Consider the following 72089-nt stretch of genomic DNA (forward strand, 5'->3'; position numbering starts at 1 on the left):
ATCCACAGTATTAGTATGCTTTTGATGCCCAAGAGATACACTGGAGAGGATTTCTACGACATAACCTAAACAGTGCTTAAACCCCGGTTGTATTATTTTTTGGAGAAGAATGCAGAGTTCACTGAAAATGCTATTTAAGTTGCAAATCCTGAAAGTCATTCACCATCGCCTTCCTCAAAGGCTTAGCAACAGTAATGGGTTGCGCTACTTCTTGTGCAGCAACCCACTTTGTACGATGGTTGATTCTCAGCAATCTCCCGAGTCACCAGAACTTCCGGTTTGGGTCAAGTTACCTGACAATCAGTCCCCTGAAAGCGCAGACTCTGATGATGACTTCGTTATCCCTGCGCTTGCTGATTGGGTTAATGCCCATATGGTTAATGGTCAAACCCAAGTGACGAGACTCTCTTTGAGGGAGAACAAGGACGATGTCACGCCAATCAGCAGAGTTCTTAAAGAACTACATCTTTCTCCAGACAAAGTTGCGGAGTCGCTAGAAAGGTATGATTTTCTTGTATCAGAGAATTTGGTTCAGAAGATTTTGAACAGATTTTGCAATGACTGGATCCGAGCTTTGGGGTTTTTCATATGGGCAAAGACACAGACAGCTTATGTGCATTCTCCAGAATTGTATAACTTCATGGTCGATATTTTGGGCAAGGCGAAGAAATTTGATCTTGTGTGGAATTTAGTTGAGGAAATGTATCAACTTGAAGGGTATCTGACGTTCGATACAATGGTTAGGGTAATAAGGAGGCTTTCCAAGGCAGGGAAGTATGAAGAGGCTGTGGAAGCATTCCGAACTATGGAGCGTTTTGGTGTGAAAAAGGACATAGCAGCATTGAATGCACTCATGGACGCATTGGTGAAAGAAAATAGTGTTGAGCATGCTCACAAAGTTCTTTTGGAGTTTAAGGATTCAATTTCTCCAGATGTTCATTCATTCAATATCCTGATTCATGGGTTTTGTAAATGTAGAAAACTTGATCAAGCCTATCAAGCGATAGAGGTTATGAGGGCACATGGATTTCACCCAGATGTTATTACATACACTAGTATCGTTGAATCATATTGCAGAGAGAAGGATTTCCGCAAAGTGAGAGAAGTTTTTGAAAAGATGAAGGAAAAGGGTTTGTCACCTAATGTTATAACATACACTATTTTCATGCATGCTTTAGGGAAGGCAGGACAATTATCTGAAGTTCTGGATCTTTACGAGACAATGAAGAGCAATGGGTGTGTACCTGACGCCCGTTTTTATTCTTCATTGATGTTCATTTTTGGCCGAGCTGGCAGGCTTAAAGATGCATTTGATCTGTTTGATGATATGCCAAAGCAAGGGGTTATCCGAGATGTTATCACATACAATACGATGATCTCCCTTGCTAGTGCAAGCTCACAGGAGGAGACTGCTCTTGGGTTGCTCAAGGAAATGGAAGAGAAATCAGTTCAGCCAAATACAGAGACTTATCATCCATTGCTGAAGATGTGTTTCAGAAAGAAGAGAATGAAGGTGCTAAACTTTCTGTTAGACCACATGTTTAGGAACGACGTGAGTCTTGATTTGGCAACATATTCTCTTTTAATAAATGGTTTGTGTGAAAGTGGAAAACTTGAGCGTGCTTGCTTCTTCTTCGAGGAAATGGTCTTGCAGGGGTTACGTCCAATGAGCAGGTCATTCAAGACATTGGTGGGGGAGCTCCAGAGCAGGGGCATGCTAAAAGAAAAGGAACATATTGAGAATTTGTGTGGCAGAGGCGAAAATGCATAGTAAATTTGGAAGGCACAGTTTCAGAGTCGGCTAGTATTTTGACTGTTATGAATCAGTGGGCTCCATTTATGCTTTTCTGTTTTTAATTTTTGGTGGTGAATGATCACTGGCGTAGCTTGTAGGCTTGTAGCCAGTTACTCTACCAAAAAGGAATCAGAGGATTACGCGGGAATGACCTTATACTTTTCAGAGTGAAGCCAGAAAAGAGTATGCATGTAGGAAAGATCTGGATCAATTATCGTGTGTATTGTATTATCGATTTTGATGCTCGATGCAATTTCCTGCACCTCTGTGGAAAGAAAGAGGAATCGTAACAAATTATTCAAAACTTAGGAAAAAAATTCTAAATTTTTTTAATATTTCCATGTCATTTTGATCAAAGGCATTTCTGAACCTTTTTTTTTTTCAATTTACTTTTTGTTGTCTTCAAATTTTATATTATCCAAAAAGTAATTTATTTCCCTATGACTAATTCTTTCTAATGACAATTAAAGACCTTAAAAATAAAAAATTACTAAATTCAGATTAGGAGGGTTACCACACTTGAAACTGACAACACTTGATCTGCAAATAATAATATATTTATGAAAAATACCTAATTTGAAATTTTGTAATTTTTATGGTCTGTTTTGTCATTTTTCTAATTTTTTCTGATTCTTTTCATGTACTTTTGTCAACATGTCATTCTTTTCAAGCTATATACCCTTGTTCACAAAACAAGGGCTTTTTTGTATCTTTCTTATTTTAATTTATGACTTGTTTTTATTCGAGGGAAAAAGACATTTGACCCCTTAATATCTTTGACTTGTGATAATTTACTAGTCTAGCTTTGCCCATTAAAGGGGAAGCACATCTAAGATCACAATCATGTTTGCAGCCACAAGCATTACATTGTGTCCAATGCATGAAGCATAGAACTATGCCTTTTTTTTTTTTTAAGGGAAAACTGGATACCGTTACTTCAGAAAAGAGAATAAACAAAAAAACGCCAAAAAAGGGAAAAGCTTCCTTTATCACCATCCATTCCAAATTAGGGAAAAGATAGAGTGTGATCAAAGATCTAATAATTTTCTTCACAAGTATGAGACATCTTGACAAAGTGGTCTTCTATAAAGTTCTCAACCCTAGAAAGATAAGTCAAAACAATCTGTTAATCCATACAAAATAAATTCTTTACTTCATCTATAAGATTTCTAAAAGAATGTGATAAGTCACAACCCCTATTCAACAAGTTTATAATCTTGATATGATCAGAAAACACAAAAACATGACTATAGTTTTTTGATGAACATAAATAAAGCCTACAGATGAGCTCAATTAGTTCTGTAATGGAAGAAGGAACGTTGGTAATCTTATAGTTAAACCAGCAGATCTAATTATTACCTTTATCCTTTATAGCATCTCTACAACCGATTAAGAACTGAGTCATCCACTTTTAATCCAACTGCACCCTCAAGAATAGTAAGGACCGGCATTTCACTATCATGATGCCAATTGTATAGCTTGTTTCTTCTAAGGAGGTCTTGATATGTTGTTTGTAACATCTTAAATTTTACTCTAAGGATTGAACTACTTAAAAATTGGGAAAAAAGGGTTTCAAAATGTTATTTTCTCCGTTTTACCTAGGGTCTTTAACTTCAGTTTATCTTGAGTATTTCATTTACCTTTTTCCTGGTCTTTTTCTTCTCTTCTCCCTCTCTCTCTCTCGCGTTCTGGCTTGCAGTGTCACTCTCTCCTTCTGTTTCTTTCTCCATCGTTATAGATCATTTTGGTAAATAAAACTACTTCTAATTACAAAACTTCTTTCATGAAAGTTGTTTTACTCAATCAGATCTATCTAATGATAATAATTTTGTGTTGCTTAGAGAAAATTTTTAGTATAGAGTTTGGAGCAAGTATTTAGTTTTGATGAGTGTTAGCCATAGTATTGTAGACCTGTTATAGTAGATTATTTATTGGTTTAGATTTGTCCATATGCTAATTTTAGTATTTAAAAATTGATTTTTAAAAAAAATGTTATTTATGAGATATATCATATTTATACCGATTAAAATTAAATTAATTAATTTATTTGGGTTGTTTGACATATTATTGAGATTTTAATCGGTTCAATTTTATTCATTGGGTAACTGGAAGTTTTAAAATACTTATTTTAGTTAAAATGTTCATTATTTATGGGAAAAAATAGTTATACCATTAGAATTTTGATTGGATTATTTATGTATAAATATTTGAGGTACTATTGAATTTTTGATAGTTTAGTGTTGAGGTTTGAACTTCAAATGAGATTTTTAGAATTTAAAATATAATAATTTTATATTTAGAAATTTTAGAAAGTTCTTTTTATTAAAGTAAATAATCCGGTGGATGCAAATGAATAATTTGGCATGTTAGAAAATTATAAGTTAGTTCTAAAATACTTAATTTTTGGTTATGAGAGTTGTGGGAATTTAGAATGAAAACTAAATTAAATTAGGAATTTAACTGATATATAAGCTTAATTAATTAATTAATTAGCTTATATTAATATGTGGTTGTTTAATTGTGTAGATTAATTATTGGTTGAGCAAAGAATTGACCTCATGGTAATCCTATCTATTGCTTTGGCGAGAGATAACCACTTTTTACTTGTTATATGTGCTAATATATTGTTTGTAAGTTATATCTTTTGAGCTATGAAAATTGTCTTGTGGTGTTTTTAGAATTGTGATTGAGAAATTTGAAAAGACATATGGTTTGTATCTTATGGATTATACTGAGAAAAGATTGAGACATTTTTTGTTATATTGTGAATGTTGGTTGTTATTTGGATTCTGGATTAAGCCCTATCCTACCACGTGGTAAGGCTGCCACTGGTACACATTAGTTGGCTTCCTCCTTCGTCCCCAGAGTAAGGAATAGACCTTTGTGGCTTCTTATTCGTCCCTCAAAGTGTGGGATAGGTCTATAATAAGGGATTAACCTTTGTGACTACTTATTCGTCCCCCAAAGAGTGGGATAAACCTATATGTAGGATTGATCCCCCATAGTGAGGGATAGACTTCTGTGGCTTGTGTGTTAGCCCCATAGTTAAGGTTTGGATGATTGAAATTATATTTCTATGGATATATCTATGTTTCTTGAGAATTAATAACTATCACACTTGACACCTCATGAGCATGTGTTAGTATATATGATGAATCAGAAAGTTGGTTAGTGAGGCGTTTGTCTCACCCCGTGGTTTAACATTTTCAGGTAATAGTTTAGGTGATGATCTGGTGGGGAAGGCCTTGGAGGCTTAGTGTGCTATTATAGCTTATATAGCCTCCCTTCTTTTGTTTTATGTGTTGATTTATTATATATTGCCACATAGGGCTTATCTATTCTGATGTTGTAAATTGATATGTTTTGATTATTGCTAATTGATGAGAGGGCTGTTAGAAGGTAAGAGGTCTCTGAGACTTTGCACGTGACACTCTTTTGAAAGTATGAGTTTTGTTTGGGCTAAGGGTTGAATGATATTTCTGGACTTTGCAAGTCTAAGGCCCAAGTTAATTATCAATGTGCTTGTGATATAAGTTTTTTTTTTACACCATGGTAGTGATTTTAAAATTTTAATGTTTCTTCTTTTCTATCATGGTTAATCTTTTGAATAAATTGAAAATTTTCATCTAAATGGGTTTTTGGAAGAACGGTCGTCACATTGTTGCTCTAAACAAATTAGAGTTGGCATTCTGATGATTCCAATTGCCATCTATACCAAATAGTTTAATGCACTTGGAAGTCTAAATATCCCAACAGAAGATCCCACTTCACTTTTTTGGTATGATTTTGTGCTACATCATGTGTTAGACTCCATTTGCTGTCACTCAGAGAGAGATAAAAGAATAGTCTTCTCATTAATTCAAAATATGCTCTTTCTTTTTCTTTTCTCATTTTCAACCTCAAAAAAAAAAAAAGGAAGCTTTGCTTAACTTGTTGGAAATCAGAATAGATATTATCATACATGTGTGTGTATATATAACCATGCACTCTTATCATCATTAATTAATAATGATTTTTTATTTTCTGTACTAAATAATTAATATGAAATATAAAAATATTAGCTTGTTTTTGTAAAACATGTGGGTCCTATATTTTTATCAGTTCAATTTGGTCTGGTTTTTATTATATATCAAAAAGCAATGATCTAAAGTTTGAGCTTTTATGTTATATTCATTTTACTATTTATAAAATTGATGTTTAGTCTTTCGATAAAAAATTGACGTTTAGTTTAAAAAATTATAAAAAGTAGTTATCTAATCTTCAGTAGTTTCGTTATTAGTTATCACCAATTCACCATCACTATAACTTTAGCACCAGTAGGAGTGGAAATATGTAGTGCAACATTGGGCATACCGGACAATACAGTTTAAACAAACACGGGAAGTTAAAACTTTAGCACCAGTGGGAGTGAAAAACCAAAGATCATACACCAACGTGTCAATAGTGAGGCCTATGGGTCTAGTGAAATCATATGATATAAAGGAGTGGCTGGCACCCAAGTCAAACAACGTATGCACAAGGTAATTATTCACACTAATCGTACATTGGATCATCTCAAGTGATTTACTAGCCTCTTCCTTATTAAGAGCAAACACCCTGTCCTAAGCCTCGAGTCTCGAACTGTCTACACTTTATGGGCACTCCCTAGCAAAATGTCCTGGCTTCTCACATCTGAAGCACATATTCTGACCTATCATGCATGACCGGTCTCCGTGATTATTACCACAGATATCACATTCTTTTTCTCAGCAAGTGTTGTCAAACCCTTCTCACCTTGCTCCTTCTTATCGTCTAGACCTCCCTGAAAAATTAAACATTCTCCTCTTCCTATTGCCACCATAAGAAGTTCCTTCTTGACCCAACCTTACTACGAGTGTCTCGGCCCTCGGGGTTGCCTTAGCCAAATCATGATGATTTTGGCTACTCTTCATGATACGGCAAACTTCTACTGCCTTATTGAACACTTCAGGTTGTCGTGGGGCTACCTTTTCTCTCAACTCAGGTCTCAGTCCCCTAATCATTTTCTCTATAAACTAGTATTCATCGTTCATGCGCTGGGGATATGTGGAATAACATGACAGCTTAATATATTTAGTCAAGTACTCTTCAAAGGATTTATTGGCTGCTTGAATTATCATGATGAACTCAGCTTCTTTTTTGTCCCTCACAGATTAGGAAAATTACTTTAGGAAAAACTATTCCTTAAATACCTCCCAAGTAACGGGGGTCTCATTGGCCTGGAGGACTAACTCCGTGTTCCTCCACTATCAGTTTGCCTCCCCTTTAAGCTTATATAAGGCCATCTGGGCCCTCCTCTCTGATAAACACTAGAGAATTTTGAAAATCTTTTCTAGCCGAGTTATCTAGTCCTCAACTACCTGTACGTTAAAAGTTTCCTCAAAAGATAGGGGATGGTGCTTGCCAAAACGTACTATCCATTCTACAGACTTTCAGGCTCTACAGTAGGTTGTGCATGCTCAACAATCATCGCCTGAGGTTGCTGGGGTTGTTGGGTTAGTTAGGGTTGGACTGGTTGGACTGCTCTAGCTGTTTCTTGCTCGGGTTGTTGCAACTATGCTATTGCTGCTGCTGCTACTGCTGTAGATATAGCAGCATCCTGTTCCTATTCCTGGCGGACTTGTATAGCCTGTATCTCTTGCATAGTCTGCTGTTACTCCTCTAGCCTATTCATTATGGTTTAAATAGGATCAGCAGGGGGTCTAGTAGATGCTTCCCCTGTATGGCCTCCATGTCTTGTTCTTGCCATTTTACTTTATCTTCTTAATTACAAAAAAAACAGGGACATTATTGATATGCAAAAGATATTTTATTTATTTTAACTTAACTATTTAGAACATTATAGCACAATAGTCAACCAGTCACAACCAAGTAATATACAGTCATCCAAGTCAAGACACAAAAGAAAAAGGAAATGTGGAGACAACAAAAATCTACAAGTCGTCCAGTAGCTGGTCAAAGGTATAGAGATATGGATTGTCACAAATCCTCTAGACCTTAATCTGCCACATCCTGGTCCTGGGTAGTAAGTCTATCAGCGCATGTCCCTATAAGGTCTTATCTATGTTATAAGAATCCTCGTCAACTACCGCATTATGCAGCAGTCTAATGTCATAACAGTAGTCTAGATAAATGGAGGTATACTGATTCTATGACCTGTCAATGTGTCTCCGTAGCTTTATCAGCTCATATAATATATCATCATAACTCTTAAACTCCTTCTTAATTAGCAGTGGTATTTTCTTGATTGGTAAATCTTTTGACTTGACATTGCTGGGACTTGCTTCATCTCTGGGTTTGGCCTTGACCCTACTAGGACCTACCTCATCAAGGTTGGGTCTAGGTCCCACAGCACACTAAGCATCATCTTGTAGCTCTCCTTCTCTAATCCTGTTGGAGGCTACACTAGACTTTGCCCTGTCCTTAGACCTGTCACAGTAACCTGGAGGAGTTGCAAGGTCCTCTTCTGGTACTAGCCATCTTAGAAACCACTAGTCAGGAAAATCTTCTCCTGGCATTCTCTAATTAATTGTACCTCTTGACTTGTCATCCTTACAATATGCCATTTCTATTCTTGCACTTAAATCATTTCATAATATACAGTCCACAAATATATGTAAATCACACAATTCAAGTTCTAATCACACAGCAAATAGCAGCACAGTATAGGAAATAACAGCCCAGAACCTTTGCTCTCAATTGGAACCATTTGGAATAATTTTTATAGCCTTATGTTAGAAAAATTCAAACTTAAAAATTCATTAAATTCGGGCTACTATTCATTGTAACCCTAATAAAGGCCAAATTTTGAAAAATCATAACTAATTCTAGAAAAAATCAAAATAAAGTAGTTCTAAATTCTATTTAAAGCTCTTAACATGATTTTTAGAGGAAAAATACTCACTCATATCCAGACTTTACCAATCAATCCAAGAATTCATACAAAGTAGTACTGTTCATATGATCATTTTTTTAATTTTTCCAGACTTTATGCTAATTTTGGATAGGCAAAACTTTTTTTTTTTTACAAAACCCCAAATTTAATGAAATACCACTTGTTCTAAAGGTAAAAGTATGATCTATAATCTTGCTAAATTTCAGTCAAATCCTCATCCATTTGCATAGAATTTTATATTGTCAAATTTTGCCCTTATAAAGTCAACTTTTATCTCCTTTTATGCAATTCAAGGTTTTTCTTTTCTTTTCATTCCATATAACCATTCCAATCACATAACCCATGCCAACACATGATTTTTTAATGATATAATCACATGCATGTCAACTTTGGTCATTAATAAATTAATCCCACATAATTCACAAGAATTCATAACAATTTATAATAATTACAAATATTATTCCAAGAGGCATAACAATGAATTATCTCCCAAAATGATCTCCTTTCCTTTGTCTTTGTTGGTCCCACCCCTAGTTGGTGAATATTTAAACATAAAAGAATGAGATTTCATAGAAATCTTAGTAGCAACGAGTCATAATTATCATGCTAATCATGCTATGTAAAAATATGCTATGTTATCGTGAAAATAACATTATCATTCAACGTTTCATATGCATATCATTTTCTATGGAAAGAGAGCAATCAATCAAGCCATTATACCATTCCTCATAACATATTTCCAAGGCATATTCAACAGAAAATTCCATACATAATTACATAATTTGCTCAATCACATCATGGCAACATAAACCAAATAACATACACATTTAAACAAACAAGAAAATATTCAAATTATGAGTTCAATGCTACTTGTTACTCAAGTATTCAATTCGGCCTCTTTAAGGATTTTGTGCTCCTTTTTGTTTTCTTGCCTGATGCCTATCAATCCAAGCATAAACACAGTCCAAATTATCAATAATCTAAGCATAAACACTAATGCTCAACATTAAACTCAATTAAACTCCTTTTTTTTCGATTTTTGACATAATTATTTCCTCTTACTTTCAATGAATCTCTTGCACCATTCCTATCCAATTTTTCATATAGAATTCAAATATGAAATCAGATTTAACAAAATCACACTCCTTTTCCTTCAAATTGATTCGACAAATGGGATATGTTTAGGTTCCAAAAATTTTATTTTTGATTCTAATGATTTTAAACACTTTTTCTTGGTGTTTTCCTACACAGAAATACCTTTTAAACTCATTGGAATCATCAAATCACATTGAAACAATCTCTAACCTCAAAGTTATAATGGCCTAATAGGGCACATAAAACCCTAAATTTAGTTTTTTTTTTTCGATATCAATTAAACATGCTATTTCAAGCTCATATTCATGATTTCTATCCTTTCTTAATCTATTCTCATGGTGACCGAAAAATCACAGCATAGGGGCTTAGGTTTTAGCATGAAATTTCAACCAAAATAACCCTTAAATCTAACCAAAGTCAAGGTTAGACATACCTTAATAGATCCTTACTTGAAACTTGATGATTTTCCTTTTATTTGGAAGGTTTTAGGTGCCATTTAAGGGTGAGATTTTGGTTGGACAGAATTTCTCCTCTTTTGTCTAATTTTGGTCGAATTTCATGTATTTAAGGGGTATTTATAGAGCTCAAGATCTGACCATTTTTCTCCAAAATGGCATCATTTTTTGCCACATAAGGGGGCATATATCCCTCTTCATATACCTCAAATTTCAGCTCATACCAAATGTTCCTTCTTCTTGATTTTTCTTTTAGATTTTGGGCTTAAATTGGGCTTAAACTCTCCTTACATAATAGACCATGGCTGCATGAAATTTTTGGGCTTTCTTGGCCCAAAATGAAGCCCAAAACTGATTAGAAAAGAAGAGGAAGTATGGCCCAATTACAAATATCAATTTCTAACTAAAGCTTACTATTTTGGTTACTATTTTCAAAAATAGTTTTAAACCTCCAAAAATTCATTTCTCTCCATCAAAAATTCCCTTTTAATATAGGAAAGCCCCCTAAAAAATTTTAAAATTTATCTCAATCTCTAACTATTTAATTTGAATTTTCTTCAAAATTGGGTTTTACTAGTAAGATTTCTATAATAAATATTCTAAAATTAATTCCTACACTTCTTGTAACATCCTAAGTTTTAATCTAAGGATTTGAGTTAATTAAGCTTTGATTATCTAGAAAATTAAGGTATTAAGTAGTTGAAATTGGATGTTGAGGCTTAAAAATTACTAAGAGTTATGATTGTGAGTCATGACCTTAGATATTTTGTAATAGTCTAGGAAATTAGGAATTTTTAAAGGGCCAATTGATTTTATCTTTAAGTGATTCTTTTTGAATTTCAAAATAGACATCTTAAGCTTTCTAAAGAGTCCTAATTTGTAATTTTTGGACATGTGTGGACTGTTATGAATTTTTTAAAGTTTAGTCTTTTCTTACTGTGTGACTTTTATTGTGAGTTAGGTGTAGCCAACACTACAGCAAACGGCTTGACAAAAAGGGCACTTTTTAAGTGCCATTCGCTATGAGTTCCTCGTGGCCAATGCCACCGCGAATGGCTTGGCAGAAAGGGCACTTTTTAAATACTATTGGCTGTAGGTTGGCTGTGGCCAACCCACGGTGAATGCGTCACATATTGGTTTTTAAAATTAGTTACAGACATGTTTTTCAAATGAGTTTGGGTGGTGGAACGTTGGAGCTCTACTAAGGCTTGTAGATTTCGGTCCTTAGAAGTATATTTGAGCTTCCAAACGTCAAAGTATTCCTAACCTCATTTCTATACTTTTCTCTTAGATTTTTTAAGATTAAGATAGTTGAATCTTAGGGTTCTTCAATGATTTTGAATGGACTGAGGTTTTGACCGATTATTTTGAGTTTGAAGGACTTTTATTGACTAATCTAAGTGTTTAATTGGTTTAGTTTTTCTTGGATTTGGCATTTACAGGAATTCAAACCTAGGGTTTGTGATTTTTGAGAGGTTTATAATGGTTAATGATATTGTAATGATTTAAAAAGGAGTTTGATGATTGGGTTATGTTAATTTGAGGTTTAATCAGTTTAGAATTTTTTAATTTGAGTTGATTTTCATACCTGGGTATTTTTTATGGTGAATTTAGATTGAGAAAATTGGAGCTTGTAATCAATTGTTGTAATTGGGAGACAATTAAGGATTCCTATAAGTTGATTGATTTATTAGGATAGTGTGTTGAGTTTGGATTGGTCAATTGGAAGTTGAGAGGAGTTTTGGGTTGAGTTAGAATGTTGAGTCCCCAATTGTTATTATTAACCACTTAATTAGTTGTTAACCAATATGCGGTAATTGCATGATTATGTAGATTGCTTGTGAATGGTGTTGCTGTGCTTGAGACAACTTGATTTGTGGTAATTAATCTTTGCTTAGTTGAGAGATAACTACTTTCTACTCATTATATATATGCTAATAGGTTTTTTGTGAGTAGTTTTATTGTTTTGGAACTATAAAAGTTATTTTGGTATACATTTGGAATTATGTTGATATATTGGAAATGACTATGCCTTGTGGGACTGAGTTTTGAAAATGCAATCCTTAGGTTCATGGTAATATGTTACCACTGTAGACTATGACTTGGAAATGAATTATGGAATTGGAAATTAACCACTTGTTGGATTTCTTGAGCATGATGGATATGAAGGGTATTGGCGAGTGACTGTTTTTATTACCATCACGTGATGAGTGCCTCTATTAATGCATGATGGTTGGCTTTCAACACCTTCCTCATAGTGAGGGAACATCCTCCTTTGTTCGTATCCCCCGAAGTGAGGGATCGGCTTAGAGTTATCTCCCAGAGTGAGATTAGCCATTTTGGCTCTTATTTGCCTCCATAGTGAGGGAATGTGGCCATCGGAATTGTATTTGCACGATAGCATTGATATATTGATATAAGACTTGAGAATTATGTTTTAAACCTTGAAAATAGTGATGCATGACTACTTATTATGTATAACTGTCCTACTTGATACCTTATGAGCACATATTAGTGTGTATGATGAGTTGCACTGCTAGCTACTAAGGCTTATGTCTCACCTCGTGGTTATTAATATTTTCAAGTGAAAGTTTTAGGGCTGAGTCACCAGGGAAGAATATGAAGGCCTAAGTTTTTATAGCTTCTTGTATTGCCTCAGTCTTTCTTTTGTATGTGTTGAAGGGTTGTATATTGCCATCTAGGACTCCTTTTTTTTTTTGCATACTCTAATGATTAGATATTTGATTATTAAACTTGTTTTGTGGATTTTAGTACTGGTAGTAGGCCGGACGCCTTAGGGCTGTGTTTGTGACTGTCATGGAACTTACTGATTATTTATGATATGCGATACCAGCTATTTAGTATTCTATTTATGTCTAGGCTTGGTATTGGTGTTACTCCCCGTTTGACACTCTAAAGCCCAATTTGAGATGTTTAGAATGTGTTGATTGTGTTAATCAGGGGCATATTTTGTATAACCATATTAGCAGGAGTTAAATCTTTCTTAACCTGGTTTTGTTTATTCTGATCACTCAAAATCTTTTATTCAAGAATGCTTCCAAAGGATGAGTTGAAAACTTTCTACTATTGTAGCCTTATGTAACTGCGTTTCTTTTCTACCATAGTAGTATTTTCAAATGATTTTTGGGAGTTGATTTCACACTTTTAAGGCATGGAAACAATTTTATAAACTTAAATAAATCCTTAAATAATTTTTTCATATTTTTTTCAAAATTACTGAGGCATTTACATATTTAAAATAATTATTTCTACTCAATTTTCACTATTTTTCCCGAAACACCTATGTTTTCAGGAAATTCTGTAGTAAGTTATTTTCCTGCCATTTCCACCTTCAAGGCTTCAATTAAGGTTCTAAAACTTCTAATTCATCATTTTTCCAATTTTTGGGAATTTTCTGAGATTTTTCTTGAATTTTTCCATTTTGCCCTTGTTGGACTGATAATTTCAAAAATATTGGTCCAGACCCTATATGGGTTTTATGTCATGCCTGGCTTTGTTAGCCAGTTTACTTTCCCTATGGCCCTTAACTTAATTTTTCATACCCATATCAGGGTTAAATTTTGCGGGATGTGACACGACTAATTAGAAAGCACCAAACCCTAGGGTTTCTAACCTCTAACTTCCATTAAAAGCATGTTTAAAACGAGCAATCCATAAGACATCATAAACTAGAAGAAAATCCACACACTTACCTTGATTTAGCACTTGATTTCACTTAGGTTTGGCTTGATCTTCTTCTCCTCCGTCTTCTTTCTCACTTGGCCAAATTCCTCTCCTCTTTTTGCTCTTGAATGTTGGCCAAAATTTTGACCATAAAGGAGCAGATTGGGCATTTATAAAATAGCTTAAATTTACCTTATGGTAATCTTTTAAATTACCATCTACCTTTACCATGCGCACTTGTCTTTCATCAAGCCTAATTCCTCCTTATGTGCTACCTATTACATGTGCAAAAATAATAATTTTTTATTAAATAATTTCATTCTTTCAAATTTAACCCTTAACAAAATGTATTATTCCATTCATATCCTCTCCTTCATTTTTGGCACCATTTCATGCAAAAAAAAAAATGGAGAGAATTTTGTCCTACCAAACTTTTGATTATTACACACATAATTTTACAATATTAGTTAAATTTTTTTTAGATACTGCTAAATCCAGTACTTTCAAAAATTCATTTCTTTGTGCCAATAGGTTCTTTTCGATCAAGAGAGGTTTTTCTATTTTTTTAAGATTTAATTTTGACCTATAACTCCTTCAATTTAATTTTTCTCAAAATCAGCCTTTTATTGATATAATTTGGCTCTAAATATTTTAAAGCTAACCTCTATATCTCTAGAGGCCAAGAATAATTTGAAAATTTATAATAACCATTAAACAATTTTTTCTCATTTTTTCATGAATTATTAAGACCTTTACATATTTTAAATAATTTATTTTGACCAATTTTTCCTAATTAGCCAAAGTTTTCTAAAATTATAAAAAATTTTAAAATAAATTATTTTCATATTGTTTTCATTTGTTAAGCCTCAAACACTATTTTACACTCTTTATTTATTCTATTTTTCATAAATTTTTAGAAATTTTTAGGAATTTTAGGCATAATTTCTTATTTTACCTTTCCTTAACTGAAACTTTTCAAAATGATAGCCTAGTCTTCTCCTGGGTTTCACTTCAAAAGTTATTCTATCTTTATTTCTACTATACTACGTAGCCCTTAATCCATCCTAAATTTCTCATTTTTCATGTTATAATATATAGGATATGACAAACTAGTTTTTCGTTAGTTCTGCTATAGTCTAAAATAAATTATTAGTCCCTTCTTATGGCATGAGAAAGTGCCAAAATGAATTTTGGTAAGGACAAGTGAAAGCTCTTCATGATTTCATATTCTTAGAAGATGGTATGCTCATGACAAGTATATTTCATAAAATTACCTTTACAAATATAAAGTGAGGTAACTTTTGTAAGATCGTAATGAAATCTTCAGAGCATTTATTATTATTCACTAGGCACATGCATAACTATTTTAGTTATATAAGCATTAAAGACAACTTGAGACTGAAATTTTGTCAGATATGGTGAAGAGGATAATTCTTTACCATGGAAGTGTACATGAGTTAATCGATATTGGACTTATTTAATAATATAGTTTTTATGGAATTTAATTAGTCTTAAGTATAAGCCGACAGTGCCATTGGACATAAAAGGTTAAATAATGAGTTGCGGAGATTAAAAGAATTTTGGCGTACAACAATTATAGAAAGTAATCTTAATTTCTATCGGAAAAAAAGAAAGTGATCTTAATCATAATCTAAATGTCATCAACATTCCCATAGATGACCAACTGGGACATTGTTTCAGCAATTGGCTTCAAGTTTTTGAATGCACGTGGATGTATTTTTTTTCAAGAGTGTTTGGTAACCTCTAAAAATATTGATTACGTAAAATCACTTCTAAAAAGCTAATTAAAACGGTCAGCGCAATAACAGAAGGTATTATGATTTGAATGATTTTTGGAATTTAAAGAATCAAGTAATAATACTAATTACATGCAAGTACGTAGTAGACGCTTCGGTTTTAGCAATGGTATATGTATATCCGATTTGAAATCCGTGCATATATATAGCTTTGTTGGAAATCTGAGAATATCCTAATAAATTAATAAAAAAAAAACCATGGTTAGATATTGATGTGAATGTGGATCACAGTGAGACATAATGCAATGACATACATGGGACGTATAAGCTTATTCATGGGAAGCTGCCTGCGCTGCAGGCAGCATCCGCCGTGACTCAGCAAAAGTCAAAGCGCGCTTTTTCGTCAATTCCATATGTGTGAGGTCTTTGTTTGGTTGTTAACCTCATAGACTAGCCTTCAAGATAAGGATTGATAGATATCATGCATGCACTCTACCCTAGAAATCAAGGGGCGATAGATATATAGTTTGAAGACTTTTATGCCGTTCTTCAATGATGGCTTGAAGACTTGACCACAAATTAAATAATGCAATATAGCAGCCGAAGAAATTGAGGACCATAGAATTTTCTTATGCAGTCCTCGAAGTGAGAGGATAAGTGCATGCCAGTTATATAACAATTATAATATCCTAATTTTTATATCCCAAATATTTAAATAAATCTTTGTTAAGATCGAATAGGCAAAAGTTAAATATATATATATAAAAGCAATTAAAATAATTATAATAGTATATATGTGTATACGTATAAACATATAAATAAATAAATAAAACAAAATAAAAATACTGAGAAATCCCACATCAAGTAAATGATGGGAAGATAGAGCTCTAAAAACCTATATATAGGTGGTAGTAGGAGAGAGTTAAAAATGAATTAAATAATTTTCCCACAAAACTAAAATAGTCTTAGTAAAATGCTGTTTTTGAATTATTGAACCGTTGGATCGAGTTGAAATTTGGTCAGCCAGTCTGAGACTTCACATGCGTTCATTTCAATGGTTGGATCATGAATCTAACCTTTACGGTATAAGTCCTTAGGTACATTTTGAACTCATATTTTTCGATTTTGTAGAGAGAACCATAAATAATAAATTATTGTTTGTAAATTTGTTCACCGTTGAATCAAGTCAAAATTTAGGAAATTAATTTGTGACATCTAAGACGTTAAACTTAACAGTGGGATCAATGATTAGACTCCTATAGTGAGAATAACTTAACTCATATTAGATTTATTTGTTTGAGTTTTTTGAGGATAGAAACATAGGTTAGAAATGTAGAGTTTTCCACCTAGGTTGTGAATTGGGTGATTCTAATTATATAATTCAATAATTAAAGGATAATCTAAGTTAAAGAAACTTAGAAATCTAAATCATCACATATATATATATATATATATATAATGTTCTTACTCCAAACTTTAAAAAAGAGCATTTCAAGCTAGAATTTTGAGTAATAGTTGAAACTCTTAAAGGGGGTGTTAGAAGCTAGAACTTTATGAATAGCTTACTCTAATACTAGAGATAACATTTTAATTTTATTTGTAGATATAAACCTTATTGCGGGGTTTTCAAGTTCGAGTCTTGGTGATATTTGACTATTAGTTAAAAGACTAGATAACTAAATTTTGATCTGTTGCATGTTTTGGTATGAGGTTGGAAAGTGGTTTTATAACCAATTTTTATATACGTATATTATGTTTTGTATGAATTGCCTTGTGGATGCTATTTTTCTTTCTTCATGAGGAGAATCTTCCATATAAAGTCTTGAGAACACACTAGAAAGCTAGAAGTTAATGATCATAACTATGAGGTACTATTTAGAAATTCGTTTAATTATATATAAATGTGTTGTTGTGAACCCTATGTATTTGGTTTGATTAGGGGAGGAGATAATTAGAGTATGCAAATATATACATACCACATGGTATTGGCCACTATATAGAGCTTTATAGTTAGCCACTATTATTGTCATATTAGTTTTTCAAGGGACTGTGACACTCCACTAGTTCTTCGAGGGGACCCATGGTCAACTGAGTGTTCTGTGGTCTTTGAGTGGTCCACATCATTTGGGTGGTGTGTCACATCTAGTAATATGATAATTAAAAATAAGAATATTCCTAAACAATTAAGGGCCAAAGTAATAGGAAAAAATAGAAGGAAATAGTCCTTGAATTATGTTTAGTGCCAGGGGAAAAGAATAATTTTTAAGAGTAACGGCCAGACTTATATAATTTTGGAAAATATGTTAGAATTTTTCACAATTATGGAATAATTATGAAAAATAGAGAAATGCCTCTTGGACACTATATTAATTTTTAAAAGGAATAATTTTGATGGAACATATTTATTACGATTTTCCAGTCAATTATGAAAGCTTGACTAATTAAGAATAATTGGTCAAAATTAAGTATAAAAAAATATTTTTAAACCTTAGAAAATTGAGGAAAAATAGAGATAATGTGACTTGAGAATTATATGATAGGGTATAAGTGGTTTTATACCCAAATTACCCCTAAAAAAAGTACAAAAGAATTTAAAAGGGAATTAGGCCAATATTGCATTTTATTTAGGAAAAATTCCAAATAAATATATTTAAGAAGAATAAAATTTCAAGAAAATTTATACGATATCCCAAGAAATTATAAGAGATTATGGGATTAAAAATAGTCCCTCAAATATTCAAGGATTTTCCTAAATTCTATGTTAAGTAGAGAAATCCCTATGAAAAAGGAAAATAGTTTTCTTTTATAATTAGTAGAAATTGGGATTAAAGTTGTCAAGTGTCAAGCCATCAATAGAAAGGACTAAAGTGCCAAGTGTCAAGCCATCAATAGAGAGGATCTTGATTTTTGAAATTGAATTTCAATTGGGATTAAATTAATAAGAAAGCGATTACAAGAGGGTTTAAGCTTATGACACCTTGCATGGCAATTAATACGGTGGCTGGGATATTTTGCCTTTAAATAGAACACTTCCTCTCCCTTTTCAAGACCACATTTTTGGGCAAGAAGGGGAACTCTTGCCAATCTATTTCTTGAAATTCAAGCAAGAAGAAAGCTACTACCTTTGGTCATCTAAGTTTGGAGATAAGGTTAGTAAGTAGTTATACGTTGTATCTTGTTTTGTTTCCTTGAGTTTGATGGTTGAAAAATATGTTCTTCCCTCTTGATGTTTCTGGACGAAATGTGTTGAGGTTAGGAGAAGGAGATTTTGATGTTAGACCTAGTTAAAACACATTGATTCAAGGATGTTTCAAGGGGTTTTAAGTTGTTGTTTGAAAGATTTCATAGTTGGTTCTTAAAGGGTGCTATTCGGCCACTTTGAAAACTATACCCTCGGATGAGTTTTTCATAGTTTTGATGCTTCCATTGTGTTTAAAATGGAAAATGATGTAGGGTAAACCTAAAAAACAAGCATTGAAAGCATTAGAATTAAAGTTGTAATTTTTGGAAACCTAGACCCCCTATTTGGCCAACTATAGTTCTTGGAGAAAGAAGTTTCTTTTCATGAATCCAAGTTCATATTTGGATTTTACATGAAAAACTATGTAAGATTGACCTAAGAAAGGAATTTTTAGGTTAAAGAAAACAAAACTCCAAAATTCAAAGAATTAAGGATTAAAGGGTTACTTGAGTTTGCCATTGATTATTGTGATGTTTGGATTGTAATGTGTCTATCCCTTTTGTGCAATGTGATGTTAGGGTTTGATATTTGTAGAGGGAAGGAAGAAGAGCAAAGAATCAAGGAGCTATTGAAGCAAGGTAGCAAGATTTAATTAATTACTAATATTGACATTGTATTATTTATTATTGGATGGATGATTGCTATTATGTGGGTGAACTATAATAATTGTGATATGGCTCCTCCTTGCATTTTATTACCTTGGCTTTTGCATGCTTGAGATTGCCTAATTATAAGAGAATTAGTTCTCCAATGGTAACTAATGTTGATATGCATAATAATGATGCATGCTTGATGTTATAATTGATTATTCTTGCTATTGGGATTTCAATGAAATCTCATTCCTGTCAAATGTAATCTAACATCCTAGGGGCTGAGTCATCCGAGAAGAAGCTGCAAATTTAAAGGTGAATGTGGTGTTAAACCACAAAACCATTTGACTTTTGGTTATGTATAATTATATGTGCTTCGATGCTGTAACCCTATTTAGACCGTTGACTTGGAGTTGCGTTTTGATTGTGTTACCAAATGAATTAAATCATGAAATTTGACATACTTATAGTTCACGTCCTGAGCTTCAAATCAATAGGTAGCATTTTAAATTTGGACATCAGTACGATTTATGGTGATTTTTCAAAGTTAATGTTTGAAATTTGAAAAAAAGTTTTTACCAACGTAACAATGGTAACTTCCCTAAAAATCTGGCAGTGAGTCAAAAGGATTTGATTCACAAGAGTATTTTTTCTTGAAATAGAATTCAAAGAGATTTCTATAGAACTTGGAAGCACTTAGTTTTGGTTTTTCTAGAATTAGGTACGAATTTTCAAAATTAGACAAAAAATCTGAAATTACCAAATGAACAATGTTTTCCAAAAATCAGCATTCAGATTGCATTTTTATGAGTTTAAGACCATCCAAAGTGGTTCAAAATGGTTTTTAATGGACTCTAAAGTATTATAAAAGTAAGTTGTAAGATGGTGAGTTTATGAGAGTAGCCAGTCAAATGGAAAGAACTTAGCTACAAGCCTAGTCGGTAGAAATAAGAAGGATATAAGGGTAGATTTGACTTCGTAGATTGCATATGGTATAGAATCTTTATTGATATTTATATAGTTTATATAAATGAAAAGTATGTTATCCCTTATGATATTATTGGCTGCATGAGACTGGCAAAAATATTTGACCTTATATGGGTATTATGAGTTTAACTGTTAAATAAATGTCTATTGACTATTATTAACTCTACATATCCCACTCAACACCTCGCTAGCTGAAATAAGACCCTGTTTTGTTTACATCTTGGGGTCAAATTTAAAATTAAAACTAAAGCCTATACTATAGGTACAACCTCAGATCGTCTCACTTATTGGAGCATTAATTATTGATCATAGGTTAACTAAATGTCATGAAAATGTAAATTGACTAGAAAAAAGTTGGAGGTTTTCATTTAAACTATTAGTTGAGATGAAATGCAATGTAAATATAATTTTGGATCCTTGGGAAATTAGAATGGTATGGATCGAAAATAAGCTAAAAATAATTAATAAAACCTCTTGAAAATTGATCTTTGGCCATCATAGTTCAAAATGATTTTGGGAAAGAAAATTACTAAGTTTTAAAAACCTTAAAGTACCCTTTAAGTTAAAAATCTTAATTAATGGCTACCCATCTCATAAAATCCTATTAAACTTACTTAGTATGTGTACTAGGATTAATTAATGTACTTGGTTCAATATAAATCCAGATTAACTCAACAATAAGAAACAGAGTATCAAGAGTGTTGCACATCAATTGATCACATTCACAAGATAACCATCCAAAATTGATTACAACCCTAATCAAAATAGTTTAGCCATAATTTACAAATCACAAGACCTAGGAATTCATAAAGAGATAACTAGAACTATGGTTGAAGCTAACTCCTCTTTAAAGCCCTTGGAACTCAAGCCAATCAACACATCTTCAAGAGAACAGAAGCTTAGCCACACATTGGATCAGAAAACACCACATGCAGTAGTAATTTCAAGCTACCCATGGTGGAAAATGAGCAAAAAAAATGGAAGAAAATGACGATTTGGTGAAGGAGAGTGAAGAAGATGAGATAAAACGAATGGAAAAGGTTGTGAATGAGTAAATTTGGTTAGGTTTTAGAAAATGCATCAGTCTTGAGGTGTTCTAGCCAGGTCTAGATTGGATTTTGTGTGGGTATCATTTAGAATTAGATCTTGTAAGTAAAATGCATTGTTTCATAAACGTGCCAGGCTTCGCGACGGATGTGTCCATCTACCATGGCGGATTTCACGGAACTGCTCTTCCTTCATTTTGTGTTGTGTTGTTCTTTGGTCTTTAATCTTAGCTCCACTTTTCTTGTGTCCTGCAATCAAAATTAGTCTAAATGAAGTACCAAGTGTCCTAGAAATTAATTAATAACAATTAATTACTAATTATGATAATTTTAATCCCAAAAGACATTAACTCTATGTAAAAGACATCTAAACCATATTAGACACAAATATGTACAATTAAGCCCATAATAACTCACAAAATGATATGAAATAATATATAATAAATGGGTTAGATCACTAGCTCATGTTAGTGTGTATGATAGGTAGGGATTAAGTTACTGAAACGTTGTCTCACGCTTATTATTTAACATTTTTCAGGTGAAACCTTTAAAGGAGGGATGTTAGGGAAGGTTTAGGAGGGGTAAAGTTACAGTAGCGATTTATAGCTCCTCCTTGATCTATGAGCTATGTTGTTTCTTATATATTACCACCTTAGGACAAACTGTGTTTAGTTGATTCATGCATTATCATGTTTTTGTGTCTTTTAATTTGTTCTGTTGTGGTATGCGTGCTGATAGTTGGTCAGAGGCCTAAAATTGCATGTGATCTATTTATTATAAATTTATTATAAAATATGAATTAATACTTAAGTCTCACTATTTATATTTGTGAGCTATATAATATGTTGTTTTATAATCATATTAGATGAGATTGATCCTTTTTTACATGGTTTGCATTTGAATGAGTTGAGAAAAGTTCTGTTATCCATAATAGGGTATATCATTGGATGTTGTTCTTTTCTATCACAGATAACATTAGTATATAATTAGTTGGTTTATAAGACTGTGATATAATTTGAGTTTGTTGTTAGCATGGTTTGATTGTAAAAACTTATTTCTTGAAATTACTATGAAAAAATTAAGTTTATCTGTTTATTTAGGAAGGTTGTTTCACTAATGTTTTATTATTTTTGCTTTACTCGCAAATTTTCTATGAAATGATGATTCCATACGTATTAAATTATACTGTTCGTGTCTTGAATCAACTACAAGCTCATAAAAACATATTACTGATTATTGTTTGAGAATGAGGGAGAACACAAAACAATGATTTCTTTTGTCAGTTTAGATTTCATGCATGGTTGGTTGATTTCATGTAAATTATAACGGAGCATTTTATATTGGTAGAATTTCCATATCCATAAAACTATAAATATTTAGTAATCAAGAAAGGGATAATCCAAGAATAAAAGAATAAAAATTAAAAAGGAAATGCATAATTGAAGGAACAATGTATGAGGGCAAGGTCTTTTTCAATAATGTTTTTCTTCTATTACTCTTCATAGGCTTATTTGAAGAATTGACCAAAGAATATGGAGTCCTTTAAAGAGGAGCAGATAAAAACCAAAGACAACAATTAATGAAGTCATTGTATGAGATCTTTCAATTAATAATATATTCAAAGATTTGGTTTTGAATAGAATTCAACGGCGTCTTACGAGCCATGTAGTTGACCCCACCCGATAGAAGAAGGCTTTGTTGTTGTTATACTTTTCATAGGCTTATATACACATACATACATATATATATATATATATAGGTGTGTGTGTAGCCTACCAGATCTGACCATAAATTAAATAACAGTCCCAGAAGCGAAATTGTTCAACACACAATGAAATTAAAGGACAAAGCTGCTTCTCATTAACGTGCATTTTAGGTTATTTCATAGCTCCCACACTTGACCGCGAATAAAATGATGAAGCCAAAAAAGTATCAGAAAGTACATGTGAAAGCAAATATAATCCGTTGACTTAAGCGTGCTAATTAATTCTTTATTTGAATTTCTTTTAATCTCATCGCAAAAGATGTCCTTTTGTGACACCGCGTTAGTTAGTATGACTTGACTTGATATGGAACCAGAGAAGGATAAAACGATGTGTGTATGCTAATAGATGGATGCGCAAGGTTTGAAATCTTGATAAGCCTGATACACCACACATGGGAAAACCACCTTCTTTGTTTTTCCTGCTCTTGCTTCATTATTTCACAGCCACCTTAGCTTCGATTGATACAAACATCACTTCCGACAAATATGCACTTCTCGCCCTTAAATCCCTTATCACCTCAGATCCATACAATTTTTTAGTCAATTGGTCCGTTTCCCTTCCTCCATGCAATTGGGTTGGTATCACATGTAATCCTCATGGAAGGGTCCACTCCCTAAATCTTGGTGGGATGGATCTTAAGGGCACTATTCCTCCACATTTAGGGAATCTCTCATTCCTTGTTGAACTTGATCTTGGTGACAACTATTTTCATGGTCAAATACCTGAAGAGTTAGTTGAATTGCGTAGATTGAAACAATTGAATTTGAGCTACAATGATTTTCATGGGCAAGTTCCATTACAAATTGGAGCTTTATCTTTACTTGAGCAGTTACATCTTCAAAATAACAGTCTTGATGGATTCATTCCACTATCTCTATTTAATTTGTCAAGGTTGGTAGCTTTAGATTTGATTTATAATTTTATTGAAGGGACCATTCCACTTGAGGTAGGCAGACTTGAGCAGTTGCAGCTTTTACGACTTGGGCGTAACAAACTTTCAGGAGCTATACCCCAAACAATTTCCAACTTATCTTCACTTGAGTTATTAAGTTTATCTTATAACAGTTTGTCAGGTATGTTTTTTTTACTATTTCTTCAATATTTCTATTTTTCCTTTTTCTATAAACTAGTGTATTTGGTTAGCAGGATCTTATCCCTCACAATTTGTGTTAGTCTTTGTTGTTTTTATTTATTTTTTGTATTTTTATATATTTTTCTTGATTTTGCCCACATTTTCTATTCTTTTTAAAATTAAAAAAAAACCGTTGGTGATCCAAATTTTGAACGGTTAATATAGTCATTCCATGAGGGGAAAAGAATACTGTTATAATATTAGTCCAAGCAATTCAACTAAAAAAAAATATTAGTCCAAACGAATACTGTTATAATATTGTTCTGTCATTAAAAGTTTTTTGAAGTTTTTTTTTTCAAATCTTGCAAGCTTTACAAGGAACATATATCTATGGGACACTTAGTTTTGATTTTGATAATCTAAATTATATTTTAATTTTATTATTCATTGGTAATTATTATTTTAAAAAGGTTTGTAGACAAATAACACAGAGAATTTTTTTGGGGAGTCTCGAAACAAATTTTTTTTAATCGTTTTTAATGATTAAAAAAAATGGCCAATAGAATTGCAATGTGTGGTTAATTTCTTCTTTTTTTTAAATGTTTATTATTCTGTCATTAAAAGTTTTTTGAAGTCTTTTTTCAAATATTGCAAGCCTTACAAGGAACACATATATATACGGGACACTTAGTTTTGATTTTGATAATCTAAATTATATTTTAATTTTATTATTCATTGGTCATTATTATTTTAAAAAAGTTTGTAGACAAATAACAAAAAGAATTTTGTTTTTGGGAGTCTTGAAACAAATGTGTTTTTGTTATCGGTTTTAATGATTAAAAAAATGGCCCATAGAATTGCAATGTGTGGTTAATTTCTTTATTATTATTTTTTTTAATCCTCCTTGAATCCATCCAAATTTCTCAATGAAATACATAGCCAGATTTAGTCTATGGTAAGATTATTATTCTTTTTGTTCGTTTAGAACATATTCGTATTATTCTCGATAAAAAATGTGCAAGTCTTGTTTGTGATACATCACTAGCTGCTACATAAATAAAAATATTTTACGGTTATCTTATTTCATCTATAAATAATTACTTTGAGAGCCATCATATATAAATATAGATGTAACCTAATTGATTTGATAGTTATTTACCTGTCAGATGAAAAAGACTTATTTGACTTTAGCAATTGCATAGCTCTTATAATAAGTACATGCCCTTCCGGTTCTGAATATAAGACTTTCATACTAATATGTATAAGAGTCTTATATTTAAGATCAGAAGAGTATTATTTTGTTCAGATCATAGAATATCGTTGGCCGGGGGGGAAACCAGAGAGAAAAAATCATATAATATCATGTACCGCCATTGAGGATATATTTGGACCATGAGGTGGAAGGAAAAGCCATGTCCAAAAATCAAAGGCCAAGCTTAATATGGCGATTCCGAGTCGCCACTTCCCAGATCCATTTTGTTCTTATCCTAAATGGCAAATCAAATTAATTTATTTGAAAGTGAAATTTAAATTAAATATTTTGAACCTAAAATTTGATGGTTCTTATTGGTTATATCTACTTAATATTTGACTATTTTATAAATAGTTAAATAAATATTTTCTTCAACCTCCGCTTCGACTACTATGATATTTTTATTTAACTGTTAAATTATTGGCTTTCTTTTGTAGTTGTTTTGGGGAAAAAAAATGGTTACTAACATCACTTCTCCCCTTAATATTTCAAGGAGGCATCCCCAATGAGATCGGTGATCTTTCACGACTAAAATCATTGCATCTTGGAGTGAATCAACTTACTGGTTCAATACCATCTTCATTATTTAATATTTCAACGCTGCAACATATTGCATTTGGAAGGAATCATTTATCTGGTACTCTCCCAACAAATATATGTTTGGGACTTCCAAAACTTGAATTATTTTATGCACACGGAAATGATTTATCTGGCAAAATACCCTCAGTTTGGCATCAATGCACTGCAGTAGTCGAGTTACAATTAGGTGGCAACAAGTTTAACAAAGGAAAGATACCAAGTGGGATTGGAAATTTGACCAAACTCCACTCATTATCTCTTAGCGACAGCAACTTGCAAGGTAAGAGTTGTAATTATTTCATGATTGTCTTAATTTCTGCATTTCAATATTTCACAAGACATTAGTTATAATTATTTTGCTAGATATAAAAGACATCAGACTTTATGCTTTCTTTTAATACCAAAATGAACATGGCAAAAAAGAAAAAAAGAACATCAATAAATTTGAAATGAGATTTTTGTGTGGAAAAATAACAAAAAAAGAAGCTAAAAATTTGTAAATACCAAATAAGAAATTTCAACAAAAATTTATTGTCATTTGTAAATTTAGTATTGTCAACATTAAATAAAGTGTTGTTACCATTCTCTCTTTTTATTCTCTATCATTTAGGTCATATTATATGTTGATAAAATGGGATATGTATATAATTTTCACACAGATGCATGCATGTAAAGGTATGGAGTCATAAGTTGCTTAAAATTTTTTTAAAAACTGAAATAAAATATTGAATCATTAAAAAAAGGCAGCCTGATGGAAAATAATCCAATAAGAATGATGGAAAGGACTAGTTGGGATTACAAGTTTTTTCCAGCCTTTTATTTTTTATTTTTCCTTGCATTTTCTTTTCAATGGCGACCCCCCCCCGCTCCCAAAAAAAAAAAACGTTTTCTCTTGTTTTTTAATTAATATGCACAGCCGGCAATTGAATTTTTCAACGAATCCCCCATTGATCCCAAGAAAAGAACCATCTGCCTTACATGAAAAGTAATTTATATGCATCATTTAATGTCGTTGCTTTTCTAAAAAAATAATTATATTTTAGTTCTATATTATCATATATATGTACATATTTTATATAATAATTTATCAGGAAATAAAATATTATAAGAAATTATAAAAGTATTATTTACTATTAATATAAATTGATAAAAACAATATTACAAATAAAAATAAAATGGTGAAGGGGGGGAAAAAAAAGAAATCTTCTCTATAATACACACATGTATGGTGTAAAGTATGAACACTGACTGTACAAAGGCAGAAAATTGGAGCATAGTAATCTTCATGATAATCATTCAAAAATAAAGTAATCTTCATGATACATATACATATATAGATATATATATATATGTATATCTGTACGTGTGTGTATACATATATATATATATGCTGCATCTTCAATTATCAATACATTAATTAAATATGTTTATTTTGAAATTGAGACAGATGAACTTCTATATCGTCTCTTTTCTGCATTCCTACTTCAAGAAGTGTGCATTTATGGGAAAACAATTTGAATATCAATCTATCCATTGCTTAATTTTAGTCTTTAAAAAATTTTCGTTTTTATTATTTATGCTCATTGTACATTGCTTGCAAAATTTTTAACTGAAATGATCATAAAAGAGTAAAAATTAGTATATTATACTTGATAAGTTTAATGCAAACCATTTTTCTTAACCAATAATTTTGAGTTTTCTTGTCAGGAAAAATCGTGGCTCAAAGGGCTTTTTGCGAAAATCCATTTGATTTTTATGTGAGGGTGCCGCGCACAAAAGAAAGCTTATTCTATGTTATCCCTAGAATATGTAACTGGAAGTATGTTGAATAAAAACTAAAATTTTAGTCTTTCTTTTCGTATGATGAACTTATTGTTGAAGTTATAGAGCAATGTAATTTATCACTTTAATTCAAAATATAACAATCTGGTCCCCCCGCCCCCAAAAAAAAACAAAGAAAGAAAGAAAACAAAGGAAAAATCATACTCTATTATTTTTATGCCCCTAACAAAATTATATTTCACGTACGATTTAGTTGTTTTTGTGTGAAGTTAGGAAATTGTTTAGACTTACTACCAACAAATAAATATTTGCGTGTTTTTTATAGGTGGAATTCCTTCATTTCTTTGGAACATGTCCTCCCTGAGAGAGGTTATCCTTGCATTCAATCATTTAAATGGTAATTTGTCAGAAGAAATGTGTCATCAACTTCCTTTACTAGAAGCATTCGTTGTTAATGATAATCAATTAGAGGGAAGCATTCCACAATCAATAAATAACTGCACATCTTTGCAAGAATTATATTTGGATGGCAACTCATTGACAGGTATGTGCTCACGTGTACTTTTTTTGTTCTCCTTAATTATTTTTCTCTAAAATGATCCTTTGTTTTTCATCATTTTATTTATATTGTTCATCCAAGATGACAAAGAAAGCTAAGGTAGATCATGTAACCATGGAACTGTGTGATATCATTTGTCATTCATACTCAAGTATAACTTTCTACTGTACAAAAATCATTAATTTCAAATTAGATATGATGGAAGTAACTTAGGTCAAGTTTTAGCTAAATAGGTCTAGATCTGCAATAGATCTACAAAGCATGAATTCAAGCTTGAACATATATAGAGACTTTTATTAGGCCTGAGCCTTTAAATAAGGCCTAACAAGACCTAAAACCTTTTTAAAGACCTACTTAAAATGTAGGTTTTTAAATAGGCTTAAAAGTCTTTACCTCCAAGTTTATATATAACTTTTCAAACCTGTTTAAAAGCCTATATTATGTTTTAAAAGTCTATAATTCATTCTCACTTGCAATATAAGAGTTTAGTAAGAAAAAGAAGAAAAGAATGCATAATAGCAAACATTAAAGCAATACAAACCAATAATATTTGAGTTAACATACTTTTCACTTCATCAATTATAATATATAAAAATAAATATTTTAAAAATAAACACATACTTCTTAGTTTAGTTCAATATAAAAGGTCAAGAAAACCTTACAATTCACATCAAGCATATAAAATAAATTAATTCTGGTTACCTCTATTCCAAGCTTAACCTCACAGTTTAAGGAATAAAAGTACAAATTACAAACTCCGAAATATAAGATAATTTACAACTAGGGTAAAATACATCAACCTCCCCTCTATTTAACTTAAATTACAAAGACCTCCTTTTTATTTTGGAAACATATATGAACCTTCCTTAAAATCAAAATATATGTTGCACAGGCCTCCTTTCTAGTTTAGAGATTCAACTCTCATCCATCCATCTGTTAGTTGACCATCAAATCATAAGATTGACCCATTATTTTGACCAAATTGCCCCTTCTTAATACAAACATTGCTAATAATTATCATTTAATGACATATCATACATCTTTATTTGAAATTAAAAACTAATTTTAATAAATATTTTAATATTTTTTGTTATACTATTGAATTAATTACCATATTATAAATTTTATAAATACAAATTTTTATTTTACAATAAATCTTGTTTATTTATTTAAACTTACTTCTGATGTAATTTTTTAAATATATATTAGTAAAAAATGTTTTGTAATTGTATATATGTATTTTTAATAAAATTATAAAGTTATGTCTTAATTTATTAAATTTAGTAAAAATATTAAATAGACTATTAATAAATATTAATATTAAAAGATAAACTATAGATTTAATATAATAAGGGGTAAAGTAGGAAACAAGGTTTATTCTAATATTTTTTAATTAAAAACATACGTAAAGAATCTTTTTAGAATATTTCTTAAAGGTGTTAATGATTTGGACTAAAATGTATGTTATCAAAATAGAAGGGAGGTCCGTGTAATTAAGACAAAATAGAAGGGTAGTCAGAGTATTTTACTCTTACAAATAATATAGATACAATTTGATATACATGCAAATAAATAACTTAATTATATAGAATTTATTGTTGTTGTTGTTGTTATGTATATACATATTTACTATCCCAAAAACTCTGACTTCAATTAACATTTTTCCTCTGCCCAAACAACTCATTCAAATTATAAATAAATATTAATTTAATTTAATTGTATAAAATTTTAAATTTCCAATTTGAGTTTTTAGCTTTTCAAAATTTTTCTAATCATATATCCTTATCCTACTTCATATTTTAAACTAATTAAAATCTTAATAATATGTTAAACAATCCAAATAAATTATTTAACATAATTTTTAATCAGTATAAGTATGATATATATCATAAATAACAGATTTTCAAATAAAATTTAATTTTAAATACTAAAAGTAATAAATAGACAAATCTAAACTGATTAAAATTAACTACCTATTTACCTACAAATTTCTATGGTCATCTATTGTCAAAACATAATACTTACTCCATACCTAACACCAAAATTTTCTTTAATCACTATAATAATACTGTCATTAGAAAGTTTAAAATAGATAGAAAATATTCATAAAAAAAAGTTTGATTAAGACAAATAATTTTATGTACCTAAATTATCTCCAAAGTTTATCTTCTCCTTCACAAATGCAAATTGAGAAGCCATTACCTACTTCTCGCTTGCTCTCTCTCTTTCTATCCTCCTCTCTTATCAGACAAAGTGAGGAAGTGAATTACGGGGATATATTTAATTACCCTCAGAAGCTCTCCCTAATAAATTGTCTCCAACTTTTTCACTGAATTCTTCCCTTTTTTCTTTTTACATTGTTTAATAAAATATTATTATTTTATATTATTCAATTATTTTTTAATGAAATAATAATAAATTTTTTAAAATACTAAAATAAAATTTAGGATGTTATAGCTCTCTCCACCTAAATAAAATCTGCAACACGTATCAGAATTATAATGACACAACAACATCAAGGATGATAACCACATTAAAATAATAAAAACACAGTAAATATACTAACACCACATAAGATAGCACACAATCAACACATCGTCACATAAGAAAACAGATGTGGATAATCACGCCACATCCATTCATCAGTTTCCTAAGTGGCATCACTATGAGACATGCCTTTTCAAAAAACCTTAAGTAACTAGATTGTTTTATTCTGGAGTTGCTTGTCCTTGATATCTAGAATGCATTTGGGCTTGGCCATAAATGTGAGATTCTCTTGTAATTCGATCTCCTCATGCTTAATCATATGAGATGGATCTGAATGATACTTCTTGAATTATAACCCATGAAAGACATTATGCACATTAGAGAGATATAGTGGTAAAGCAATTCGATAAGTGACTGGTCCAATTCGCTCCAAAATCTCATAAGGTCCAAGATATTGAGGAGTCAACTTTTTGGCCTTGATGGATCTACCAATGCCAGTCACTAGTGAAACCTTTAAAAACACATGTCATCCAATTCAAATTCCAAGGGCCTCTGTCGTTGATATGTGTAACTCTTCTAGCGATTCTATTATACTAATTCCTCTCTCATCCTCAATAATTCCTCATCCTCTATTTGGGATATCTTCAACTCTTTAAAGAAGTCAAACTTTCCAAGAACTACATTCAAGGTAACAGTCGTCTTTGTCATCTTAGCCACAACTAGTATTTTAGTCAACTCCTCCAAAAAGTGATGCTCTATTATACTCATGTAGAAAAACATGTACTATCTTTCTACTTAATGCATCAACCACCATATTAGTCTTTCTTGGATGGTACTTCAACTTAAAATCATAATCCGCTAAGAATTCCATTTATCTTCACTGACGATTATTTGACTCTTTTTGATCCACCAAGTACTTTAAGCTTTGTGGTCACTAAAAATCTCAAACTATACATAGTATAAATAGTGCCACCAAGTCATTAAGGCAAACACAATTGCTGCTAATTCCAAGTCGTGGGTAGGGTAATCCTCCTTGTGAGGTCTCAATTGTTTGGATGCATAAGTTACTACTTTGTTATCTTACATCAATACATAGCCCAAACCTATCAAAGAAGCATTCGTCTATACTACATATGGTTGTTACGGTTCAGGTATAGTGAGGATAGGTGCCATGGTTAACTTTGTTTTCAATTCTTGAAATGCGGCCGCACATTTTTTTGTCCACACAAAAGGCCTATCCTTCTTTGTCATGTTAGTCGGTGGCATGGCCATCTAAGAAAAACCTTGAATGAACTGAAGGTAATGTGTGGCTAATCCTGTAAAACTTGTTACTTTAGTCACAGACGTAGGAGTTTCCCATTTCAACACTGCTCCTACTTTACTTGGATCCACTGCCACACCTTTGGCAAATACCACATGACGTTAAAACTTTATCACCTTCAACCAAAACTCACACTTGCTAAGTTTGACATATAACTTGTTCTCTCTTAATATTTGTAATATAATACGAAGGGGTTTACGACGCTCCTCGTTCTTTAAGTATATAAGGATATTATCAATGAGGACTACAGTAAACTAAATTAAATAAGACTTGAAGATCCTACTAACATAGTCCATAAACACTGTTGGAGTGTTTGTTAATCCACAAAGCACTATTAGAAACTCATAGTGACCATAACAAGTTTAAAAAGCAGTCTTGGGAATGTCCTTTGCCCTAACCCTTAATTGATGATAGCTAAATCTTAAATCAATTTTAAAGAGCATGAAAGAACCCACGAGCTAGTCAAACAAGTCATTAATTCTCAGAAGGAGATACTTGTTCTTAATTGTGACCTTATTCAACTGATGATAATCTATGCATAACCTTAAACTATTATCTTTCTTTTTCACAAACCACACCAATGAACCCCCATAGAGAAACACTTAGTCTAATAAAAAAAATTTCCAGCAAAATTGATGGTCTTGGTTGCAAAACTGACAAATACTTTAGTTAAGAACTAACAAGTTGACACATTATTTTTATATAAAATGCAATGACTATTTGAACTGCCAAGCACATCAACACAAAAAAAAGTTTTAAAAAATACAAAATAAAAGTACTAGCTGTTCATCCTCTTCCTCCTCATCCTCGTTGTCATCATCATTAGAGGCAACTGAGGAAGTATTATAGGCTCAAATAGGAGGGGGTGGAGGTGGCAGAGGAAATAACTAAGAAGTAGGACAGGCTATGAGAGCTATTTAATGTCACATCATGTTTATTGGGAAGGAGGAGGATTCTCCTTGTATAAAAGGAAAATAAGGGTAAGGAGTTTAAAATAGAGTGAAAACGATTCTTTTCAATTATCATTGCACATTGGAAACTGGCTATGGATAGTCATGCTTAATGGCAGCACTGAACTCACACTGATTCGAGATTTATACAGGAAGGCAAAATGTTCAATTAATTTTTTTACTCCACAATTATGCCTTATAACCATCTAGTAATGTTTTGTTAGGTAAAACTTCAATTTATTTTTTGACAAACACATTTGATAGTTTTGTAAGTAAACCCTCAACTATTGGATAAGTATCTTGGTGTAAACCGTCAACTATTGGATGAACATCTTGATGGTTTTCATTATAACTATCAAATATAATTATGTACAATCTTCCTTTCATCATATGACAATGCTTCTCTTTAACCATCAAGTATTTAGCATTATAGCTACAAAAAACCAAGTATTTAGTATATATGGCAAAATCTGTAATAGTGTTTCTTGTTACCTTTAACTCTATTTTTTCTCTGCCCTTTATTAAAGAATACATGCTTTCCTGTTTTTTTTAAAATTTCATTTGTTCCTTTGTCTATTTGACAAATTTATTAAGTTTCCTGGTATATAATAATTCAACAATTACAACATAGAACACTTTAATTTTAAATAAATCTTCTATTATCATGGTATCTTGAGATATCCCTAATTTTTTACTTTAAAAATTTTCAAAATAATAAAATAATTTATTTGCGTTTATTCTTATTTGAGCTATACAGAGTTAATGTTTCCTATCAATTTTCTATGTTCAGGTTTTGTACCCAAAGGCATAGGCAAACTTGATAAACTTGAAGTCTTAGACTTGACCCTTAATCATTTGAGAGGACCTCTTCCTTCCAATATATTCAACATTTCAACATTGACAATCTTGCGGCTTGGTGAAAATTCCTTCTCTGGCCTTCTCCCGCCATATTTAGGAGTTGGCCTTTTCAACCTAAAGATATTATTGTTGGGGCCAAATGAATTAACTGGAGAAATTCCAAGCAGCATATCTAATGCTTCTAAGCTCATTACATTAGATATGTCATGGAATAAAATTAGTGGAGCTATACCCAATGTGCTTGGAAACTTATCAAACTTGATAGAATTAGGTTTGCATTGGAATAATTTGAATGGGTTGATTCCTGGTACATTTAAGAAATTACATAGCCTTCAAGGCTTGAGCCTCAATAACAATAGATTGCAAGGGTCCATTATAAATGAACTTTGCCAACTCAAAAGTCTAAGTGAGTTGAATCTTGCCAACAACATGTTTTCAGGAGTAATTCCAAGATGCCTTAATAATACTTCCCTGAGAAAGATGAATTTTAGCTATAACAAATTGATTTCTCATATACCTTCTTCTCTTTGGAGTCTCGTGGATATCTTGGTTTTAGACCTATCCTCCAACGCATTGAATGGAACAATTCCACTTGAGATATCAAACTTGAGAGCGATTACACTATTGGACATGTCAAGAAATCAAATTTCAGGTAACATTCCTACAACCATGGGTGGCATGCAAACTTTGATAACCTTATCTCTAGCCCAAAACAAATTACAGGGGCCTATTCCTGAATCACTTGGTGGAATGATTAGTATGGAGTCTATGGATCTTTCCCACAATTATTTGTCTAGTGTTATTCCAAAGTCATTGGAATCATTAATCCGTCTTAAATACATTAATCTTTCCTACAATTTATTGCATGGAGAAATTCCAAAGGGTGGGCCCTTTCAAAATTTCACAGCCAAATCTTTTACAATGAATAGAGATCTTTGTGGGAAGTCTCAACTACAAGTCCATCCATGTAAGGAAGAAAACAAGCACATGTCAAATAAAGTGATGATGCTAATAATAAGCTCATTGCTTGTCATAATTATCATTTTGGTTGTTTCATGCTATGTCTTCCTCAAGCATAAGAGAGACCATGTCAATAAACCAAGCAACATGGATTTAACAAATGTGGACACAACAACCAAGATATCCTATTATGAGCTTCTACGAGCAACAAATAGATTTGATGAGAGTAATTTTCTTGGCTTTGGAAGTTTTGGATCAGTATACAAAGCAATTCTTTCAAATCAAGAAATAGTTGCTGTTAAAGTATTTAATTCAAACATGGAAGAGGCCCTAAGGAGTTTTGATAATGAGTGCACCGCCTTATGCAACTTACGTCATCGTAATCTCATTAAGGTTATTAGTAGTTGCTCAAATGATGATTTTGCATGTCTAATAATGGAATTCATGTCAAATGGAAGTCTTGATAAATGGTTGTACTCTCATAATTATTGTTTGGATATCCTACAAAGGTTGAATATAATGGTTGATGTGGCTACTGCATTGGAATATCTTCATCATGGTTCTTCGATTCCGGTTGTTCATTGTGACATAAAACCAAGCAATATCTTGTTAGATGAAGATATGGTGGCTCATCTTAGTGATTTTGGTATAACTAAACTATTAGATGAAGAAAAGTTGGAAACTTATACAAAAACATTGGCTACAGTTGGCTACATGGCACCAGGTAATAGTTTTATAACAATATTTTAGTTGAATTATTTCTATGTTTCTCATTACATTATGTAAATTTTATGTTATTAAATTACTAACCTATATTTTCCATTCTTACATGTTAAGATTTGTGTTAGTGATATAAAAATATTTAACTACAAACCTTATATTCTCTTTTGACATTTAGAATACGGATCAAAAGGAGTGGTTTCCTTCAAAGGAGATGTGTATAGCTATGGTATCTTGCTAATGGAAATGTTTACGAGGAAGAAGCCAACCGATGAAATGTTTGTTGAAGGTCTATGTTTAAAAGATTGGGTTAGCAAATCAACACCACATTCAATCATCAATATTCTAGATGCCAATTTACTGCACAGAGGGAGTCCAGATATTAGCAGTATATTACCACTTATATCATCAATTTTTGAGTTGGCATTAAGTTGTTGCATTGAACCACCTGAAGCAAGAATTATGATAACTGATGTTTTGGTGTCATTGGAAAAAACAAGGTCATGTTTATGCAAAATGTTATATATGCACCACTAGTTGAATAAACCTTGTATGCAAGTTTTTGTTCTTATTTCTTTATCCTATGGCTTATTTTGTATATGAAGCAAGCAACATCTTAAATAGTCATGATATGTATGTGACATTAATATATGAAATAATGTTGGATTTTTTGGTATCTTCAAGTTAGTTTCTTTTTATTGCTTACATTTTATGCTCTACAAATATATTGTAATTGGATAATTAAATTATGCTTGATTCATTTTGTCACACCCTACCTTATGACCATATACTAGCCATAATTAGGGGTGTGAGCACCTTAGATCATGATGTAAGCATAATATAGATAATTTTTCCATCTGAAGACTTCACTTTAGGATTAGGGAGAATTACAATCAAATCCCACAAAAGGAAAAAATTATAAAATAAGTCCTAGGGGTTGTCATTCTTTACTGCAAGACTTGTTATTACAGGTTGCTCAAGTTGTTATTAGAAATTTTTAGTAATTATTTCTTTTCTGTGAGACTTGATTGTAATTCTTTCATAAAATTTAGGCTCCCTGCATTACATGGCCCACATCTACAGTCTTCAAAAGTTTAATAATTGAAATAAAATTCATATGCTTCTATGTTTTAAAACAAAACATATTATATGTCAGACAACACTTATATCAAGTTTTTAGTACTACCTCTGGTCCTAATTATAAGAGCCAGTTGACTAATTTGAGGAGATTAAGGAAGTAAGTTGAGTTAGTTATTTGTCCTAAATAGGTGTTATCTTTCCTAAAATATCCTTGCTAATCAAGTGTATTGACTAGAACTATCATTGTTAGAAAGGCTAATTGGAGAGACAAAGTGGATTGAGGCCTTATATTTAAGATCAAAATAAAAGTCAAATAGGGTCTTATATTAAGGATCGGAGGTAGTATCTATTATGTTAAGTTTTTTCAATCATATATGATCATGCGTCCTATTTTTAAAATATTAGTATTTAATTATAAACCTATATGAAGGAAAAAAAGACACATGAGCATGCATCATTGGAGAACTTGATATAATAAACATAAAAAACTTGATTTAAGTTTTTTCTTATATTTTTTATTTAAAAAATTATAAGATTCTTAGTATAATATTCCAATTTAATTAGTTTTTCAATTTGTTAAGGAGATGATCAGTTACTCACTCAGCTTGACGAAATATTAGTGAACTTATTATATGATGAATTAATTGCATAAACATGGCCGTTATGCATTTTGGTTGCCTTCTTTTTAAACTAATTGCAATTAAAATTATGTTAATTCACCATATAATTACTAAACTTTAAGATTTAAATAAGATGATTTCTTTATATATAAATAATATTGATCAATTGCTGGCAAAAATAATATTGACCAATTAAAAATTTATATCATATGCAATGTTTTCAAAGTCAAACTAAACTACCCTTACTAAAATACTATCTCTGGTTTTAATTATAAGATCCCTTTCATAGTCTACAAACGAAATCTTATAATTAGGATTAGAAGTAGTATAATTATCACCCACGCTGTCTTTATATTTCATGTTATAAATAAAGTCTTATAATTAAGACTAAAAGAGTATAGTTATCACCCGCGCTGTCTTTATATTTCAAGTTACAAATAAAATCTTATAAGTAAGACCGGAAATAGTATAATTATCAGCTGTGCTGTCTTTCTATTTCTAGTTGGTTGATGTTTTGTTTTTGCCTTTACTTAGATGCCTCTTTATATCTTTGCTAAATATAGTTGTCTATGTCTTGTATATGTTTTGGTCTACTCCGCATCCGTTTTGAGCCTCAGGTTTGGAGGAATCTGCTCTGGATAGCTTGCAATGACAGAATTTGTAAAGAATAAAATTAGTGCAACTTCCGATTCTTGCTTAGTTTTGTGCTAATCCTCTATTAAGTCGCAATCTTTGACTAAGATCTCGGCGCCTCGTGCTTTGCTTTGGCAAACCTCAAAATTGTTTTTCCTTTTTTTATTTTATTCATCCACTCAACCATAACGGTGGCAAATAATATTTGGCTGAAGGATCTTTTGAAGGTACAGACCGACTAGATATTTTAAATACTCCTTTCGATTCATAACATAATATAAGTTATTTTAACTAATTCGTTAGAAGTAAAAAAAAGAAATGTTGTTAACTTATTAAACTTGTCTTAAATTAAAATTTTTTTTTAACTTTATCCATATTAAATAAGGTTACAAAAAAGTGAGAAAAATATAAGGAGTTGCATTCAAACATTAATCGTATAAATAAAATTAACAAATAAATATTAATTATCAAGTGTCTTGTATTTTAGACTAAACCATCTTTCTAGAAGCCACTTATATACTAGTTGTCATTTGAATTATGGTCTATGGAAGTATTCTTGTCTGTTTGTTTGGGGAGAGGTTTTTGCATACATACCACTTTTCCTAGTTGAGTTTTGTGGTGCTTTTCGTCTCTTGAAAGATTATTAGTATTTATCTTCCCATTAAAATAATAGATTACTTGTGTTTATCATATTTTAAATTAATATTAATATTAATAATATATTGATATAAAAATTTCATTAATTGATCTTAGCAATATGTATTTCAAAGAAATTTTTTTAAATAACTAACAAGAATCTTATAAACACCCAATTTCTTACTACAATATTTACGCATGTCATATAAAATTATGAGTTACTCTAAAACATTTACTCAAAAAATTTTATCATCTTTTAACAAGGGAAGAAATTTAGGCACTCATAATACTCAAGGAAGATGCTTAGTATCATTTACTTTACAATAAGCATATAATATAACTAATTTGAATAGATTAAAGATATTAGGTAAGTTAGTCATATAATATATCTTTTTTAAAACACTCTAAATATCTTTTTAATTTTTTTTCTTTCTTTTACTTGGTTATTATTGAAAAAATATTAATAGGGTTAGTTTGAGAAAAATTAATGGTGGATAATTCGGATGATTTTATATATCCCAATTCCAAGTTGGAAAAATTAAAAATGTCCATGTCCTCTCGTTTTCTTTCAACTTGGAAGTTCAAGTTCAAGACGAGTTCTGTGCTCTCAAAGAATATTCCGAACAAAAGCGGCTTGTAGCCCTCTGAGCGAAATACAGCGAATCCCTGTACTTTCTAGTTGTTACTGAATCAAAAGCGTTATAGGAAAAATAATTTCGAAAAGGAAACCGAACAAGATCGGAATTTTATTCTCCTTACCCACTGACTGTTCGGCCCAGTTTTCGCCTCCGGTAGCCCCGCGACGGAATTTCTAGGGCTTCTGGGACCTCTTCACAGGCGGTATTTGACTCCGACATTCTTATGTTTACGCCGCAGAGAAAGGGATGGTCTGCTACAGCGTCTTTTACACCCCAGAGAAGTGGGGTCGGGGCGAGTTCGAACCTCATTAATTCCGGAAAAGGGAAGGCAGTTGCTTTTGCCGATGACCCACCGCCGCCATTGGGTTCTCTGAGTGAGAACCAGGAGAAGATGGTGGTGGGGTTTGACTCCATGGGGAATATTGAGGATTGGAAGAAATTTAAGGAGGCGGGACTGTTGGACGAAGCGGTGATGCGGAAGAAGGACCATGAAGCACTCATGGAGAAGGTTTCGAGACTTGAAAAAGAGGCAAGTTTGAGATTTTTGAATATATGTAGGTGTTTTAGTGCATGCCTTGATGCTTACTGTTAGTAGTCACTGGCTTATAACCTTCAATAATAATGAAATCATACGTAAGCTTTCTTTATGTCACTCTCCGGAATGAATACAAGCGGTGTCGCCCATGTTTTACTTAATTGTATTGGAAAATTTTGAGGGTTTATTAAAGCATTCTTTTAGAATGATTGTTTAGAAAGTTTCATTACTGAAGAATCGAGAAATCCAATATCATGGTGGCTATCTTTGATAACTTGATGCATAGAGAGTCAGAGTTTATCTATCGCCCTCAGCAGTATGCTTTTAGAATAAGGTAACTACAGTTAGTTCTGGAGTCTTTGACTATGGATGTTAAGTTTTTGTTGGCTTCCGATTTCACCTCTAGTAATATTTAATTTCATTAATACTTGGATATTTAAACTCATGAAAATCACTTGGTATCCACATGTTGTCATGACCACATGCAAAGAGACTGAATGGAACTAAAAGGAGCAAAATAATGTATGTGTTAGTGACCAATTAAGCAATATCCTTAGTTCCTTATTTGTTCTAAAATGATTTCCTGGTTGCTTGTTTTCCCGATGTCTTGTTTGCCCCATCCTGTTAATTTGAACACACGTTCTTTCCCATGAAGCACAAGGAGTTTTAAATTCTAGCAGTACTTATAGCCTTTGATACCTCTTTGGGTTCTCCAAAATAAGTAATGTGTAGTCATTTTCTTTGAATTTTGATTTCAATACATCTTGGAATTGTAAGTATGCTCACAAAGCCATGAACTTTTAACCCAACCTCAAAGATTGGACATGAAATATTTTATCTCAACGATCACAATAAAGGCTAATTTCTTCAATATTATATAATATTGCAGCTGAATTTATCAAAGGTAAATGAAGTTAAAGATCAGATTAAGAATTATATCAAAGAAGTTTCATCACCTCTTTTTAAAATGTTGTAAGAATTATCATATACGATAAGATTTGATAGATTTAATATGTAATGCCATACCTATATCCTATGTGTTGGAAAAATTGTTGTGTTCTGTACTCTTAGCCACACCTGCATTTGTAGCATTACCTCTGCAACATGGGTTCTTTCTTTTTTGGTTTTCCAAGAAAACAGTATATAAATAAAACAAGTTCTTGCAGAAGCCATTTGCTATGTTTGTTCGATTACTGATGAATTTGATGACACCCCCCCCCCCAAAAAAAAAAATGCAGCTTTATGATTACCAGTACAGCATGGGCCTCCTGCTGATAGAGAAGAAAGAATGGAGTTCAAAATTTGATGAACTGAGGCAGGAATTAGTTGAAACTCAGGAGATTTTTAAACGGGAGCAGTCATCACACTTAATTGCATTATCTGAAGCTGGAAAGCGAGAGGAAAATTTAAGGAAGGCTTTGAACACAGAGAAGCAGTGTGTGACTGATGTCTGTAACTATCTTCAATTATGTTTCACTCTCTTAAATTTGTATGTGCTTGCATATATTTATCTTCTGTTGTCCGTAATATTGTCTTTTGTCTAACTTAAGTCAGTTCTGGTATTTCTGCATGTTGTCTCATGCAATCCGTAAATTAGCTTTAAGATGTGGTGTACATTGCATAGTTATTTACTGTAAAGGAGGTTATCAGGAATGTGTGAGATGGGTGTTTCGTTCCTGGTTGGATGTGTGGAAGTTTTACTTTTTATGATTGAAAGACCTCAGCAATTAAACTTTCAATGGTAGATTACCATCCTGTTTTTTCCTACTGTGTTCAACAATCAAAGGGATGTCATACTTTGTATTTTTGCCAGTTTTGCCCCCTGCAAAATATTCATCTATGATTATCTTTCTGGGATCATGGTGGGTGGTAAACATTTGTTTTACATGCCAATACCAGCACTCAATAAATAAGGTTGGATGGTTGGGAACAACATTCATTTGCCCAAAAGAATTTTGCAATTCGTTTTGAAGCTTCTTTAAATTATGTTGGCTACCACGAGCTTGTAGGCAAGGCATTTGTGGTTCATTTGGTTTTTATACACATGCATCTTGTGCAACACACATGTATTATGTCAGTCTACATTAGGGTTGTTTTTTATGTTAGTAGCATGTAGGAGGATATAGAGTAGAATTGCCATAACCTTCTAGTTTCTTTTGAAAAATTTAAGCGGTTATTGATTTGTGGAATCAGAGCTGGTGTGTTCTTCCTCTATCCAAGCTTGCCCAATCTTAACATTGACTGTGCTTTTACATCTTATTGGTTGAATTTTAGGAACAGGAATGTGAACTTTCCCACCTCTAGCTTAAGGTTGCTCATTTCTTACTGAAATTCATGTTTTCTCATGTTTTACTAGTTTGCTTCTTATCCAGTTTAATGAGAGTCATGGGATATCGATACATGTTGCTTTTTGTGAGCTGCTACGGTTATCCATTTCTAAATAGAATCTATCAAAGTTGTAGGGGAAAAAAACAGAAGAATCTATGGAAGTTTGGTCTTGTTAATTATTATGATGATCCTGTGGTGATGGATTAATTGCAGCTTGAAAGAGCTTTACGTGCAATGCGAGAAGAGCATGACCAAGTCCAGTGTTCATCTAAGGCAAAGTTGGCTGAAGCAAGTGCATTGGTTGATGGAATTGAAGGGAAGTCTTCAGTTGTTGACCGGAAGTTACATGATGCAGAAGCTAAGCTAGCTGAGGTAAACAGAAAAAGTGCTGAGCTGGAGATGAAATTGCGAGAAGTTGAGACTCGTGAAAATTTACTTTCAAAGGAGCATTTGTCAGTAGTTACTGAGTATGTCCTATGGTTTACATTTCTACTATTTCTAGACACCATATTGTATTTTATTTCTTGAAGTACAACAACAACAAGCCTTTATTTTATTTTATTTCTTGATGTATTTGAAACAATTCACTTACTAAGATTTTACCATTCATCATAGTCGAGAATCATTTGAGGCAACCTTCTACAAGCAAAGGGAAGATTTAAAGGAGTGGGAGAGGAATTTAAAGCAACGAGAAGAGATGCTGTGCAAGGGCAGGCAACACCTCAGTGAGAGAGAGGAGAAGGAAAATGAAATCGATAAGAAATTGAAGCAGAAAAAGAGAGAACTAGAATTGCTGGAAAGGAAGATTGATTCCTCTAACTTCTCATTGAAAGAGAAGGAAACTGAGATCAGTAAAGCAGTTCAAGATTTAGAAACAAAAGAAAAAGTTTGTTTCATCCTTCCTGACTTCTCATTCTTTTTAATATTTAACTACCTATTTTCTTGTTTGTTGTTCTTACCATAATTTAATCTCTGCTTATGTGGTTTTCAGGAAGCTGATTCTTTAAAGAGCATGCTGGAGGCGAAGGAAAAGAAATTACTTGCAATTGAACATCAGCTAAGTGCTAGAGAACGAGTGAGTTTAGGCATCTACTACTCATATCGTCTATGTATAATAGAAGGTCATGCAAAGTTACTGCATGGATAAACGGTGTGATCTGGTTATTTGTTTTACTGGGGCCATTTTGATTAGGAATGAAGTGGAAAGTGATATAGATACTTAGGTTATCACTTAGAATCATGCACATGTCAAGATATTGTGTTGTTTTTAATTTTAGAGGTGTTAAATGTAATGCATCTGCTCTTGGTCTTGCTTGGCTGTAAGAGTGGTCTTGCAGTAGGTGGTTTACACTGGGTAATAGACGGTCTGAACAAGACTTTTTGATGCATGCATATCAAGTCATACGGTAAAATTTTTTGAAGAGAACAAGAAGACATGCTTCGAAGACCATGGATTCTTTTCATGTTGCCATCATGTTACTATGGCATAAACTGACACGCTAGCCTACAGTTAGAAGTTGGAGCAGTGATATTAAGCTAGTTGCCCAGTTAATCTATTGGTTAAATTCATTTATCATTTTCCAGTCTTGCTTAGCAGATTGCCATGAAGGTGAAAATTTTAACGGTCTTTTGTAGTTTGCTTTGGGAGTTATATTTTTTCAACCCAAAAAAATCATTTCCTTTGCTAAATGGAGGCCATGTGGACTAATTGAAATGTAGAAAATTATTGTATAGTGATTTATTGAGTCCTGTGGAGTATAATGTTTCCTGTGTTAGAGCAAAGCCTACTAATGTGGGCGTGTTTGTATCCTTTTTGTGTATTTTTGTGTGCTGATGTATATATGCATGCGTGTGGCATTAGTGGTAGAATAGCCTTAGATTTATGTACAGCTGTATGTGTTATAGAAGAGATGGGTGGACCCATGTCTATCCCCCATATCTCTCTTTTTACCTGAAGATTGTATATGGCTCGTATTGCAAATGAAGAAGAAAGCAAAGCTCACATTCTCACATAACTCTGGTGCATCATTGGTAGCCCAAAAAAAAAAAAAAACCTCTTTGAATGTGCAGTTGTTTGTAAGTTGAATTACGTCTGTATATTATGCAATTTTGCTGCTTGCTGACTCATGTAGTTATGTTTCTTATAGGAGGGAATCCAGAAGCTCCTTGGTGAGCAAAAGGATGTGTTGGATTTGAAGTTACGGGAATTTGAACTGGAAATGGAACAAAAGAGGAAGTCCCTTGATGAGGAGTTCAAAGATAAGGTAGAATCCTTGGAGCAGAGGGAGGCTGAAGTCAACCATAGGGAAAAGAAGCTTGGGAAGGAAGAGTTAGCATTGGGTACGAAGGCTGAGAGGATAAAGGAGCAGGAAAAGGAATTTGAGGCAAAGTGGAAATCACTAAAGGAGAAAGAAAAAAGTATGAAAATTAAAGGGAAAGAATTGGAGATGGAAAAGAAACAGCTGCTTGCTGATGTTGAGACTACAGAGAAGCTGAAAGTTGAGGTTGAAAAGATAAGAGCTGAAATTTCTAAGCAGGAGCTGCAAATGATCAAGGAGAGAGAGGATTTAAAAATAACTCAGGGTGAGAGGGAAGAGCATTCCTGGTTGCAGTCGGAACTGAAACAGGAGATTCAGAATACCAGATTGCAGAGAGAATATATTTTGAAGGAAACTGAAAGCTTAAAGCAAGAGAGAGAGAGGTTTGAGAAAGAATGGGAAGTACTAGATGGAAAAAGGGCTGAAATTAGTAGAGAGCAGAGCATAATTGATGCAGAGAAAGAAAAATTTAGGAAACTGCAACATACTGAGGAAGAAAGGTTGGAAAGAGAGAAACAGGCAATGCAAGATCATATAAAGAGAGAGTTGGAGAAGCTTGAACTGGAGAAGGAATCATTTGCAGATACTATGAGACATGATAAGCTAGTTTTGTCTGAAAAGACTAAAAATGATCATGCACGGATGCTTCAAGATTTTGAATCCCGGAGAAGGAATCTTGAGAATGAAATACAGAAGAAGCAAGAGGAAATGGAGCAAGATTTGCAGAAGAGAGAGAGTTCTTTTCAGGAGGAAATGGAAAAAGAGCGTGAAAATATTGATTTCTTGAAGGATGTGACAGAGAAAGAATGTGAAGAAGTGCGGTTTGAACGACAAAGATTAGAGAATATAAGAAAGGAGATTGAATTAAATAAACAGGAGCTGGAGTCAGCCCATTTTGAAATGCATGAAGATTCTGAAATGCTTATGAACTTGAGCAGGAAGGTTAAGAAGGAGCGTGAGCACCTTATGGCTGAAAGGAGTCGCTTTCTTGCTCTTGTTGAGAAGCTGAGGGGCTGCAAGGGCTGTGGAGAAATTGTTAGGGATCTGGTTGTATCTGACCTTCAGCTACCTGAGTTTACGGAGAGGGTGGTTATCCATTCACCCATTTCATCAGTGCTAGATAGTAATCCTCAGAAGAATTTGGGGTATAATAATGCTGCTTCTGACATGAAAAATTCTGGATCTAGGTCTGTGTCTTGGCTCCGCCAATGCGCTTCAAAGATTTTGAATTTGTCTCCAAGTAGTAAAAGGGATGTCATTAAATCTTCTGGCATGGATGATTCATCTCCATTGTCAGATCTGAAAGTTAATACAGAAAGAGCAGAGGGTTCTGCATCTTTTTTGAAAGTAGAAGGCACTAGAGATATTCTTGGAGAACTGCATCCAATAGATGGAATTGCTCATCACTCTTCAGATGTTCAGCAGCTCCAATCTGCTAACTTTATTAGAGATGTGGATGAGGGATGTGATCCATCTTTAGATCATTATAGTTACGCAGACAGTCTGGTAGAAGGAGGTCCTGAGGATTCTCAGCAGTCAGTTCCAAAGAGACGGAGAGGCAGACCTGGTAGGAGACCCAAAGCCGGAGTCAACAGAACACTCTCTGTGAAGGCAGTAGTTGAAGAAGCAAAGGAGTTCCTAGGAAAGGCTTCAGAGGAACTAGATAATGCAAATACGCAATCTCTTAAACCTGATCATGCTAAAGGTGACAGTCTAGAAGAGTCCGCTCAGACTGAGAAAGCTCTCGGTAAAACTAAAAGGAAGCGGCAGCATGTGCAAACTTCTAGGGCCACACAGAGTGAGCAGGATGCTTATTCTGAAGGACATTCTGATAGTATTACAGCTGGTGGGCGCAGGAAGAAAAGGCAAACAGTTCCTCCCCCTGAAGAAATTACTGGAGAGAGGAGATATAATCTCAGGCGCCACAAAACGTAAGCTAGCTACTTAATTTTAGTTTTGGCAGCTTTATCCAGGACAAAAACAGATCAATTAAATTATAGGCTGGTTGTTTGCTTTTCGGTGATAGTCTGTTGGATGTGAAATAGATCATTGGTTTTGGTTCCAATGTGTTAGAGCTGGGTTGTGTTGTTGGGGAGTCTTGTGGATTTGTGGGACTGGTCTCTTTCAGGTCTATATTTTTGCTTGCCCACAGTTTTAGAGCTTACTGTTGAAGTTCTGAAATATAATTTTAGTTCTTTTAAGAAAAATGAACTCTTGTTCGTCCTAATTTGATAGGGGTGTTCCGTTGAAATAAAATCGGTACCTGTTGACCAGCACACGGTTCTTATCATTCTCCATTGACGCCACTTCCGTTTTTTGGGAAAAATGGAAAATATAAAGGAAAAAATAGTCTACTTGCACTGGCTGGCTTGTATTTGCCATTTTGGTGCTGTCATCATGGCAGAATAGATCTTAGCCATGTTCTTTATCATTTGACATGCCAATTATTCAGTGACATTAGTCAATACTATTTGTACAATTTAACTGTTGTAGGAAAACATTTTCCCTTAACGAAACAGTTGTTATGAAGTGAAAAATTTTGGGGATGAATTCGATTTTGGATTGATGCTGTTTGTTTATTCACTGACACATGCTAATTTTGAGATATAAGTACTGACGTAATTGCTCTCAAAATGGTAATTTCTGATCTGAAGCAAGTGGTTGAAGTATATTTATTTTTCTTATGGTCATTGGCCTTGTTATTTCTGACTAACTAGAACGCCTTGTCTTTTAAAATTATCTTTAATTTGAGCCTCAGCAATCTTCGTTAGCTAACATTTAAATAATCATTTGTTGGTTCAGAAAGGTAATTATTTGTTTTTGATAAATATTCTGATGTTCTTTGGATTTATTGTCATCGTGTAGTCATTAGTTCTTACCAAGCACTGCACATAGTGTCTATTGACTGCTGAGTGTAGTCATGATAAAGACATTTCGTTGATTCTCTAATAAACATTTCGCAGTGTTAGCAGTGCGGCCACAGTTCCATCAGCTCGGGCATCCAAGGAAAAAAAGACCGTTGAGCAAGAAGCTACTGGTGGTGAATTGAGGGATGGACAAAGCCCAGAAGTTGTCCCTGGTCCTTCATCAGTTGTTGCTGATGGCAATGCTCAAAGCAAACACAAAGTGGAGGTTTTGACCGTAAACCATGTAGAGTGCACAGATGAAAGAGTTGTAAGGGTAAAACATACCAGCCTGTTTTGATGATTGATTTGGTGGCATTTATATCATATCTATGTCCTATTTTATTCATGCATTTGTCTCCCTGTTCAGTTTGAAGAACCTAGAGACATAGTTGACGACAATGGCGACGAACCCAAACCCGGGGAAGTTGAGCTGAGTGAAGAGGTGAATGGTACCCAGGATTATGAAGATGAGTATGGAAGCACAATCCAAGAAGCTGAAATTGAATATGACGATGAAGAAGATGAAGAAGAGGGTGAAGAAGAAGATGAAGCAGAACAGGAGGATCACAATCCGGGTGAGGTATCAATTGGTAAGAAGATATTGAAGTTTTTTACAACATGATGGAAGGAGCTTTTTTCTACCCCTTCCATCCAACAGTAGAAATAACATCTTTGTTCCTTTGAAAATAAGGAGTTTAGGCATGTAATATTTTTATATTTGCCATGGGGTTTACCTCCAGATTTGTCAAGATTATTGTCTTGCTGGCAGATTAGATAGTGTTCAGTTTCTGGGTTCTTTTTTCTGTTATTTCCGAGTTGCCATTTGTTGTCCCCCAGAATACAATGGACAGAATTTTTTTTTGGGGGGGGGGGGGGGGGGGGGGGGTTTGTGTTACGTACTTAGCTGCACTTTGCACCATATGGCATTAATTCGAAGCTATGACATATGTTTGATCCGTTAACACTTTAAATTTTTTTTTTAATATAGGATTGGATAACACCCATCTATAAAAGACGTTAAAATTATAATTGCAATTCAAGAAATATCCGAACTAACATAAATATTCTTTTGAAAGTAATACTAAGCAAAATATAATTATTAATAATTTTTTTCACTGAAATAAAGTAATTCTCCAAAAAAAAAACAAAGAAATCTCGCAACTAACTTTTTCCAAAAAAAAGAGAGTAATTCTAAAATCTTGTAAATGTTTAGAAGCAAATAGTAAATGATATTAAGAAATATCTATTTTTGAAAACATAAGATGCTTATTTCCTAAGAGAATTTAATTTTTTTTAGTTTTGAAAGTAGGTGATAAAAAGATATGATGAATAAAGGTTTTGAAGTATTGACTTCAAGCCTAAAAGCATTGGGTATGTATGGAAATTGAAAAAACAAAAAACCTGAAAGCTAATGGCGAGAAGCACAAAACAAAAAATTAAAAGGAGAGTTTGGATAAAAACTAAACTATGATTTTGAAAATAATTTTACGATATATGAAGTAAATATATGAAAGAATTTATTTCGATTTATGAAAAAATACTTTTTAAAAGTATTCTTGGATTTTCCCAAACATCCCCTAAATTTGACAATTAATGGAATTTGGAATCATAGAAAAGGGAGAGGAAGAGACATTTTTGTAAGTTTGATTTAAAAAATGAATGAATGAGGTTGAAAATTTTTAATTAACCCCCGCATTTATTTTTTCTGAAAAATTTTCATGCCTGAGAAAAAGTGGAGAAGAAACTAAATGGAGACATTCCTCTTCAGTTCTAAATTGACCGAAAAACATCACTTTTTTACTTTTTAAATCTCTCTCTTCTCTCTCCTCCAATTAAATATTGATGTGATAATTTTACAGCAAATAATAGTGTTTAGAAGATGTAAAAATAAAATTGAATAAATAATAAATAAGTAAATAAATAAAAATAGGGAGAATCGGAGAATCACAAAAAAAAAAAAAAAACCTTAAAAATTGTATAATCTCAAATGAGAAATTCTTATAAGAATGTTTTGTCATTTTTAAGTCAAGTCTAGTTAAAATTTGTTGAGATATAGAAAACAAACTAATTTAAAATTTAGTAAGTTTTAAGTTTATTTTCTGTCGTTTTTCCTTAAATATAACGATCAAAGTATAAATAACAAACTTTTTTTTTTTTCCCCCTAACAAAAACTGTGGGTCCCCACATCCAACCCTTTCAACTGTTTTGTTTTGGAGCCTGACACTTTTAACTGTTTCATGCTCATATCCAACACTCATTTTTAAATGTGAATCTCATATCTACTTTGTTCACTATTGACCTCATTCTCCTTTACTGTGTACTCCATGTATATATCCAGTAAGCATAACTTGCCAAATCAACAAAAAAAAATTAAAGGAAAGGTGGAGGCCACAAGTATCAAATTTATTTAATAATTTTAACCTATTTTTCATATTAATAGCTAAGTGCGGTTTTTTTTTTCCTTAAAAAATATTGTCATTCTACATCCGTTGATGGACTTTGGTATACATATCCATAGTGATATCGACAATGGTGGATGTACCATATGAGGTCGTGGATATTGGATATATTGAAATACTATCTTTACTCTTTAATATAAGAGTTAGATAATTAATTTATAAATATTAAAAAAGTTAGTTAAATTAATTATTTTAGATAAATTGATGTTGTTTTTCTTAAAATATTTTTAGTAATCATGTGCATTGGGTTAAAAATTCTTTTAACACGTATAATCAATATGCAGACTACTTTGGACAAAATGATTAAATATAAAAGATAAAGTGAATTATGTTATATATTTAGGATGAAATTAAATCTAACTAACTTTTACATTTAGCATATCAATTAGTATTTATTTCTCATATATATTGTTTTTATTTTTATTGATATAGAAGTAAGTTAATTTATACTACCTCCTATTCTTAATATAAGAGCTAGTTGACTAATTTAAATAGATTAAGAAAATTAGTTAAATTAGTTATTTGTAATAAATATGTGTTATCTTTCTTAAAATATTCTTACTAATCAAATATATTGGCTATGACCACCATTATTATAAGAACTATTTTAGAAGAAAATAGATAAATATTAAAGATAAAATAAATTGAGATTTTATATTTAAGACCAAAATAGAAATCAAATGAACTTTTATATTTAGGACCGGATGTAGTAAATTTTAAATTCTAGAAAAAGATAAGGTGCTTTTTAAACTTGGTTTGTATTGAAATTGAATTGAGATTTTAAAAAAAAAAAAAGTGAAAGCAAAGGATTAGGTCCAAAATAGAAGTGGGTAGGGCGTGGGCTATGGGCCTAAGGCTATGTGTCCTTAAGCCTCTTAAGATCACTCCTTTATTATTCTGAGTGCTTCCCCATCCTACGCCTCTACCCTTCACTCTGTGGGTGGTCCTCGTGTACCCTCCTTTGTTTTAATTTAGCTCTTCACTATTGTTTCATTTCATTCACCTACCTTGTTTTTTTTTTTTTTTTTTTTAATAAAAAATAATTACTTGGGAGTCGATGTTATGAACTAACTCCGTCTTTATTTTCCAACTTCCACTAATGCTTCATCTTCCGTCATGTCCCAATTATTCGTCAAGAGGTTTGAAATTTCAAAACAGCATCATTTCGGGATATGTAATTGCCCTCAACAGTATTGCTTTTTGAGCATCAAGCCATTGAAACTTGTTTGGATTAACGTTGGTAAAAATAATTTTTATTTTACTAATTTTTATAAATTGAAATTAGAATAAAAATTAATTAGTATAATATAATTTATGTTTGAATAGATTTTTATAAAAAAATCAGTTTGGTAGAAACTTGTCAAAAAAGTTTAAATCTACTTTAACTATGAAATCTTGTAATACCCGATAATGTCAAAATGGGTCGGGTTAGGCAATTAAATGACTATCCAATTGATACTTGATACTATGAAACTGATAGTGGAGGGGCACTATAAACGCTATTGGGAAAGATGCAAATGGAGTTTCACAAACAAATTATTCATAGAATTTCTTAACATCTGATTTATGCAATATACATTATCTTGAAACTGATACTCAACCTTTTTGTTTTCTACCTTTGTGAATTTAATTATTTTAATGACACAATAATTGTGGCTGCACCTTTCACAGTTCTTTGGAACTAAACATTAATGTTTTATCAGGGAGAATAACATTATAGGTAGTTTTACTGAAAAATTTAATATGAAATTAGTATTTAGTAAACCTGTCAACATTAGATACTTAAATCTTATATTTTATTGTCCAAATCATATATAAGAAAAATCATATTTCCAAAAATTAAGAAAAAAAGATGAATTTTTTTTTTTACAATAGAAGAGGAAGAATATAATAAAATATTTTTCAGTAGTATCAACCATTTTAATATGTGTCATCCTGTGCATCGCACAGGGGAAAAGGTTCTAGTTAAACAGAAAAGCCAAAAACCGAAAGCCAAAAAAAAAAAAATTACTTCATCTTCAACTTGGTTTTGAATCCAGAAGCTGATTTTCGAAAAACTATCTAAAACATCACATGTTGATTGATTAAAGTGATTTTTTACCCAAGAAAATTCAGTTTGACATCTCCTAATGTGATGCCAATAAAACGTTGGTCACTAAGGGTGTATTTGGCTCAAAAGAGAAGAGGATAGGAGAGGAATTTTAATGAAGGGGAAGGAAAGAGAAGGAAGGAAAGATATTTTAATATTATTTTATTTGGATTAATGAGAAGAGAAGAATTTTTTACAAGGTATCAAAAACTGGATTAGTCATTGAATCGATCAAATTAGTAGATTAAGGCTCAGTGGGTCAGATCGAAGTCAACATGGGATCTAAACAGTGGGAAATAATTTAGTATCTTGAATCACTAATAAAATAATCATAGACTTACAATTTGGATTCAACTTTTTTGCAGTTTCTTTGACAAATTAAAATCATAATATCATACTACTAAAATCACTAAATATTCATTTCGTCAAAATATCAAAATAGATATATGATAACAAAATATTCCTCCTTATAATCATTCGATCATTAAGTCCCAACTATCAATAGCTTTTTAAAAAAAATCAAAATATTTTTAAAAAAAAAAAACGATCAAGTTAACCCGCCAAATTGATTGGGTCACTGGGATGGGTCACGTTAGATCAATTCAACCCTAGTTTCTATACTCAACCGGACTGGTTACCAAACTGGTTCGTTAGTTTTTGGGCTTAACCAGCCAGTCTAGTCTAGGTTTCAACATCATGATATTTTATGATCTGATATATAATTTGATAAGAGTATAATAGTTATCATCCTTTACACACATGATGCAAGATCAAAAGGGTAATGTGGGGATATTAGGAACTAATTATAAGCATATTAGTCAAAACAAGTTAAAATATTACCTTTTTCCTTCAAATCTCTCTAATTTGGGAGGGGACGATTGTGAGGGGAGAAGAGAGAAAATCTTTAAAAAAAATTTGCTCACTTTTTAAAAATTTTTGCAACCCAAACAAAAGAAGGGGAGCAAAATCCCTCCCCTCCCCTCATACCAAACAAGCTCCAAGTATGATACGAGACCAATGCAATTTTACAATAATCCTAAAACAATGACTCAATGGATACTTTCAAAATGACTATCCAAATTATATACTCCGCTCCTAAATATAAGAATTAATTGGGAGGTTAGATTTAGTTTCAATTATAAGATCTTAATCCATTTTATTTTCTAAATTTATAATGTTTTCTCCAAAATGTCTATATTGTTTATAAGAGGTTTTCACTAATAAATAATTTCAACATATATTATTAAATATGACAATTTAGAAAAATTAACATACATTCATTACAAATAACTAATTTAACTATTTTTTAAAAAAATTTAGTTTTGCAACTCTTATATTAAAAAATGATGTGGTACTCACTAACACTATTAGGAATAGACATTTGATCATATGTGATTATTAAACCTAATTCCATTTATTTTGATTTTTAGTACATTTTAAATTCTTTTATATACAATTTCTTATTGTGGACTAGCATTAAGAAAACAATATGAGACAGGATCCCAATTTGGTGATTTAGGTAAAGAAAATAAATAAATTGACGTCAAAAGAAGATTAAAAAAAAAAAAAAAAGAAGAGGCCCCACAAGTCGTTCAAAGTACAAAAAACTTGAAGGGTTTTGAATCAAATCTAAAGAGCAAGGAAGCAATGTAGTTTTATAGTTAGCTTTCCTTTTTCAATGCTACTGTGCTCTTTCTGACCTTTCATTTTCCTTCTGCTCTTCACAGAGCTGCTCTTCTAAACCCTATCGCCCCAATAGTACACTACTATGTTCTAGCTCCTTACAATAATATCACAAATAATTCTACTCCCCTCCATTGGCCTCTTATATATGATCATTATTTTGTTAATATTAGCTGAACTTAAGATTATCATATACTAATTAAAAAATAATGAAAACAAAGTTGAATGACTTGCCATAATACCACACAAATAATCAGAAAGAGCAGTGAAAACGGTGATTTACTAATTTATATATTTGTCCTCCATGCAATTCCATGCATCTTTACTTTTGCATGAATAAAGACAATGGTTCTCTCTCTTCTCAATTTTCTCGCCTTTCTGCTGAACTTCATATCTTCCCAACTAATAATCCCTTTCAACTTCAACCTTTCCTCTGCAGCCATAATTCCTTTCAACTACCAAACGCTTTCTCCGTTCTCAATTCTCAATTCATAGCCTTCAAAATCCTGACTCTAGCCCTCAACTAGTTTCTCAATTTTGTTGCATGAGAGAATCACAATGCAAAGCAGAGCCGTATTTACATACATATAAAAGGCAAGCAGCCTAGCTTTCGCTTTCAATATCACATAACCCCTCCATATTGCCCCTTCTGCTCTGCTCATATAAATGGAGTCATTACTTATTAGTAATTACTAATAATAATTTCCTATTGACTTTGTGCCTCGATAACTGTGCTAAGTTGTTGCTGCTTCTTGTGTTTTGCTGTTCTCCTTCTTCGATCTCTCTGCCTATATACTTCCTTAGCTTTTCTATTAAACACTAGGCAGATAAAGAGGTCAGAATTCTTACTCTGCTTTTTGTGCTTTTTCCTCACCTTGTTTTGAGCATAAATTTAGCATCTTGTTCTTCCAGTGGAAACAAGAAACCCCTTTTGGCATTTCGCTTGATTCCCCATCCTTTCTTTCATTCTTCTTCTCATGCGTCCGTTCATCATCTGGGTTTAGTTGATCCTATTTTGACTCGATACCTGTATTATAATCATCATGATGAGCATTAAAACTACCGTTATTAGTCGTGCCATTTTGGCTGTGTTCATTCTCTTTGTCGGTTCAAGGTGTTTTGGACAAACAGAAGAAGCCGATGTGGCTGCGGCTCCAATGGAGAAGAAAGAGCTTGAAGCACTTTACTCTACCATACAAGGCTTTGTTGGTAATTGGTGGAATGGCTCAGATCTCTATCCTGATCCTTGTGGCTGGACTCCTATTCAGGTACATATACCTTTCCACTGTGCTCAAGATAAGACCCTAGACAATTTGGATTTCTTTCTTCTTCAAGTATAGAGACCAGTGTCCTTGGTTAATTTCAGTTTTTGGATTCTGCTGCAAGCAAAAGGAAGAAAAATTTTTTTAGACAAGTGACTTGGTTTGGTAGTGTTACTTTTGCAGCAAGTACCGAAACTGTAATTATCTGTCAAAAGTCTATACTGTTCTTTGTACAAGTTACATGCAATGCATAGTGATCATGTTCATAACCCACTGTATATCTACGGCTCTCAAGTTTGAGTTTTTAACAATTCAACTTAATTTCTGTGCTGAATTATACTGCAGGGTGTCTCCTGTGATATGATAAATGGTTCCTGGTATGTTACTACCTTGAACATTGGACCTGTACATGATAATTCTCTTACTTGTGCCTCGAACTTGGAATTCAGACCCCACTTATTTGAGCTTAGGCACCTTAAAGTCTTGTCTTTCTTCAATTGTTTTCAATCACCAGACAAATTCCCATTTAACATCCCCAAAGGAAACTGGGAGAAACTGAGTTGCAGCTTAGAATCTCTCGAGTTTCGATCCAACCCGGGTCTTATTGGAACCATTCCTTCCTCTCTCGGTGTCCTCAAGAACCTTCAATCTCTAATACTGCTAGAAAATGGCCTAGCAGGTGAAATACCACCACACATCGGCAACCTCAGCAAGTTGAGAAGACTAGTCCTTGCAGGAAATTCATTATCTGGGCACATTCCAGATGTTTTTCATGGCCTTACTGAGTTGTTAATCCTTGATCTAAGTGGAAACTCACTATCTGGGCCTTTGCCTCCATCAGTTGGAAGCTTAACTTCACTGTTGAAGCTTGATGTGAGCAACAATCATTTAGAAGGCAATCTGATAAAAGAGATTGGCCATCTCAAGAGCTTGACCCTCATGGACCTCAGGAACAACAAATTCTCCGGGGGGTTGTCACAATCTTTTCAAGACATGTATTCATTAGAAGAATTAGTCTTGTCAAATAATCCAATAGGTGGAAGCATGAGGATCCTAAATTGGGAAAACCTTCCGAACCTGACAGTTCTTGAGCTCTCAAATGTGGGATTGAGAGGGGAAATTCCCAAGTCACTATCAAAATTGAAGAGATTGAGACATTTAGGTCTCAGTGACAACAACCTCACAGGAAATCTCTCTCCAGAACTTGCAACACTTCCTTGTCTCAATGCACTACACCTGGACGGTAATAATCTGACAGGAGAACTTAAATTCTCTGAAGAGTTCTATGGAAAAATGGGAAGGCGTTTTGGGGCATGGAACAACCCTAAACTTTGCTACCTAGTTGGAGCAATGTCAACAAGTCATGTTCCTTTTGGAGTAAAGCCATGCCAGCAACAGCAACAAGGTCAAATTGTTTGAATCAAATATTAAAAAACTGTGAAATTATTTAGTTCCTGTTCCATCTGGCTGAAATTTATCTTCTTCTTACTTGGTGTGAATATATAAAATGTTAGCTTTTCACATCTAGTTATAGTGCTTCTACTTTTCTACTATTGAGATTCAACGTTCTATTGCTAGTGATCACTTATACGCTCAAATAATGTAACAAATGACTGAGAAAGCAAAGGAATTTGGAGGCTTCCATTAATTTCATTGCTTTATTGGGATTTTCAAGCTTTTACCGTACATTTTTCTGGAACAGATATTGATGATGGATGATGGGTCTATTCATGGATTCTGTAAATAGCTCTTTAATCAAAGTCCATAGAACACTCGGAACAGAATAACCTTTTTTCCGATTTGCAATTCCTTTGCACTTTCTAACAAAGGTGCATGATCTTTTGGTAACAGCAACCGCACATTAACTTAATTAGTAACAACCGCATTAGTTCATTCTACTGAGGTAAACAGAAAAAATATATATTCGTTGAATTGTTGAAATGGGCTTTTAAAAAAATTGAACAGTCATATAAAACACCAATAATAAAAAATAGGTAAACAGAAATAAGTGATGCGGGAGATGTGAAATCAATTAATGTGATTTCTGAACCTTTGATGGTTGTCATTACATAGTACCAAAATAGTATGATACTCTGGCCTTGTGAAGCTGTACAATGTTACGTCACGACAATTTCTAGGAACAAAATTACAGACAATGATTCGTGTCCTTAAAAAAACAATATCAAATTTAAGTTCTTTTGTTATCAGATGACGGAATTCATATGCACCAGTGGCTTTAAGAGCATCCTATTATCACACACAGATACCCACATGCAAATACTATAAGTTTGTTTCTTTCCTTGTTGGGGTCTTAGGCCTGAAGCATAATGGAGAGGCTGGTTTTTGTGGAGGGTCAAAAAGAGCTAAACAGATTGGTAATTTGGAAGTGAAAAAACAACTGAGGAGCAAACGGAAAGCTAGGGGAAAAAACCATTGGTGAGTTTCTCTGTAGAGTGAGAATTCCAAGGCATTAATGACTTTTAATATAGAGAGAGAAAGAGAGAAAAGTGAAATAAGAGGGTAGAGAGAGGAAGAGGATAGAGATGCAGGCTATATATATAGGGCCTGAACGAGTAGGGTACAGTGCTTTTAAAAGCTCTTTGACAGCGAGCAGCCATATGAGGCCGACCTATATTATTATTTTGTTCTCTTTGGTTGTCCTTGGAGAATTATAATTCGCATCTCTCTTCAATCACGCGTAAGTTTCATAGTCGTTAACCAGGTCATATGCTGATGATCAGTGAGCCGGTAATTAGCCAGACACATGGAAATTCTTCGCCCCGTGCTCAGCTAAAAGTTTCTAGAAGAATATAGGGATGGGAATGAAGTAAAGCATATTTTCTGGATATAATTTTTTTTTAAAGCACATTGTTATTCGTAAATGACATATATTTGTTTACTTTCACTTGGCATCTCGTCAGCACTTGCTTATATGTTTCTCAAAGAAAGACTACGAAGACTTGAGGCTGCTACTAGGCTAATAATCTCCTTTCGACATTCATATGGAACAGTGTATCTTGCCTTTTTGTTACTTCAAAGCATGTTTTTGATTCTTTATTCGAGGGTCGTTTCGGTTTTCTAGGATGTTTACAAAATTTTGATTTGTTTATGATTATATTTTTTATACGAAAATTTTTTTGTTAGAAAGATTGGTTTTGAGAGCTCATCAGGTCGTAACATGCCTTTAAATTTAAGAACATTCATAAAAATATTTACAAATTGCTTAATAACAAAATTTTTATACTAGCAACGTTATTCAAATGAGTTATAAACTGACCCCTTATAGTTTTAAGTTATATTTTAAGAAGCCAGGTCAAGTGCACGCGGTTGCTTAAGGTTTTCCACGCTACGTTTTCTAGACATGTTTGGGAAATGAAAATTTCGGAAGAATAATATTGGGTTGTGAAGTGTTATGGTATTTCAAGCAAAGACTCTTTGATACTCCTTCCGTTTCTTATTATAAGAGACATTTGATGCTTATAACATGTTCCTATATATAAGAGACACTTAAAAGTTATCTCTACTTTTTTGTGTTGATTTCATATTTTACCCATATTTATTATCTCCAACTCACACTCTCTCTCTTTTCCACTTCTCTTTCTTTTAATAATTTATCATTATTCTCTCTCATGCTCTCTCTCCTTATTAATGAGGGTATTTTTGGAAAAAAAATTATACTTTTTACATATTAATTGTTTTTAACTAATTTTAACTGCTTTTTTTATCAACGTAATTCAGTTATTTGTCTCTTATAATAAGGAACGGAGGGAGTACTATGTTAACATTATTAGAATTTATTTCTCTAGTTTTATTTATAAATCACTTCTAACATCTTTCACACAGACTAAAAAAAATCTTAAACTTTATTAACTTTCATTTAAAATTCAACAACTTTTCATTTTTATTCCTATTTAATATAATTATACTTCATGTAAACAAATTCAACACAATAATAAATGAAGGGTAAAATTATATATTCATACAAAAAATTTCTCTCAGCACCCTATAAATAGAATTAAAAAATATCTTTTTTCTCTATCCCTATAAATAGGATTAGAGGAGTATAATATTTTTTAATAACTATGGTGGATTTTTTTAATTGATTGGTTTGTCTCTCTCGTTTTTTTTCAAATCACGAATAGCATTTAGATATTGGTTTGAAAACATTTCTATCCTCAAAACATTTTTATAGCGAGTTTAACTTTTTAATGCCATGATATAGCACGCTTGAAAAGTATGCAAAAGAGGTTTTAAAAAGAATAGTATATTACATATATCATGTTTATGTGATTTAAAAAATTCCTGCTCTTTCATTAGAGGTGAGCTTTCATATATTGTATGGCTTTTTTCAACAAGGAAAAACACAATATTTATAATTTATAAATGAAATGGCTTTCTATGCAATTTATAATTTGTAGTAATAGTTAATAATTGATAGAAAATGGAGTATCTAACTCGTCAGATAATTAAATTCATTTTTGAAACGTACGATGAAACCACTAAAAATGAACTTCAGATTCTCTAATGTGCAAAAATTTCTTAATCAATCTTTTTGGAGAAAAAGCAATTTATTAGTCTATCTGAAACAATGGTGTGTGATTTTGTGATCTATGCACGTCAATGAATTTTATTAGAGCCCATAATTTTTTCCTTCTCATATGAAGGTATTCAAACAAGCAAAAATTCCAAGCTTCTGAATATTGTAAGTTGCTGGTGAAAGATATTAAATCTCCATATATATATATACACATATATGCTACGTATAGATATCCTCCTACCTGTTAGAGATAATTCTGTTCAAATAATTGTTGACTAAATATATACACCTCTCCTAATAAAAATTTGAATATTGATTTGCCATGAGGAATTAACACTTTCACTAGACCTAGCTTCATTAATATATATCTATATATTTTTCATGTATCTTAAAATTTATAGGAAGTTCTGTTATCCATAGATCATGGACAATGCAATTTATTTTAGGCAAGACCCTCTCATTTTTGTCAAAAATTGAAGAGTTTATTTTTGCTTCACAATTTTGATTTAGATCCAAATATAAATAACTATGGTCCGAATGTGGGCCTTGAGCTAAACTCAATTGGGCCCAATATATGCCCACAAAACCGATTTTGGTCATCTTAAGGTGTCTGGATGTGTTAAGGGCCCATTCAGTTAGGGCCCAGCCCACTTGGTCTTCCACTGAAGAAACTTCACTTAATCACATAAATAATTAAATATACCAACAAGAGTTGATCCAGTTAGTGAGGAGTTAGCTCATAACCCACAAGGTCGTGAGTTCGAATCCTGCTACTGATGTGAGAACCTTGTTGGTGGACGATCTGTAGATACTTTATAAGCGCTTCTGAGTCTGGAAGCATGCCCTGGCCCTAATGAGCTCCCGGAAACCAACTCACTTAAACTTTTTTGTATAAAAAAAATAAATAATTAAATATACATTTCAAGGGGGATGCGTGCGTGTCTGATTAGATTGATGGGAATTAAATATGAAAAACACACAAATTGGTTTGATGAGTGATGAGGGTAAAGGCTTCATGTATATTTCAACTTTGAATTCGTCAACTTAAATTTAGTAATTTAAAAGATAATATTTCATTTAAGTAATTTTTGAGGTTTTCGTATCATGAATTCCATAAACTTAGAAGCTTTCATGGGCAAATCAGGGTCGATATAATGAAAACCAAACCTTGGGCTGCAAAATGCAACCCATAGTTTATCTCGTTTGTAATTCTCTCTGCCCTTCATTTTGGGTTAACATAAAGCACTTCCCCGTTTAAAATATGAGCTTTGAAATTTTGAAGAGATTTAGTTTTTTTTTATAAGGAGATTTACAATCAAATCTCACAGAAAAGAAATAATTATCAAAAAGTTTTAATAACAATCACAACAGCTTATAATGACAAGTTCTATAGTGAAAATCACAACCTCTGGGACTTGTTTTTCAATTGTTTTCCTTACTTGGAACCTCATTGTAATTCTCTTTTTTTTATAAGCTTCAATTTTATTTATCTGATCATTTAATATATATTTTTAATTTTTTATTGTTAATTAATTTTATGTTTCCCTCGTCTCTTCTACAACTCGTTTTGGTCCCACTCACCCTTTCCTTATAAATAGGAATGTTTTAAAAAACAAGTTATATTTTTTTTACATATTTATTATTTTTAATCAATGTTTTGACTTGCGTAATTATTTGAAGTTTATATTTTAAAGGGGAGGGAGCATCAAGTAGGATTGAGCCAACTAAATCATTAGGTGAGCTGAACACTCTTGCCTAATACTAGTATATTTCAATTCAAGTATTTTATAGACGCACCAGAATAAGATGTGTGGAAGAATCAAAAAACAGAAGACCAAATCTCATAAATAGGAAAATTAAGTGATAGAAGCATAATTAGAACATTTTTAATTGGTTATGTTAATCAAACTCTTGGGATTATAAGCAGCTCTGTGTGTTATTCTATCAATTTTTCTTTTTAAAATTAAAGAGACATAGATTAATGTTCTCAAGGTACTAGTATATTAAGGACCTCTTGTACTATTAGGTTACAAGATCATTGACCTTCCCTAGATTTTTTTTAATACCTGGGGCAATTTCTTTGTCACGTTCAACACCGAGATCTCAAAATCACTTTTATTTGTATGACTCTCTTCTTAATTACATACCACTATAATTTTATTTATAAGTCACTCGTTCCCTAAGCTTCTAAATAAAAGAATGTATTAAATTGAAATTTTTTTTCATATTTACTCTTATTAAAAAAAAGGTATTAAAATATGTTTCATATCTCCCCTCATCTATTTATTTTATGTTTCTCTGCATTCATTAAGTCAATATGAGTAAAAGTGGAAAAAAAAAAAAAAAACCTCATCAATTACGTTACAACTAAGTTATATTTAAAAACAAACATTTTCTTTGCAACTGAATTATAAATAGAAAAACAAGTGATAATTAAATGGGAAAATCATAAAAAAGACATTTAAAATAAAAAAATTATAAATAAAAACCTATTACAACATTAGTACTAGTTTTGACAACCAGTGATAAGCAAGTGACAATAATTTTTGTGAACTGGTCTTTGTATGTAATTTTTTTAAAATTTTTTTCAAGATTTTTGTTAGGATTTTCCCTAATTGAATTGAATTATTGAATGATCTTGAGTTCTTAATAATCAAAGTCATTGTCAAATGGGCAGCAATTAGTTGACATGATGAAGTTGGATGCAAGAACGAGCACCTCCTTCCGTAGGGCCCATCGGCGGCACGTCAACTGCCGAACTCCATGCATGATGTCACTACACAAAATAATTAATAAAAATAAAAAAAAAACAATAAATGTTAGATCTAACAAAAGGAGTTAGTCCTTTATAATATAGTAAACCAATATTTAAATCATCGTTGAGAGATATGTTGATTTGAAAATACCTTGAACCAGATTATCTGCCTGTGCCTAGCAAAATAAATAATTAAATAAAAATATCAAAAAAGCAATATTCATTCTCTTCAATAAATTAAAAATATATATAATAATATTATATATTTAATTTATAAATAGCTACATAAGTCATAAATTGGAAAATTTAGTTGTCAAATAATCCATAAAAAAGTGTCTTTTTTTGAAAAAAAATTATGTGGGGCACAAGGTTTTAGTTTTCATGATAATTATATATATATATATATGTATGTATATATATAGCTTTGTTAATGGTTCAAAGTCCATGCATAGCACGGTGACATGTGAAGTATTGAAGAAAAATGGGGGCATGTGAACCACACTATCATCATTTCATCATCTCATTTTCTGTCCCTCTCATTCAAGTCTAAATCTCACATCAACACAAGGAGTATGGCACATTTCTAATAATGACATTCTCTATGTAAACAACTTTTTTTCTCTTCAGCTTTAGAATATACAATCAACTCTCTTTAATTTTTAGGTCCAACTAAATAATTGTCTTAATAAGAAGGATTTGGTTATTTTATTCATGGAGTATAATACAATCTCATGTTGTTAATATGAGACCTAATTGACTAATTTAAAGAGACTAAAAAATTTAGTTAAAGTAGTTATTTTGTAGTAATTAAATAGATGTTTTTTTTCTTAAAATACTCTTATTAATTATGTGGGTTTGAATTGGCTATTGATACTAACTCTTTAATGTATAAAACTACTATAAGAATTATTTGAGGGTAAAATAGATATATTTTAAACAAAGTGGATTAGGATTTTATATTTAGAACCAAATTGAAAGTCAAATTAACTATTATATTAAGAACCGGAGGTATTATATTATTGGATAACTACTTTTTTTTAATGAAAAATTCTCAAATTTTAAGTAACGTGTAGATAATCCTCATAAAGTTTAAGAAATTAGTTATTCACACATAAATATAAAAGTTTAAAGAAGTTTATTACCGAATAAAATTTCGAAGTCTAAGGCATGCAACTCAAATACTCCCTCCATTTTTTTATTAAGAGAGACAATTGTAAAATATGGCATACTTAGATGTTGTCTCTAATTTTGTTTGTTAATTTTTTTATTTTATCCCATTTAATTACTCATATTATTCATATCATTGCATTGAATTCCCCAACATTTTCTCTCCCACCCTGCCACACATCATCTCTCTCCCACATATATGTTATATTTTTTTTTATATTTTTATTGCCCTCAATTAATTTTAACTAATATTTTGAACAATATAATTTAGGTAATTGTTTCTTATAAAAAGAAACAGAGTGAGTAAATTTCAGCGTAATAAAATTCAATAAACGATGTGGTAAGAAAATAAATTAAATGTGGGTAATAAAGAGCTTAGGTGGCCGCCAATAAAAAAGCATGGATTCTTCAATCAACAAAAGTTAATGCTGCACAGTCCTCAAATGGGAGCTTTGGTAGATCGTTTCGTGTTCGAATTTCGAAAGGACTTTTTATTTCTTGGGGAAGTAATTAATTATTTTTGGCTTTTTAGTCATTTCAGTTCTGCTTCAGGGGTGAGCCTTGATCAATTTTTGACATGCCTATTAATTAACTAATTAATTAATTCCATTCATATTTTAAAGGGAGAATATAATGCCCAGAAGTAAAAACCATTACAAATGTTCTATTTTTAAAAATCACTGCTAATGAATACGCTTTAAGACTGGTTTACTTTAAGAATATTAATAAAATTTATTAAACTCTCATAATTATCATTCCCTGGTAATTATCTCTTTTATATTTTTCTTAAAAAATATGATATTTTTTAATATTTAAAAAATTATTACTTATTTTATTTTATTCCACATGATGATGGAACCTTATATTTTAGGTAAAAAAAAATGCAACCTTGATATTACTCTGGTCTTAAATATAATACCCAATTTGTAGTGTAAATTAAACTAAAAAGTAGGTTTTATATTTATGACCGGAGGAGTATAAATTAATGATTATATCTTTGCTTTCACACTGGAAGCCATCATATATATACTCTTAAATAGATGATTTTCTAATACTAATTTCCTATCATTTTCCAATGCTCTACTATTAGAAGCCGATCAATAAAAATGGAACATGTACTAAATTGTTCTTGTCGTAAGCTCAAAAAAAAAAAGTTGATCTTGTTGTACATGAATAAGAATTACTTCTTATTTTTCTTTTCTAATTCTGTCTTGCTTTATTTATCTTAATTATTTCTCATATGTTTTTTTAGTTATATAACATAAAACTCATTTCCATGAGTCGGTAAACTTGACAAGACCCTTTATATGAATAAAAAGTATTCCCCATGCATCAAATTAAGAAGCAGCACGTAAAAGTATAGTGACCTTATTTAGTTATTTTTATTTAATCACCCTGCCTTTCCCGGAAGAAATGCTAATAAAAGTTGATCCAGTTAAGAAAAATTAACCTCATATCATAAAAATAAACATGAATTTAAATAATGCTGTTGATGTATGATAATGTTATGATGAGTAGATAATTTATAAAATAATTTAGAAAATATTGTTTGATATTCAAGAATTTAATATGCAGACGTGCAAAACACACACACACGTATAAATCCACGGCCTTCTCAGAGTGAAATCAAATTAATCAATTCAAGCACTCGTAATCTAATTCCTTCCGAGAGGAAATAATGGCGATTCTCCGTTCTTCTTCTAAGCTTTTGTTAATGTCTTTGATTCTGCTGCTTCTGATTCTTCTGTTTGGATCAACTGTGATGCTAAGGAAAAACACAGAGAATCATGTCGAGGGAAAGCTGAATGAGTGGCCAATGGAGGGATTTGGAAGTCATCGTCAAGGCTTGTTGGATTTCAGTTTCTTCCCAAAAGGCTCTCCAATTCCTCCTTCTGCTCCTTCCTCTACTCACAATCCTTAGCTCGGGGAATTTCTCCATTTGAACATGTAAGTTATTTTCCAGCTTGTAGTGAAATATCAACAAGGTAATAAGTGATGTGTGTGTGTTCGTATGCATGCATGCATGTCTTGACATAATATCTCCTGAGATTCTGAGAAATGTATCTGGATTCAGTGAAAAAAAAAATTGACTATTTAAGATTATTAGTTATCAATATAATATGTTAGATAAATTAGACGTATATATATTTATCTGTTTATTCTATATTATATATGAAGTCTGAATTAAAGATGAATTATTTAAATGTTCATTACTTGTGAATAACTCGCTGTAGGCTGGAGACTTGACATTTTATATTTATATGCTACCTTTGGTTCTTAATATAAAAATTAGTTTAACTTTTAATTTAACCCTAAATATAAGATCCAAATCTACTTTATCTTTTTTATTCATCTATTTTTTTAAGATAGTTTTTATAGTAGTTACATATGTTAAAGATTCTATCAAATAGTAATTCTAACCAATACACATGATTAGCAATGGTATTTTAGGAAAGATAATATTTATTTATTATAAATAACTAACTGATCAAATTTTTTTAATCGACTCGATCAAATTAGTTAACTAGCTTTTATATTAAAGACCAAAGGTGGTATTGAAATTTTTGTATAATGTGGCATTTTAGAGAATTGAAATGGGGATTGTAAAAACAGATTGTTATTAAATGTGGTTAACATTAATAGGGACTGGGTGATTTGAATTCAACAAATTATAGGTTAAAATATTCAATTTATGACTATTTGGGGAGTGTTATGAATAAAGAATAAAGAGAAAAGAAGAATAGAGAATTAGAGAAAATCAACAGAAGTATTTCTTATTCCATTCAAGATACTGCAAGATATATTACTTCTATTTATAGACATAACTTCACAATTTTAGTAGAATTTACAGATATTAAAATAATAAGAGATAATTATAGAATATGGAGATAAAGTAATATGCAGAAGATAATATGAGAGATATGGATATTTGCACACATATTAGTATATTCATAATAGGGAGAGAGTTCAAGATTCACATGCCGATAAAACCAGATTAGTCAAGTTAACAAGAGTTAGTTCATAACATACGAAGTGGTAAATTCAAATTATGTTGTTAATATGAAAAATATTTTAGTAGATAATTTGTTAGTACTTCTATAAGTATTTTTTTTTAATTTGGAAGCATGTCCTCAGTAACTCGTGATCCAAGCTTTCCTCTAACAAAAGAAAAAAAAAGCTAATAATCTTAATGAATCTTAATAAGTAACTTATCAGTAGTGTTCTTGTCATTCGACATTTAAATATTCACTCTCCTTTTCTCCTTCTTGTGCAAGTGGGCTGTGTTGATTCTATGCTTTTATTACGAATTAATTACTGCTTAATGCTTGCAATGACAATGAATTTATTCTGATTTTCTGGAATATATTTGTAGCATTAATGCTATTGACTGTATGCTTTAGGAATTTGAATTGCTTAATGCTTAATGACTCTTGCGAGTAATCGAATATATGCGAAAACGATAAGCATTAAAGTGGGTTTAAATTGACCACTACAAATAAAATGCATTAACGCTAATAGTCAGTAGCTCTATCATAATAGTTAGATATAATCCTTTGGCACCTTCAGTAAATATTTACTTATAGCCGTTTTGATATCATACTCATCATGCGAAAGCACACTAACACCATGTGTTGTATTACTATACCATAAAACTCTAAACCATTCAAAGTTTGATTTGAATAATTTAAGATTAAAATTGAAAAAAATACAAAATAAAACAAAAAAAACAAACAAAAAATACCATCTTAAATGTCAAAATCCATAAGAATTCTATAAAAATATATTGTCATTTCTTTTCAAGTGTAGTCAATTATTATTAAAATATAATACACAAGACTGATTTAAAATTTTGAATTCAAGAGGCCTTTTTTTAGAATTTTTTTCCTCCACAATTTTCAATAACAATTTTTGTAAATAATATATTTATTTTTAAGAAGTCAATTATTATATTGTATTTATTTGAATTTTGTATCTATTAAAATAAAAAACTATTTAACATATAAAAAACATTTAAATTGAATTTGGACCATCCAAAATCACTTTAGATAATCTATATTAAGATAAGCTCTAAATACTCATCAAAAGATGAGCTAATTATTATATTAATTAGAACCGGATGTTAGTATATGGGAAAATTAATTAATTTTTTGTAACCTAATTAAATTTCTATGGTTTGAACTGAACTTAATCCTTTTCGGCCAAAAAAAAAAACTGAACTTAATCCAAGTGTCTTTTTTTGGCTTCAATCAACAAGTGTCAATATCATGCATATATCACGTTTGAAATGTGACACATTGAGATATTCATGATCCTTCTTAAATTGCATACCAACTCAACACTACCCGTTAAAAACAAATAATATAAATAATAATAAGAATAATAATAGAATAATAATAATATAATAATAATAATATATAATAATAATAATAATATAATCCCGCACGTGCCACACGTCTTCCCGTCGGGTTCAACATCTGTCAATTTTGACATCGACCCTTTCATTTCATTTTGTTTCACAGTCATATGCCTATCCAATCATCACCTAGTTAAAAAAAAAAAAAAGAGTAAAAAACTCTCATGAGGAAAAAAAGAACGCACATATCTAGAGTCATATATTACAATATTAAAATTAAAAAAAGTATTGTAATAGGCATACGAGACATGTAACACACCTGATATGTAAACTTAAATTAATTAAAGAGAGATAAAAACCCCGAAACCCTTCATTAAGAGACACACATGTATTAGGGAGAATTATAATCAAGTCTTAATAAGAGAAATAATTATTAAAAAGTTTTAATAATAATCTAAGCAGTCTGTAATGATAAGTTCTAAGTGAAGAATGACAATCTCTTGGATTTGGTTTGTAATTTTTTTTTTTTGGAATGTCATTATAATTCTCCCCATGTATTATTAGGCAAAATGCACTTTAATCTGTTTTTTTTTTTACATAATTTCAATTTGATTGTTTAATTTTTGTATTGTGAGTCTTAACTGATATTTTTTTACCAATCATTATTATCTTAAAATATTAAACTTAATAATAAGTATCTGTAATCGTTTAATTTTGTCTAACATTCGAAATTACAACGTTAGCATTCTTTTTATTTATAAAACTAATTGTATTATGATTACATGATTAAAAAAACATTTCACAAAATTAAAGAATATGAAATTTTGGATGAAGTTAAAGGCTTAAAGGTGCATTTTTTGTCATGATAGTAAATATTGATGTAATTAATAAGAATGCGATGATAGGTAATAATCTAAAATAACTTCCATAAACATGTCTTGAGCCGTGAAGTATACTTTAACAACATCGATAAATTTTAGTATCTAATTTATCTAAGCTTATTTTATAATTTAAGAAAAAGAAAAAAAACCTTATTGCCGAACCTTTCTTAATAATCAACGTTTACGTGTGCATATCATATACCCATTGAAGTCACAGTCACAACCATGCAATGTGTAGCTATATGATGCACTTCTCCAATCCGTAATGTAAGACCTAATTTACTAATTTAAATTGATTACAGATGTTAGTTAAATTAGTTAATATGTATACATTTTTTAAAAACACCTAAATTTCTTTCTTAATTCTCTTCCCCCCTTCCGTTTGATTATTGTTAAGGAAATGCAATAGGGTTAATTTTTAAAAAAAATAGTAAATATATGAATTAGGTCTTACAACAATGACCAATGTCAATTCTCCAATTATGTCTTATATTAAGGATCGCATGAGTACTAAAAGATCAAAAATGTGTAACGTTGATGTGAACATAATTATGGCTAGTACTATATTTGGATTGAAACATATATGTATAGAAGGAAAAAGGTGATTTGTCAATTTTTATAATGGTCAATTTTAGGGAGTATATGAAAAAGCCACTACTATTTTTGCAAATTAAACTGAGACCTTAACTTGAGTTAACAATACCATAAATAACATTAGTGTCTATATATATAGAGTGGTCCTATTCTCACTAAGAACATTCACTTGCCAATATGCCTTTTGGTTTTCGTATAGGAGCGTCACACACGAAAGACTGTTCCACTAAATTAATTATTGATTTTTACTAAATAAGCACCATATATGATTTTTGTCTTGATAATGCGTTAATCACCATTTTATGGGCATTAATTTCTTTATATATTGGGTTATAACCGCGGCTTAATCAAGTGAAATTTCTTTTAATTTTGGAAGCCATTCATGGAATGGACCATTTACATTGGAACCTAAATGAGTAGTTGGGATGACTCATTTCATAGTAGCTTTATGTTGATATTATAATTAGTTTGATTTGATCTTCCTTTCTGGAAATAAATATTATTACGAGTGAAAGTTCTATTCATAGCAGACTCCTTAATTTTTTTCCCCTCATGAATGGTCAGATGATTTTTTATCTGAAATTATTGGTGAAGTTTTGATTTGAGACTTTGATCCCAAACAAGTTGATAAAATTATTCTTCTTGTTTTTTTTCTTCTTTTAAAACATAGGTACCTTCCTATTAGAGGTAATCTTATTAGAGGCATTATCATGTACTAAATGTGGGTACTTCTCTCAGTAGGGATTCAAACATTAGTTCATCACATTGTGAGGAACTAGCTCTTTCCGCTAGACCTAACCTATTAGTAAAATTATTCTCTTATTGTGGCAAAAAAAAAAAAAAGAAAGACTTTTAGTAAAAGATTGCTTCCTAAAAAAGTCAAAGCATTTGGAAGTTTTGTGCCGACCTAAAAGCACTGAAAGTTTGCTTCTAACTTATTGGGCCTCTGTTCCATAGATGTCCATGTGATTTTTGCTAAAAAAACCCAATTTATTTAGTTAGTATAGTGAAAATTTTAAGTGAAGAACTTGAGTGACTGAACAAGCATAAAAATTCACTCTCTGTTTTTATTTTCTCGTACTCAAATTCAGCTTTAAAAGTTGCATTTCTAGTTGTTTCAAAAAATGTCGGTCTTTACTTTCCCTTGAAATTGATGTTTATAATATAACAATACTTTTGATTTGTAATATAAAAATTATTTAATTAATTTAAACAAATTAAAAAATTTAGTTAAGTTCAGATATTTTGTATTAAATATGTGTTGTCTTTTTTGAAATACTCTTGCTCATGTGTATTAGTTTAAAATTACTATATGATGAACCATTTAATATATAACTACTAGAGGAATTTATCATAAACAAAACAGAAATAAAAAGAATTAAGATTTTATATTTAAGACTAAATAATATCAAATTATTTTTTATAACTTTTATCTTAAGCACTTGAGCTAATATTTATCTTTGATCTGTTGTCATGGTCGTATTGCTAAAGTTGACTGTGGCATCCTTTTCTCTCTCGATTTGTCATTGGTTTGGGTCGATGTCAGATTTGGGATGCTGTATTATGCGTGCTTATCTTTTTATACTTTAATATAATTGATTATTTTATATGAGAAACAAATAAACTACAACGGAACAAAATAGAAGTATTTTTAAACTCATCATTATCTGCTTAAAAATATTATTATATTTTGAGTTCATGTATAAAAATAAATAGTTCGCATAATTTCTTAGAAATGAAATTTTAAATAGATATGATAAAAATGATATATTTTGAATTTAAAAATACTCTGACAAATCTATAAAAGATGTGTTATAGTTAGAGTAAGAAATAGATTTGATCTATGAATTTTAAAATAATATCCCTTTGTTATTTAATAAAAATTTAGATACTTAAGTGCATACTTAATTAAAGTACTTATAATCAAGAGACGCAGATTTTTTAACATTATTTATACCAGCTCTTATTATTAATATTATTAATTAATAGCATAAAATCTATTTGTTTTAATTTGATTGGATAAAATATATTATGTATTTTTTTTACCAGGTATATTTGTATAATATATTAGGCTAAATACTAAAGTGTCTTAATATGCATTTTTTTTTTGCTAGCAGTCTTATATACAATATTAATTATGTGCTTTTTAGGCACTAAAATATATGATTAATTCATTAAAACATCAATATCAATCATTAGTATACTCAACATAAAATTCATAACAAGTTGCATCACAACAACTTTATGTGCCATCTTTAGAATCTTGTCATGCTAGCTACTTAGTTAATTTTAATCACACTCAAAACGCCACACACCCATTTTCTATTATGCCATATGCTTCCCGTCAGACAATGTCTCTTTTTTTGAAAAACAAAAAATATTGATACAGAAAATAAACAATGCTATTTAATTTTGCATTTAACACAAGGAAAAGTTGCATAGCTTGGTTTAAATGTTTGTAAATTACTATTACCTTTGGCATCAAATATAAGATCCACTTTGTAATGAATTTTCAGTTCTAAATAGATGATATATTTTATAGTGCAATTTTGCTACAATGTGAATCTTATATTTAGCATAGAGATGATATAAAGTTCTAAAATTCTATAAATTGATGCAATAATTTTATTAAATAGTAGTCAAAAGCTAAGATCCAAGTGGACTTCCACAGGACCCACATTTACTTGACACACATTTTTTCATATTAGTTTAAATTCGCAATCAAATTAAATCTCATAATTATAT

At 31.5% G+C, this 72089-nt stretch overlaps 4 protein-coding genes across 6 annotated transcripts; all 4 read left to right on the forward strand.

Annotated features, from left to right (window-relative positions):
* The first annotated feature begins 45 nt into the window (after positions 1–45).
* On the forward strand, positions 46–2151 carry LOC114733146 (pentatricopeptide repeat-containing protein At3g22670, mitochondrial-like). The gene has a single exon (XM_028920547.1). The coding sequence runs from the start codon at positions 110–112 to the stop codon at positions 1769–1771; it is 1662 nt and encodes a 553-aa protein (XP_028776380.1). The 5' UTR covers positions 46–109; the 3' UTR covers positions 1772–2151.
* A 21635-nt stretch (positions 2152–23786) lies between these two features.
* On the forward strand, positions 23787–36552 carry LOC114733150 (LRR receptor-like serine/threonine-protein kinase FLS2). 2 transcript variants are annotated; one of them, XM_028920554.1, is made up of 6 exons: positions 23787–24402; positions 26147–26290; positions 26381–26512; positions 28340–28558; positions 34122–35873; positions 36048–36552. In XM_028920554.1, exons 1-6 carry the CDS (start codon positions 23958–23960, stop codon positions 36404–36406), a joined length of 3051 nt encoding a protein of 1016 aa, XP_028776387.1. In that variant the 5' UTR covers positions 23787–23957; the 3' UTR covers positions 36407–36552. The 2 variants fall into 2 exon arrangements, with proteins under 2 accessions (XP_028776387.1, XP_028776385.1); XM_028920552.1 differs by having other exon boundaries at positions 26147–26512.
* A 2884-nt stretch (positions 36553–39436) lies between these two features.
* Positions 39437–48371, forward strand: LOC114733156 (protein CROWDED NUCLEI 2). 2 transcript variants are annotated; one of them, XM_028920559.1, is made up of 8 exons: positions 39437–40005; positions 41250–41459; positions 42553–42806; positions 42955–43225; positions 43331–43414; positions 44487–46588; positions 47627–47837; positions 47931–48371. In XM_028920559.1, the coding sequence occupies exons 1-8, from the start codon at positions 39700–39702 to the stop codon at positions 48183–48185; spliced, it is 3693 nt and encodes a 1230-aa protein (XP_028776392.1). In that variant the 5' UTR covers positions 39437–39699; the 3' UTR covers positions 48186–48371. The 2 variants fall into 2 exon arrangements, with proteins under 2 accessions (XP_028776392.1, XP_028776393.1); XM_028920560.1 differs by having other exon boundaries at positions 39439–40005; positions 47630–47837.
* A 5075-nt stretch (positions 48372–53446) lies between these two features.
* On the forward strand, positions 53447–56697 carry LOC114733147 (piriformospora indica-insensitive protein 2-like). Its single transcript, XM_028920548.1, has 2 exons — positions 53447–55062; positions 55402–56697. The coding sequence occupies exons 1-2, from the start codon at positions 54838–54840 to the stop codon at positions 56473–56475; spliced, it is 1299 nt and encodes a 432-aa protein (XP_028776381.1). The 5' UTR covers positions 53447–54837; the 3' UTR covers positions 56476–56697.
* The last annotated feature ends 15392 nt before the right edge of the window (positions 56698–72089 follow it).

This window comes from Neltuma alba, unplaced genomic scaffold, assembly GCF_004799145.2.
Source record: "Neltuma alba isolate B1F8T4 unplaced genomic scaffold, ASM479914v2 tig00012971_pilon, whole genome shotgun sequence".
Lineage (NCBI taxonomy): Eukaryota > Viridiplantae > Streptophyta > Magnoliopsida > Fabales > Fabaceae > Neltuma > Neltuma alba.

Coding starts and splice junctions, on each gene's coding strand:
- LOC114733146 (XM_028920547.1), top strand. CDS start 110: ATGCAGAGTTCACTGAAAATGCTATTTAAGTTGCAAATCCTGAAAGTC.
- LOC114733150 (XM_028920552.1), top strand. CDS start 23,958: ATGGATCTTAAGGGCACTATTCCTCCACATTTAGGGAATCTCTCATTC. Junction 26,513..28,339: donor TAGCGACAGCAACTTGCAAG/GTAAGAGTTGTA, acceptor TGTTTTTTATAG/GTGGAATTCCTTCATTTCTT. Junction 35,874..36,047: donor AGTTGGCTACATGGCACCAG/GTAATAGTTTTA, acceptor TTTGACATTTAG/AATACGGATCAAAAGGAGTG.
- LOC114733156 (XM_028920559.1), top strand. CDS start 39,700: ATGTTTACGCCGCAGAGAAAGGGATGGTCTGCTACAGCGTCTTTTACA. Junction 42,807..42,954: donor CATTTGTCAGTAGTTACTGA/GTATGTCCTATG, acceptor CATTCATCATAG/TCGAGAATCATTTGAGGCAA. Junction 43,415..44,486: donor AGCTAAGTGCTAGAGAACGA/GTGAGTTTAGGC, acceptor TGTTTCTTATAG/GAGGGAATCCAGAAGCTCCT.
- LOC114733147 (XM_028920548.1), top strand. CDS start 54,838: ATGATGAGCATTAAAACTACCGTTATTAGTCGTGCCATTTTGGCTGTG. Junction 55,063..55,401: donor GTGGCTGGACTCCTATTCAG/GTACATATACCT, acceptor ATTATACTGCAG/GGTGTCTCCTGTGATATGAT.